The following is a 71,732-nucleotide window of genomic DNA, read 5'->3' as shown; positions in this document are numbered from 1 at the left end:
ATGGCAAGCATACCCACAACATGATGCAGCCACCACTATGCTTGAAAATATAGAGTGGTACTTGGTAATGTGTTGTACAGGATTTGCCCCAAACATAACACTTTGTATTCAGGACAAAAAGCTAATTGCTTTGACACATTTTTTGCAGTATTACTTTACTGCCTTGTTGCAAACAGCATGCATGTTTTGGAAAAAAAAAATTCTTTGCAGACTTCCTTTTCACTCTGTCAATTAGGTTAGTACTGTGGAGTAACTACAATGTTGTTCATCCATCCTCAGTTCTCCTATCACAGCCATTAAACTCCAACTGTTTTTAAAGGCACCATTGGCCTCATGGTGAAATCCCGAGAGGATTCCTTCCTCCCCGGCAACTGAGTTCGGAAGGACGCCTGTATCTTTGGAGTGACTGGGTCTATTTATACACCATCCAAAGTGTAATTTAATAAATTCACCATGTTTAAAAGGATATTCAATGTCTGCTTTTTTTTATACCTATCTACCAATAGGTGCCCTTCTTTGCGAGTCATTGGAAAACCTGTGGGGTACTGAGAGTTCAAAAATCATGTTTACATACAGAGTCTATGCAAATGTGAACTCATTAACTTATTTAGGCTTGCCATAACAAAGTGGTTAAATATTTATTTACTCAAGACATTTCAGCTTTTCATTCTTTATTAATTTTGTAAGAATTTCTAAAAACATAATTCCACTTTGACATTATGGGGTATTTGTATGTAGGCCAGTGACAAAAAAAATCTACATTTGATACATTTTACATTCAGGCTGTAATACAACAAATTGTGGAAAATGACTACTTTCTGGAGGCTCTGTAGGCCGTGTAAAAGGGTTAATAAACACAAAATGGGACTTTTCATTGAAACTCCCTTTAGTAAACGACTGAACACACCCTATACTGCATACACTAACAGCACTTTATAACCAATAAACACTTAGTAAATATACCTACACATTCCCACACACTAACAAACACCTACTGTACACATAAAATAGTTTTGTAAGGTTTGTCTGATGTCTTTTGACTTAACATAGCTGTCTTATTTTAACTCCCAGCATTATATTTATTTATATTTATCCACCATGATGGGTTTAACAACAATGAAGTAATTCTGTAACTACAGTATAGGACTCAAACGTAGTGGGGATGGGTAAACACTCCATGTTGAAAGTGTGTTTATTATCTGTGTGTACGTACCTGAGGGAGAGTATGTCTGTGTAATCTGTATCACCTGTCTCTTCCAGGAGGCGAAGGGTCCAGAGGTGCTGCTGGTGAAGGAGGAGGAGGGTCTGGGGAACCCTGAGGGGACCATGGTCATGGAGGACAACCAGACTACACCTCCTCCTGAACCCACAGAGGAGCCAGCTGAGCAGTACAGGACCACACACAGTCTCACTGAGGTGAGCCCACTGTAAACAAGTGTCTGAATGGTATTAAGTCAGGGCCTGTATCCAAAGTGTCTCAGAGGAGAGCTGTGGTATCATGCCTTTGAATCATCCAAGTATTAGCGTCAACTAATCAAATAACATGTTTGGATAGTATTTATAGCAATCCTTCATTGTCCAATCAGAAGATGCTCCACAGCAGGATGCTCCAAACAGATTTCTTGATCCAACATCCTCTCACTCTGTATCTCTTACAGTCAGTAGACATGGTGGATGGAAAGCCTGATCTGCTGCTGGTCAAAGAGGAGACCATAGAAGATGGACTAGAGAGCATTGATCTGCTGAGTGGAATAAAGATGGGGGAGCAAGGTAAGAGAGAAATACATGTAGCCTACATACAGTAATAGATATTCAATGGGAATAGTGATGCACCTGGCTATTGTTTTTATTTTATTTTCTTCATTCAAATGTTTTTATCAATACAGCTTATGTATACATACAAAAACACACATTATAATGTGTGTACTTGACCAGGTAATTGACAAAAAAAAAACATATGTAAAGTCTATTTTGCAACCTCTTCCTGCAGGTGGTTGGCTGGAAGCTAAAAGAGGAGACTGGGTGACCATATTGGATTCCCAGACCCAGACTGGTGCAGCCAAGGGCCCGGGGGATGACATCACTGAGCAGGCCAGGACCAGAGGAGACCTAGTGGAGGTCAGTGGGAAGGGACAGCGTCCTCAACTCTAGGCTGGGGAACAACACTGTAATCCAGAAACAGACAGTTGAACATAAAACAACAACCAAACTGACAACAGACTGGGTGAGGTGTCAATTTTAGGTGTGTCTGTATGCAGGGGGAGAGAACAGACACAGACTCTGCTAGCGATGCTCCGTCCTGCTCCTATAGTTGTGATTCAGAGAGACTGATGGTGTCTCAGATTAACCCCTTAACAGGTGCTGCCTTCAGCCTGCCTTCTATAGGATCTATCAACTGGAACATGGACCCTGTGACAACAGACACTTCCTGGCCTTCATCCTCCTCACACTCCCCTAATGTTAAACCAGACCTCAGACAATGCCAGTGCCTCAACACTAAATGGCTTCACAAGACCATTGATAAATGACAGTAGGAAAGGGAACGCCTTTATTTTCTCCTTTTGTTCTGTGGAACCAAAACATTATACTTCATTCTTGAATCAACACACATTATTTATTTATAACAAACTCAAATGGCTCCATATTGTTAGGTACTTGAATCACAGTGTTAGATGACTAGACTGTGCTTAACATTTAATCATTTCATTTCATGTCATGTTTTTCTGTGTACAGCAAAGAGCTTCTGATATAAACCTTTGTTCTTCTGTACAATATGTGTTTACAGTCTGCAGTCCATGATGATCTGCTGATATCCGGTGTTGCTGGCGGGAGAGACTGGACAAATGAAGCGGCTGGTCACAAACCCTGGCCACGGATCAGAACCCTGGATCAGGAGCCGTTTCTTTTCCTTCCCAAGTCAGGACCAGGACCGAACCACAAAGGACCGAGACTCCACCACCACACAGAACACAACCACTGGACAGGTGGACTGAACAACCTCAGTCCTGGTGGTCATCAGAGAGACAGAGGCTCCAGTCAGGGATCCAGTCTGCAGCCCAGACCCTTCTCTTCACAGTCTCAGTGCAAGAATGAAGCAGGGCCTGGGCCTGATAGAGATAGACCCTCCTGTTCCTATGATACAAACACCACAGTATCCATGATGAACAGAGCAGGTCACCCTGGGCTTCAGCCTTCACATAGAGTGGTGGGAGACCCCCCTGATGGTAGTCTATCAGCAAGTGTGTCTTCTCCTTCAGGGTCTTGTCTAATGCCTGGTGACTGGGTTCATAGAAAGCCTGGACCTGGGTCTAGCCTTCCTCAGTTACCTCATGGTTACCCCACCAATACAGACAGGGTCAGAATAGGTGTTCATCACAAGAGGTACCTAGCCTATAACACAACACACAATCCCAACAACACCCAAACAATGGCTAGAGGTCAAGGAGGGAGCTCAAAGACTAACCACCTGGGGGTGGTGGCTCCTGCTTCTACCTCCGCTGGTGTCATTGGGTCACAATGTGGTAGGCCGAGTGTTAGGACAGACGCTGACAAGCCGTATGCCTGTCCCACGTGTGGGAAGCGTTTTGCTAAGGTGAACTATGTGAAGCAGCACCAGACTGTTCACACCAAGGAGAGGCCCTTCATGTGTAAGCTGTGTTACAAGAGGTTTTCCTTCCTTAGTAACCTCATCAGACATAGGAGTGTCCACAATGGGGAGAAATCATAGCAGTGTGGCTTGAGATGTAGGCTATATAGGGGATGTCTGGGCCGTTGTGAAGTCAGATGCACGGATCAACGTGTCCCAGTGTGCGAGCAGAATTGAGGAACGGACAATTTGCCAATGCTCTGAGTTTACGTACGAACACACCCTATATTCACCCTCTGAATTGAGTTTGGCCTAAATTCTATTCATAACAAATATAATGTCCCTCGTTTTTATAACACGCCTAGTCTGTGTACCAGTCTTTTTAGCTAACTTTCCACTCCATGTCATTGCCAAAGAGACTGGCCTTTCTGACGTTTCAACAAATCAGGATCAACTCCTCTGTTATTAACCTCCAGATCATTGTAGAGTTCATATTTGAAAATGGAAGGAGATTGGCCTTTCTGCAATCTCAACGTTCAATAATATGCCGCTGGATTTACAGCGGAGTTGCTCATTGGTTGTTGGAAATAACCTTAATATTTCCCACGACATGTGGAGCCTCAAATAGAAATATAACGTCAAAATCTAAAATGTTGCTGTTCGCTATGCAATAGGCTTTGTGGCTAGAATTACAGTATGTATTTAGTTTGAGAGTTTAGATTTGAGCTAACAATTTAGCAGACTGGTTACTTCTGGACAAACAAAGAACGATTGCTTAGCAACCGGATACCAGCGTGTTCTGTGGGGGTAAAAAGCGACAGTTCCAATATTTAGATACTATTTGTGATTGGAGGAAAGCTGTGAGGGTTATCTAATCAGGATCCACTCATCTGTTAACCTCCAGCTCATGATAGAATGTTCATTTTTGAAAATGGCCGGAGTGGAATGTTAGTTAAAGAGACTGGTACTCAGGCTATAACACCCCCGCCAAAAACATTATTTGATATAGTCAGGTGGTACCTGTTCCTTTATGTGCTATAATTAGGTGATCAAATCTGTTAATACATGAGAATTCATGTTGTCCTTTTGATGTGTTGATTTTGATTTGCTTGTTTATAATGGCTTCCTTCTAACCTCTTGGTTTCTGTCTTTGCCACAGATGGGATCTCGCCAGTCATTCGTTTTTAGGTCAATTACTGATTGCGCTGAGCTTGGAAAGGGTTTCCACTATATTCCACAGCCACAAAGTAAAGATTGCCTATATCGTGGAAATTCATGAAAACAAAAATGTACTTTTTGGTCTTTAAGGTTAGAGTTAGGCATAAGGTTAGTAGTGTGGTTGCCTCTTTTAGAACCCAAGAGTGAAATACTTACGCACTGGTCCCTAACATGTAGGCTCAGCATTCCTGAACAGTCCCATTACAAGGCGGAATGTTGTACAGACTTCATTTCAATTTACTTTACCTGTTGTCCGCTGAGTTTGTCCATATGTCGGAGGTAATCTGATTCAAAATATCCACAGGGAAGTATTAGTATTGGAGCGACCCGCACAGACAGCTGTGTGTTATGTGTTAGGCTAGTAGGTGGTTGTGTTGTACTTACCAGTACCCAGTGTTCGCGGAGTCCGACATGCCAATCAACCTGCTATCTGCCCATCACGGGAATGCCTGGAATGTTCTGATGCCGGGCATCCTGGCGGTTGGCGGAGTGGCGTGGCGTGGAGGCCCATTCTCAGCAAACATCACTCCTGTGTTCCAATGGCATGTTGTGTTAGCTAATCCAAGTTTATCATTTTAAAAGACTAATTGATTATTAGAAAAACCTTTTGCAATTATGTTAGCACAGCTGAAAACTGTTGTCCTGATTAAAGAAGCAATAAAACTGGCCTTCTTTAGACTAGTTGAGTATCTGGAGCATCAGCATTTGTGGGTTTGATTACAGACTCAAATTAGTCAGAAACAAAGAGCTTTCTTCTGAAACGCGTCAGTCTATTCTTGTTCTGAGAAATTCCATGCAAGAAATTGCCAAGAAACTGAAGATCTTGTACAATGCTGTGTACTACTCCCTTCACAGAACAGCACAAACTGGCTCTAAATAGAATAGAAAGAGGAGTGGGAGACCCCGGAGTACAACTGAGCAAGAGGACAAGTACATTAGAGTGTCTAGTTTGAGAAACAGATGCCTCACAAGTCCTCAACTGGCAGAATCATGAAATAGTACCAGCAAAACACCAGCCTCAACGTCAACAGTGAAGAGGCGACTCCGGGATGCTGGCCTTCTAGGCAGAGTTGCAAAGAAAAAGTGATATCTCAGACTGGCCAATAAAAATAAAATATTAAGTTGGGCAAAATAACACAGACACTGGACAGAGGAAGATTGAAAAAAAAGTGTTATGGACAGACTAATCTATGTTTGAGGTGTTCATATCACAAAGACCATTTGTGAGATGCAGAAAAAATGAAAAGATGCTGGAGGAGTTCTTGACACCATCTGTCAAGCATGGTGGAGGCAATGTGATGGTCTGGGGGTGCTTTGGTGGGAGCAGCTTGACTGTATGGTACGTAAGAAGTGCCATCAAGCCAATCCCATTTGTGGGAGGTGCTTCAGGAAGCATGGGATGAAATCTCTTCAGATTACCTTAACAAATTGACAACTGGAATGGCAAAGGTCTGCAGGGCTGTAATTGCCGCAAATGGAGGATTCTTTGACGAAAGCAAAGTTTGAAGGACACAATTATTATTTAAATTAAAAATCATTATTTATAAACTTGTTAACGTCTTGGCTATATTTCCTATTCATTGTGCAACTCATTTCATGTATGTTTTCATGGAAAACAAGGACATTTCTAAGTGACACCAAACTTTTTAACGGTAGTGTATATACTGTATTCTACACTATCTATTGCATCTTAGCCTATGCGCTCTGATATTGCTCATCCATATATTTGTATGTTCTTATTCCATTCCTTTACTTTGTGTGTATTAGGTATTTGTTGTGGAATTGTTAGACATTACTTGTTAGATATTGCTGCAGTCGGAACTAGAAGCACAAGTATTTCACTACACTCGCAATATCATCTGCTTACCATGTGTATGTGACCCATACATTTGATTTGATTTACAAAGGGGATATTTGATATTCTTTAGCTGACATATTATAGTTATCATGTGAAGTGTCTTGGGGTAACAAAAGGGTAATTAACCACATACCCCTCATTAACCCTTTGCTAACATGTCATTTGAAACAGGCTTGAGTAAATGTTTTTAGAGAGACGGTCAACTTCTGCTAGAACAAAGACAGTTGAATACTTACCTTACTGAGGATGATGTAGATGGAACAGTCATTCGTGGGTCGTTCCATCTGATTTCAATCAATAATAATAATAATATATGCCATTTAGCAGATGCTTTTATCCAAAGCGACTTACAGTCATGTGTGCATACATTCTACGTATGGGTGGTCCCGGGGATCGTATGGGTGGTCCCGGGGATCGAACCCACTACCCTGGCGTTACAAGCGCCATGCTCTACCAACTGAGCTACAGAAGACCCCAACCACTTTTTAACTTCACCCCTTTTTGATTTGAATGAAGCTTTCTATACATCTTTACACATGGCAGAAGTGGTCAGAAAGGGACTTTTTGGACCTGATTGCCAAAACATTTGATAGAGGTGATAGAGGTGCTTAAAGTTGATCCATTTTGCATATCCCACCATACCAAAAAAGTCATTGAAATCAAATGGAACGGCCCGCCATTAATTTCTACTCTATTCTTGCTAACACACTGTTCTTTCTAAACAAGTCTGCACTCAACTTGAAAGATACTGATCATAGGAGATGTTATGTGAATGTAATAAGCAGTACCTATTGCATTTACTGATAGCTTCTTTGTTGAGGAAAAATTGACTTACTATGACTGAGATATGTGGTTGTCCTACCTAGCTATCTGAAGATGAATGTACTAACTATAGGTCTCTCTGGATAAGATTATCTGCTAAATGACTCAAATGTACCTTATGATGCCAACCAATAAGATTATTTCTCTTCAGTGTAAAGGGGCGCACCATTTGGTGTGATGCAGACCAGGTGGAGAACGCATGGCTGAAGTGACCCTGTTGGTACTTTAAAGTTCTGATACAGAGTTATTACCTGATAAAGTAATGTTAGGATATGTAAGTTATCCGGTGAGAGCTTTTGTCCTGAACCCCCTACAGTGGGATAAAGGAGTGCGTGTCAATTGTTGGGGTGCCCATGTTGATGGGGATCAGAAATGTCCTGTGCAAGTGAGACAGGTTGAGGTTGCCAGGTATAGAGCAGTGAAGAAAGTGTCATATGCTGAGGCAGTGAGAAAAGTAGAGGATGGAGGGCGAAGGGTGAGGGAGCCTGAGAGGATTCCTGTGAGTAGTAAGCCAGTACAGAGTGACCCCAACAGTTTGTGCTTTAGTAAAGTTGGCTTCTTGGTGTTTATTGCTATGGTCATTAACTGTACAGCAAAGACATAACAGAAATCCCTGAAGATTGATTTTGTAGTAGCAGCTGCAGGGATGTTTTTGGGTGTCAGAGATGTTAGTGCAGAAGAACTAAAGGGAATTTTGAGAGAAAGGGTTCCATCCACCCAGACCCGTGAAAAAAATGTGTATTTAACACTCCGACCTGTGAGGGGCAGCATAAGGCAACAAAGTATCCAGTCAGAAGGTGTTGTTTGCTGAGGCAGTGAAGATGGGTCAAGCGTGAGGGATCCTAAGAGGCTCCCGTTGAATAGTAGACTTTTGCCAGAACAGAGCGATAGGCCTACGAACGAAAGGTACGGTTGGCTTTTCAATGTTCAATTCCATGGTTATCAACTGTACCGCAGGAATGGAATGTAAATTACAGAAAATAGGTGTTGTGGTGGCAGCTGCAGAGAAGTGCTTGGGATTAGGATAATTTACTACAGAAGAGTTACACGGTGTGTTGAATGGTAGTGTTCTGTCCTCTCAGGCTGTCGGCGTGGTGTAAGATCAGATAGGGTCAACATAGTGGAATGGGAGGTGGGTTTTTAATGAATGTTGGGTTAGTTGGCAAGTTTTTTCCTTTGGACTTTTCCCATTTATACTCCAGTCCAGTTGATGGCGGTAATGCAACGCTAATATTGGATGCCAACCGGAATTAAAAAGATGTTGTCTGCCGGAAAACCACACCAAGAAAAAATCGTAAACGGAAGTGAACAATAATTTCCAAGTTAGCGTTTTATTGTTGTATTTAGACGTTTATTAACACCCTAGAACTCAATATATGACTAAATTAACTGCACAGCATCACATCCTTACCCAAGTTAGTGTTTAATCGCGTTGGAAACGACTTAAATTATAGGTTTTATATAAGTAAAGCTAGCTAGCGGTTAACGCTAACAATGGCTAACTGTATGGTTTTTCACACTCAAATAGCCTCCATCATGGAGGTACTAGCGAATGCAGCTGTGGCAGACATCTGTAAACTCGTAGACGACGACTATGCAGTGTTTCGTTTGGAAATAACTCAAAGCCAGAAAGAAAACGGGGCACTGAGGAGGAAACTACAGCTACTGGAAATGAAGGTGGCACGGGAGCGCGCAGAGAGGACAACGAGAGAGCGCATCGTCCCAGGGAGTACTACGAGTAGTGTCAAGATCTTGGACCGATACAGAGGAATGGCAAGAGGTACATTTAGCATAACATGTACAGTTCAGTACCTGTCGCCACGTTCCCCTCTGCACATGTGTTCAGATGCGTTTTGATCAGTTTTTTGGCTTGAATGCAATAATTCCCCTGATTATTTATTTAGCTACCTTACGATAGACACAATTTCAAATTCTAACTATATTTTTGATTAACTTCATTTCCTATTATTTACTCAATGAAAACAGTATGATGCATGTAACATAATACATCAGTCAATAGTATATCATGAAGTTATGAGAAGTGTTACCTTACATCCTTGCCAATTGTAGACCGTGTCAAAACTGTGAATAGCATTGACAGTAGCTCAAATAACCACCTCTTTTCCTCCAATCACTCTCAGGCGAAGGACATCTCACTGGAGGCCACAGGATCTCTGTGAAGCCAGCAGGACACAATACATGGAGAGATGACCAACCAATCACTGTTGATGAGGGGAGTGGAATCTCAACCCAGCATGTTATCATGATAGAGGTCAGTGTAATAGTGTTGCATTACAAATTACAGTTACTTTGTAAATCAAATGTGGCTCATTTATTTCAGAAAGGCTTCCCTCGGGAATTCACTTGCTTACTTGTACATCATCATTTATCTGCCATAGTGGAGCTTGTGAGACTTCCTCACAACATATTTATAAAATTCTACTCATGTACTGGTAATAACCTCCTCGCTTCTTATCAGTCTGCAGATGCAGAAGCTGCTGGTCCTGGGGTCAAGCTGGAGAGGTCTGAAGGAGAGGATGACCCACAACACAGCAGAGACATCCAGACTGGAGCACCCTCTGTAGCCACAGATGATTCCACCATTTCCCCAGCGCAGCACAGAACCCGACGTAGCATCACGGAGGTCAGTGGAACGCCGAACACCGTACTCAAGTCAGAGACCGACACAGAGACTTTAATGGGATTGGGGCAACTGGGCTGTCCTCCTGCTCCCCACTCTGAGAATTTACTTTACGGTAACCCGAGCCCGGTTCTATCCCATCAGGACTCAGGTGATGCATTACAGACTGGCAATGATCCGTCCTGTTCATACACTACAGAGACTGAGATGATACCTGGTGACACATCTGTGGACATAGATACACAGACTAATCCAATGAGAGGTGACTGGAACCGGTACAGTAGTAGTGTATACTCTGAAGGGTGCCTAAATAAGAAACGGGAGGTTATAGTCTTAGATGACATGATTGTGAAAGTGGAGGACGACACTCCTCTGACATGGAATGCAAATGAAACTCACTTAGGAGGACACTCACAGGGCAACACCAGTGACTTCTTAGACTACAGGGAAAGCTTAGAGACAAATTCAAATGTCGCAACCCACTCCCCTTTACATGCATTCAGGGATCACGACACAGTGTCTACGTCAATGGGGCCTTCCGATTCACATGGCCGCGTCCTTTTCGATCAGGTATTGAACTCAAACGACAGGGCTAGAGCCCAAGCTCAGGGAGGGCGAGCCACATCAGGCAATAGTAAAGAGAAGCGGTTCCTCTGCATGTTCTGTCACAAAGGCTTCAGTTGCCTCCAGAAGGTGGAGAGTCACCAGAGGGTCCACACAGGGGAGAAATCCTTCAGCTGTACCCAGTGTGAGAAGAGGTTCTCCCACCAGCACCACCTGAAGAGGCACCAGAGGGTCCACACAGGGGAGAAACCCTACAGCTGCCCCCAGTGTGAGAAGAGGTTCTCCCGCCAGGACCAGCTGAAGATGCACCTGAAGGTCCACACGGGAGAAAGGCCATTTGCCTGTACACACTGCGGGAAAAGGTTCTCAGAGAGGAGCTACCTTAGGACACACCAGCAGAAAAACCATTCCACTCTATAACATAGAAAATAACTATTCCACTCGATAGCTTCTGACATTTAGATTAAACCCTGCATTAAAGACAAAGATTCATTTTCATTGTCGCCATCAGAAAAGATTCACAGATGCATTTGGAATAACAAGAGTAACAGATTTCAGTGTTGAATGTTCCTCGGTAGAATATTGCATCCAGACATTGTGATATATACACTGCTCAAAAAAATAAAGGGAACACTAAAATAACACATCCTAGATCTGAATTAATTAAATATTTTTATTAAATACTTTTTTCTTTACATGGTTGAATGTGCTGACAACATTTACATTACATTTAAGTCATTTAGCAGATGCTCTTATCCAGAGCGACTTACAAATTGGTGCATTCACCTTATGATATCGACAACAAAATCACACAAAAATTATCAATGGAAATCAAATTTATCAACGCATGGAGGTCTGGATTTGGAGTCACACTCAAAATGAAAGTGTAAAACCACACTACAGGCTGATCCAACTTTGATGTAATGTCCTTAAAACAAGTCAAAATTAGGCTCAGTAGTGTGTGGCCTCCACGTGCCTGTATGACCTCCCTACAATGCCTGGGCATGCTCCTGATGAGGAGGCTGATGGTCTCCTGAGGGATCTCCTCCCAGACCTGGACTAAAGCATCCGCCAACTCCTGGACAATCTGTGGTGCAACGTGGCGTTGGTGGATGGAGCGAGACATGATGTCCCAGATGTGTTCAATTGGATTCAGGTCTGGGGAACGGGCGGGCCAGTCCATAGCATCAATGCCTTCCTCTTGCAGGAACTGCTGACACACTCCAGCCACATGATAGCATTGTCTTGCATTAAAACTTAAAGGGGCTTATCCTAGCATTGTCTTGCATTAGGAGGAACCCAGGACCAACCGCACCAGCATATGGTCTCACAAGGGGTCTGAGGATCTCATCTCGGTTCCTAATGGCAGTCAGGCTACCTCTGGCGAGCACATGGAGGGCTGTGCGGCCCCCCAAAGAAATGCCACCCCACACCATGACTGACCCACCGCCAAACCGGTCATGCTGGAGGATGTTGCAGGCAGCAGAATGTTCTCCACAGCGTCTCCAGACTGTCACATGTGCTCAGTGTGAACCTGCTTTCATCTGTGAAGAGCACAGGGCACCAGTGGCGAATTTGCCAATCTTGGTGTTCTCTGGCAAATGCCAAACGTCCTGCACGGTGTTTGGCTATAAGCACAACCCCCACCTGTGGATGTCGGCCCTCATACCACCCTCATGGCGACTGTTTCTGACCGTTTGAGCAGACACATGCACATTTGTGGCCTACTGGAGGTAATTTTGCAGGGCTCTGGCAGTGCTCCTCCTTGCACAAAGGCGGAGGTAGCGGTCCTGCTGCTGGGTTGTTGCCCTCCTACGTCTCCTGATGTACTGGCCTGTCTCCTGGTAGCGCCTCCATGCTCTGGACACTACCCTGACAGACACAGCAAACCTTCTTGCCACATCTCGCATTGATGTGCCATCCTGGATGAGCTGCACTACCTGAGCCACTTGTGTGGGTTGTAGACTCCGTCTCATGCTACCACTAGAGTGAAAGCACCGCCAGCATTCAAAAGTGACCAAAACATCAGCCAGGAAGCATAGGAACTGAGAAGTGGTCTGTGGTCCCCACCTGTAGAACCACTCCTTTATTGGGGGTGTCTTGCTAAATGCCTATAATTTTCACCTGTTGTCTATTCCATTTGCACAACGGCATGTGAAATTTATTGTCCATCAGTGTTGCTTCCTAAGTGGACAGTTTGATTTCACAGAAGTGTGATTGACTTGGAGTTACATTGTGTTGTTTAAGTGTTCCCTTTATTTTTTTGAGAAGTGTATATCACAATGTGACAATGTATATCACAATATATACAAGCCTAAAAAGTCTGTTACATAGTGGGTTTGTACTGTGGAGGATAAATAATGTTCATAAATGCCTATTTCATTATTTCCATTCAACTACTTAATTTTTTTCCAAAAACACTTTGAGAAAATGAATGCAGTATCAAGTTCATGCAGACTTTTAGTTTTAGTAATTTTCATATTCTGTATTTAAATCATGCTTATGTTTAATAAACATAAAATGGGACTTTTCATGAAGACTTTTATTCACCCCTTTGATTTCTTCAAATTTTCTAATAAAGTATGATTAAAATGGATTGAATTGTCTTATTTTTCCCGCCCCTTTTTCGTGGTATCCAATTGGTAGTAGTTAGTCTTGTCTCATCTCTGCAACTCCCGTACGGACTCAGGTGAGACGAAGGTCGAGAGCCATGTGTCCTCCGAAACACAACCCAACCAAGTGGGCATTCTTGACACAATGCCCACTTAACCCGGAAGCCAGCCGCACCAATATGTCGGAGGAAACACCATACACCTGGCAACCGTGTCAGCGTGCACTTGCGCTCAGGCCCACCACAGGAGTCGTTAGTGCGCGATGGGACAAGGATATCCCTGCCGGCCAAACCCTCCCCTAACCCAGACGACGCTGGGCCAATTGTGCGCCGCCCCATGGGTCTCCCGGTTGCGGCCAGCTGCAACAGAGCCTGGACACAAACCCAGAATCTCTAGTTGCACAGCTAGCACTGTGATGCAGTGCCTTAGACCACTGCGCCACTCGGGAGGCTGAATTGTAATTTTTTAGTCAATGATCTACACGACATATGCTGTCAAAGTGGAAGAATAATTCTAACATTTTTGAAAGTTTAGTGAAAAATAAAAAAACAAATATACCTTGATTAGATAAGTATTTACCCCCCCCTCTGATTACAGCTTGGGTAAGCCTGTAAGGGCTTTGCACACCTGGATTATGCAATATTTGCCCATTATTATTTTCTAAGTTCTGCAAGCTCTGTCAAGGAGTAGAGGATCATGGCTAGACTGCCATTTAAGTTTTACTGTACATTTCCAAGCAGATTTAATTCAAAACTGTAACTTGCCACTCAGGAACATTCCCTGTCTTCATGGTAATCAACTCCAATGTAGATTTGGCCTTGTGTTGTAGATTATTGTCCTGCTGAAAGGTACAGTGCCTTGCGAAAGTATTCGGCCCCCTTGAACTTTGTGACCTTTTGCCACATTTCAGGCTTCAAATATAAAGATATAAAACTGTTTTTTTTGTGAAGAATCAACAACAACTGGGACACAATCATGAAGTGGAACGACATTTATTGGATATTTCAAACTTTTTTAACAAATCAAAAACTGAAAAATTGGGCGTGCAAAATTATTCAGCCCCCTTAAGTTAATACTTTGTAGCGCCACCTTTTGCTGCGATTACAGCTGTAAGTCGCTTGGGGTATGTCTCTATCAGTTTTGCACATCGAGAGACTGACATTTTTTCCCATTCCTCCTTGCAAAACAGCTCGAGCTCAGTGAGGTTGGATGGAGAGCATTTGTGAACAGCAGTTTTCAGTTCTTTCCACAGATTCTCGATTGGATTCAGGTCTGGACTTTGACTTGGCCATTCTAACACCTGGATATGTTTATTTTTGAACCATTCCATTGTAGATTTTGCTGTATGTTTTGGATCATTGTCTTGTTGGAAGACAAATCTCCGTCCCAGGCTCAGGTCTTTTGCAGACTCCATCAGGTTTTCTTCCAGAATGGTCCTGTATTTGGCTCCATCCATCTTCCCATCAATTTTAACCATCTTCCCTGTCCCTGCTGAAGAAAAGCAGGCCCAAACCATGATGCTGCCACCACCATGTTTGACAGTGGGGATGGTGTGTTCAGGGTGATGAGCTGTGTTGCTTTTACGCCAAACATAACGTTTTGCATTGTTGCCAAAAAGTTCAATTTTGGTTTAATCTGACCAGAGCACCTTCTTCCACATGTTTGGTGTGTCTCCCAGGTGGCTTGTGGCAAACTTTAAACGACACTTTTTATGGATCTTTAAGAAATGGCTTTCTTCTTGCCACTCTTCCATAAAGGCCAGATTTGTGCAATATACGACTGATTGTTGTCCTATGGACAGAGTCTCCCACCTCAGCTGTAGATCTATGCAGTTCATCCAGAGTGATCATGGGCCTCTTTGCTGCATCTCTGATCAGTCTTCTCCTTGTATGAGCTGAAAGTTTAGAGGGACGGCCAGGTCTTGTTAGATTTGCAGTGGTCTGATACTCCTTCCATTTCAATATTATCGCTTGCACAGTGCTTCTTGGGATGTTTAAAGCTTGGGAAATCTTTTTGTATCCAAATCCGGCTTTAAACTTCTTCACAACAGTATCTCGGACCTGCCTGGTGTGTTCCTTGTTCTTCATGATGCTCTCTGCGCTTTTAACAGACCTCTGAAACTATCACAGTGCAGGTGCATTTATACGGAGACTTGATTACACACAGGTGGATTGTATTTATCATCATTAGTCATTTAGGTCAACATTGGATCATTCAGAGATCCTCACTGAACTTCTGGAGAGAGTTTGCTGCACTGAAAGTAAAGGGGCTGAATAATTTTGCACGCCCAATATTTCCGTTTTTGATTTGTTAAAAAAGTTTGAAATATCCAATAAATGTCGTTCCACTTCATGATTGTGTCCCACTTGTTGTTGATTCTTCAAAAAAATACAGTTTTATATCTTTATGTTTGAAGCCTGAAATGTGGCAAAAGGTCGCAAAGTTCAAGGGGGCCGAATACTTTCACAAGGCACTGTAAATTCCTCTCCCAGTGTCTGGTGACAAGCAGGTCCACCCTCCAAAGTTCCTGTGCCTAGCTCCATCCCGTTCCTTTTCATCCTGAAAAACCCTGTTTTTGCCGATGTCAAGCATACCCATACCATGATGCAGTCCCACAAAGCTTACTCAGTGATGTGTTGGATTTGCCCCAAACATAAGGCTTTGCGTTTAAGCAAAAAGAGTACTACTACTGTTGTGCCTTGTTGCATACAGGATGCATGTTTTGGAGAAAAATATATATATTTGTATTATTTTCACTCTGTCATTTAGGTCATTATTGTGGAGTCACTACAATGTTGTTGATCCATCCTCAGTTTTCTTCTATCACAGCCATTGAACTCCGTAGCTGTTTTAAAATCACCAATGGCCTCATGGTGACATCCCGGAGCAGTTTCCTTCCTTTCCTGCAGCTCAGTGGAGAAGGACAACTGCATCTTTGATATGTTTGAGTGGTTTTATACATCATCCACAGCATAACCCTTACAAAAAAATATTGCAGTCAGAGTGCAGTATAACTGCTGCAAATACTGTGACCAAAATACTTGTTTTTTTACTGCAGTAATTTTGCAATGCAACTGCTGTTAGAGTGCAGTATAACTTAATATAATTAAGTTATTCTTAAATTACTGTGTCCAAAATACCACAGTCAACTGCAGTTATTGCACTTTTACTGTAGTTTCAAAACTGCAAATCTTTTTTTGTACGGAAATTAACTTAAGCATGCTTAATTAAATAGATGTTCAATGTCTGATTTGTTATTGTTACCCATCTACAAACCATGGCCTTTCTTTAAGGCTTTTGAAAAGCTCCCTGGTTTTGTAGTTGAATCTGTGCTTTACTTGACTGAGGGACCTTGCAGATGTTGTATGTATGGGGGACAGCGGAAGGTGTAGTCATTCAAAAATCATGTCAACCCCTGTTATTTAACCAAGTGAGTCTATGTAACTGAGTATGTGATTTGTTAAAAGTCAACTGCCCCTCAGGCCATTTAAAAACAACCATTATTTCTAGTGTCAAAATCTGGGTTTGGCAGCTGCCAGGAGAATGCTACCTGCCCCAATGCATAGTGCTAAATGTCAAATTTGGTGGAGGTGGGAATAATGGTCTGGGGATGATTTTAATGGTTTGGGCTAGGCCCCTTAGTTCCAGTGAAGGGAAATCTTAATGCTACAGCATACTAGACGATTCTGTGCTTCCAACTTTGTGGCAACAGTTTTTGGGAAGGGCTTTTCCTGTTTCGGCATGATAATGCCCCCATGCACAAAGCGAGGTCGATACAGAAATGGTTTGTCGAGATCGGTGTGGAGGAACTTGACTGGCCTGCAGAGCCCTGACCTCAACCCCATCAAACACCTTAGGGATGAATTGGAGGCCTAATTGTCCAACATCAGTGCCTGACTTCACTAATGCACTTGTGGCTGAATGGAAGCAATTCCCTGCAGCAATGTTGCAACATCTAGTGGAAAGCCTTCACAGAAAAGTGGAGGCTGTTATACTGTTATAGATACAACTGGGGACCAACTCCATATTAATGCCCAATGTTTTGGAATGAGATGTTCCACGAGCAGGTGTCCAAATACTTTTGGTCATGTAGTGTATTGAAATGTGTAATTCGCACTCTGACCTGAGAAAGGCAGCAATACAGCATCTAGTCTGCTGGAAACGCAAATGAAGAAGAACGTAAACGGAAGTAAACAATGACCAAGAAGCACTTCCACGTCAGCGTTTTTATTGTTATTTTAGACGTTTATGAACACGAGGGAACTCAAAATATGACTAATTTAAATGCACAGCATCACATGCTTACCCGATGTTGTATTTAATTCGCGTTGGTTACAGGACTTGGTTGACAGACGTTATATAGGTAACGCTAGCCAGCTAACGTTAGCTAAAAATAACAATGGCTAACTGTATGGTTTTTCACTCTCAAATAGCCTCCATCATGGAGGTGCTAGCGAATTCAGCCGTGGCAGATATCTGTAAACTCGTAGACGACGACTATGCAGTGTTTCGTTTGGAAATAACTCAAAGCCAGAAAGAAAACAGGGCATTGCGGAGGAAACTTCAGCTAATGGAACTGAAGGTGGCACGAGAGCGCGCAGAAAGGACAATCCGAGAGCGCGCCCTCGCTAGTCGTCCCAGTAGTGTCAAGATCCTCGATCGATACAGAGGAATGGCAAGAGGTACATTTTGCAGAAGGCCGATGCTTCGGGGCCTGTCGCCCGGTTCTCTGCGCGTGTGTGTTCAGATGTGTTGTCCAGAATTTGGTCTTGGACAGTTTTTGGATAGTATGCAATACTTCCCCTTATTACTTACCTATCATCCACAACTTTTTTATTTGAGCTTTGTTTGTTTTACTAGGCAGGGCAATTATGAACAAATTATTCTTGCACAAAGACAATATCATATTCCAAGTAGATTATTGATTTACTGAATGTCCTATTATCATACTCAAAAAGAATGTGATGCACGGAACATAATCGATCAATAAATAGTATATCAAGAAGTCATAAGAAGTGTTACTTTACATCCTTGCCAATTGTAGACAGTGTCAATAATGTACACCATACAATTGAGCATTGACAGTACATAATTTAACCACCCCTTTTACCCAATCATTTTCTCAGGTGAAGGACATCTCACTGGAGGCCACAGGAGCTTTGCGAAGCCAGCGGGACACAACACATGGAGAGATGACCAACCAATCACTGTTGATGAGGGGAGTGGAACCTCAACCCAGCATGTTATTGTGATAGAGGTTAGTGTAATAGTGTTGCATTAAAAGTTACAGTACATCAAATTTGGCCCGTTTTATTTCAGAAAGGCTCCACATAGCTATTATGGAGCCTTTCTATTATGGAGCCTTTAGTATTTGCATACATGTACATCCTAATGTATCTGCCATAGGGGAGCTTGTTAAACCTCCTCTCGTCTATTAGCGTCTCATCAGGAATACTAAAAAGTACTTCAACATTTTTCTAAATGATGATATGAGAAATAATTGTCTTAACATTAACAATGATTCATATTTGTGCATATTTAAGTGATATTAAATGTGGATTTAAAACAGAATCTATATATGGTGTTATTTCATGGGGGACTGAGGTCTCTATACAGGAACACTTCCTACTCTATTGGCCCCAATGCAATACACTTTAGGCCTATAAATTACATATTGGCTTATAGAGAAATAAACTATTCTATGTGCAGAGGTAAAATTCAGATTGGGAGTACTCAGTATTGTAGTGTCTTAACACTTAGTACTTATTTAGGTAATAAGAAAGACTCTGAATACAAGCAATTGAACTGGAGCTTCACATTTACTCAAACTAGTTAGTACCAGAATAACATAGAACAATACTGCGCATGACCAAGGGTGCTCCATCCTTAAAGGGGACATCAGTAATTAACAGAACATAACATTCCTTCTCTTACACAGAGTTACTGTTACCAAACCAAAACTGAAACATTTCCCAGAACTTGTTGTAGTTATTTTGCATCTTTGAATTTGAACTTGAACAGTTAGTTTTTGTTTGTTTGTTTATAAGTCTAGTCTGTCTGGTGGACGGTGCCTTCGTTCTGGGTAGCGCCTCAGATTGTCTGGAGGCTCCTGAACATCCTCAGTGTGTGCTTGTTCCATTATAGCGTCTGCTATAGCAGCACCTTCATCAACACGTTCCCTTCTTTCAGCCTGGGGTCTCTCTACTGCCCCACCGTCCTCTACAGTTTCCTGTGTGTCACTCTCAGGAGCTCTCTGTGCCTGTTCTCTCTCGATTGTTGTGCTGATTTCCATGGAATGCGTTTGGTTAATGTGACGCCGCCACATTATGTCTGGGCTCACTTGAACCTGGTAAGTTCTGGGTCCCGTTTGTGTGTGTATGGTCCCTCTTGTCCATTTCCCTCCTCTTCTGTAGTCTCGCACCATCACTTCCTGTCCTGTTTGGAGATGGCGCTCCCGGCCACCGGAGAGCATCTTGGATTGTTTGTTCAGCACTTCATTACACCTGTTTGGCTTCATGATGTCCAGTTGTGTGCGGAGAGGCCTCCCGAACATCAGTGCGGCTGGGCTTTCATTTGTTGTGGGGTGTTTCGGTAGGAGGCCAGGAACTTGGCCAGTTTTGTTTGCAAAGTCCCTTCGTCTCGTTTTGCTGCACGGAGTCCTTGCTTTAGGGTTTGCACAAAGCGTTCTGCCAGCCCATTGGTGGCAGGGTGGTACGGAGCTGAGGTTGAGTGTTTGATTCCATTTACTGACATGAATCTTGTAAACTCGTCACTTACAAAAGCTTGCGCGTTGTCACTTACCAGCTGCAGTGGCAAACCGAAGCGTGCAAACGTTGTTCTGAGACACTCTATCGTCTGAGCTGAGGTGGAGGAGTCAGTGCAAAACACCTCTGGCCATTTGGAATAGGCATCAACTATAACCAGAAACATGTGCTTTTCAAAGGGACCAGCGTAGTCCACATGAATTCTCTGCCATGGCTCTGCGGGCCATTCCCATGGGTGGACTGGGACAGGAGCAGGCATGTGAAGGGTTTCCAAACATCCACTACAGTTCTTTGCCGTATTTTCTATCTGTTGGTCCAGACCTGGCCACCAGAAGTGGCTCCTTGCGAGCAGCTTCATTTTGACAATTCCAACTTGACCTTCATGTAGTTGCTGCAAGACTAGATGTTGGCATTTCTGGGGTATCATGACTCTCATTCCCCACATCAAACATCCTTGGTACGTTGTAATTTCATTTCTCCGCTGGAAATACGGAGTCAGCTCCTTTCTGCCAGTAGCTGGCCATCCTGACATGGTGTAGGTGTACACTTTTGTCTCATGTTTGATAACTGTGCTTGTGACCGGTAGTGCCTCAAGCTGAGCGGTATGGAACATGTCCACTGCATCCACCCTCATTTGTCTTTCTCTTGTACACGGCAGTCTGGATAATCCATCTGCATTTGTGTGGAGGGAGGACGGCTTAAACTCAATGTCATACATATGACTGGCAAGGAACAGGGCATATCGCTGTAACCTGGCTGCTGTCATTGCCGGAATGCCTTTCTTTGGACTGAAAATGGAATCAACGGCTGGTGATCTGTAACCAGTGTGAAACGCTTGCCATATAGGTATGCGTGGAATTTCTTGACGCCCCACACTAGTGCCAGTGCTTCTTTGTCGATTTGTGAGTAGTTTTTCTCTGCATCATTCAATGTTCGTGACGCAAATGCAACTGGCCTCTCTGACCCATCTTTCAGTGTGTGTGAAAGGACGGAACCTAAGCCATAAGGGGACGCATCACAAGCCAACTTCACTGGCATTTCAGGGTCGTAATGCATCAGGACCTGTTCAGATGTTATGAGCCGTTTTGCCTCCAGAAATGGATTTTCACACTGCTCTGTCCACCGCCATGTCCTATTCTTTTCCAGGAGCTGATTTAGAGGCTGGAGTACTGCTGAAAGGTTTGGGAGGAATCTTCTGTAGTAATTGATCAGTCCCGTGAAAGATCTCACTTCTGTGATATTTTGTGGTCGTGGTGCCTGTACCACTGCCTCGATTTTGTCCTGTGTCTTGTGCAATCCATTACAGTCAATCTCATGTCCACAGAAGACAATCTTGTCTTTGAAGAACTCACACTTCTTTAAGTTTTCCTGTAGACCATACTCTTTCAGTCTTTTCAGGACCTCTTCCAGGTTAGCCAGGTGCTCTTTGTCGGTGCGTCCTGTTATGATCATGTCATCCAGGATACACTGGGTTCCTGTGATTCCTTGCAAAATCTGGTCAATTAGTTCGTTGCCAAATGGCTGGGGCTGATGCAATGCCAAAAACCAGGCGGTTATACCTGTATAGACCTTTGTGTGTGTTTATTGTCAGGTACTTTTTGGAACTCTCTTCAACCGGTAGCTGCAGGTAAGCCTGTTTCAGATTTTACTGAAGTGTTTCCCACCAGCTAGTGCAGCAAAGATGTCATCCAGGCGTGGTAGGGGGTATTGGTCCACATGCAACATTGAATTCACAGTTACCTTGAAGTCCCCACACATTCTAACAGACCCGTCTTTCTTCACAATAGGATCTATGGGTGTGGCCCATTCGCTTCTGTCCACTTTCGTCAGGATCCCTGTATTTCCGCTTCCACCTTTGGTCTCAGGGAGTATGGAACAGATCTGGCTTTGCAGAATTTTGGGGTTGCGTCATCTCTTAGTACAAGTTTTGCTGTGAAGCCTTTTACTGTTCCCATCTGATCACTGAAAACTGTGTTGTATTTCTGTATTCCCTGCCAAATAATGGGGGGCCATTTCTAGGCACCACATACAGCTGTAACTGCTGTGTTTGCCCCCCATAATGCACTCTGACCTGCAACGCCCCCATTGGGCTCAATCTCTCTCCTGAGTATGTCTTCAGCAACACATTTGTGTTCTTCAGCTTGATAGCCTTAAAGTGCTCTTTGTAGACAGTAGTGGAAATTATAGACACTGCAGATCCTGTGTCCAGCTCCATTTTGAGGGGTTTGCCTTCGATATCTGGTGTCACCCATATTATGCTCCTGCTGGGAGAAGTCACTGTGTTTAACTCCATTGTACCAATTAATCGTTCATCTGAATCACTGCCACTGTTCTCTGCTAGTGCATTCACAGACCCTTTAATTTTCTCAGTTTTCCTGTTGTGACTGAATTTAGCTTTGCATGCTCTTTGAATGTGCCCCCTTCTACTGCATTTGTGACAAATTTAGTCTTTGAAACGGCAGTCCTCTGCTCTGTGACCATCTCTGTCACACCTGTTGCATTTTTCGGCCACACGGGGGCGCTGTCGACTGCGTGAACTTGTGCAGGGAAATTTGTGACAGGTCAGTACTTCTTTTACTTTGCAACTCAAATGTATCTTTAGTCGCGATTTCCATAGCCACAGCAATTTCAACAGCCTTTGCAAACGTGAGCTCTGATTCTGTGAGCAAACGTTTTTGAATGTGTTCATGTTTCAGTCCACAAACAAATCTATCCCTTAATGTGTCATTTAGGTTCTCTCCCAACTGGCAATGTTCAGACAGTTTCTTCAACACTGCTACATATGTACTAACACCCTCCCCCCTCATTCTGATCTCTCTTGTGGAAACGAAAACGTTCCGCAATGAGGAGTGGTTTAGGTGATAGGTGATTTTGCAATATCTCCACAATCTCTGTGAATGTTTTATTTGAGGGCTTCAGAGGGGCAGTCAGATCTCTTAGCAAACTGTATGTTTTTGGGCCAATTAAACTCAACAACGCTGGTACTCTTTTGTTATCAGCAATGTCGTTTGCAATGAAGTACTGTTCCAGTCGTTCACTGTAAGTTGCCCAGTTTTCTTGCGTGTCATCAAACACATCTAATTTCCCGATGCTAGCCATTCTCTTTACCTCTGGCTCCACGGGTCTTTGATCTGCCGCCTTGTTCTCGTCAGCTCTCCCCTCGTCTTCACTGCTTGCTAGCTGTTGTGCTACAGGGGCAAAATCTTCCTCTCTTCCTACGAACTCCATCTGTATTCGTGATGCACACTGCAGGTAATCATCCTCGTCGCCATTGTAGTGTCTTAACACTTAGTACTTATTTAGGTAATAAGAAAGACTCTGAATACAAGCAATTGAACTGGAGCTTCACATTTACTCAAACTAGTTAGTACCAGAATAACATAGAACAATACTGCGCATGACCAAGGGCGCTCCATCCTTAAAGGGGCCATCAGTAATTATACTGCGCATATTGGCTTATAGAGAAATAAACTATTCTATGTGCAGAGGTAAAATTCAGATTGGGAGTACTCAGTATTGTAGTGTCTTAACACTGACCAAGGGCGCTCCATCCTTAAAGGGGCCATCAGTAATTAACAGAACATAACAAGTATGTTCTGTAGAAACCACCTTCCAATGCCCCAAGTCCTTCTGTTCACCCGATCCAGAATTTCGTACAATCAAGTGCCGGCCATTTTACCTACCAAGAGAATTCTCGTCAGTTATAGTCACAGCTGTGTACATTCACCCTCAAGCAGACGCCAAGACGGCCATCAAGGAACTTCACTGGACAAAATGCAAACTGGAAACCATACATCCTAAGGCTGCATTTATTGTAGCTGGGGGTTTTATCAAAGCAAATTTGAGAACAATTCTACCTAAATTCTTCCAGCATATTGACTGTGCTACACGCATGCTCAATACCCTCGACCACTGCTATTCTAGTTTCCGTGATGCATACAAAGCCCTCCCCCGCCGTCCCTTTGGCAAATCTGACCACGGCACCATCTTGCTCCTTCCGTCTTATAGGCAGAAACTCAAACAGGATGTACCAGTGACGAGAACTATTCAACGCTGGTCCGACCAATTGGAAGCAACGCTTCAAGTTTGTTTTGATCACGCAGACTGGAATATGTTCCGGTCAGCCTCCGAGAACAACATCGACCTATACGCTGACTCAGTGAGTGCGTTTGTGGTACCCACTGTGACTATTAAAACCCACAGAAACTGTGGATTGATGGTGGCATTGCACAAAACTGAAAGCGCGATCCACTGCATTTAACCATGGAAAGAGGTCTGAGAACATGTCTGAATATAAACAGTGTAGCTATTCCCCTCCGCAAGGCAATCAAACATGTGAAATGCCAGTAGAAGGACAAGGTGGAGTCGCAATTCTACGGCTCAGACACAAGACGCATGTGGCAGGGTCTACAGGAAATAACGTACTACAAAAAGAGATCCAAACCACGCCACGAACACCGACGTCACACTTCCAGACAAACTGGAAGTTGTGACGTCGGTGTCCGTGACGTGTATTATCCGCTTTGAGGATAATACCGTGTCACCGTCGTGGCCCGCTAAAAAGGACTGCCCCCCCCCCCCCTGACACGAGTAAAACATTTAAATGTGCTAACCCTCGAAAGGCTGCTGGCCCAGATGGCATACCGAGCCGTGTCTTCAAAGCATTCCCAGACCAGCTGGCTGGTGTGTTCAAACTCTCACAATCCCAGTCTATTGTCCTCACATGCTTAAAGATGGCTAATGTTGTTCCAGTACCCAAGAAAGCAAAGATAACTGAACTAAATTACAACCGCCTCGTAGGACTCACTTCTGTCTTCATGAAGTGCTTTGAGAGACTAGTCAAGGATCATATCACCTCCACCTTACCGGCCACCCTAGACCCACTTCAGTTTGCATACCGCCCCAACAGGTCCACAGACGACGCAATCGCCATCACACTGCACACTGCCCTATCCCATCTGGACAAAAGGAATATCAATGTAAGAATGCTGTTCATTGACTACAGCTTAGCATTCAACACCATATTACCCTCCAAGCTCATCATCAAGCTGGAGGCCCTGGGTCTCAATCCGTCCTGTGCAATTGTGTCCTGGACTTTCTGACGGGCCACCCCGAGGTGGTGACGGTAGGAAACAACATCTCCACTTCGCTGACCCTCAACACTGGGGCCCCACAAGTGTGCGTGCTCAGCCCCCTCCTGTACTTCCTGTTCACCCACAACTACATGGCCATGCACGCCTCCAACTTAATCACCAAGTTTGCAGATGACACAATAGTAGTGGTCTTGATTACCAACAAAGAAGAGACAGCCTACAAGGAGGAGGTGAGTGCACTCAGGAGTGTGTGTGGTGTCAGGAAAACGACTCTTACTCAACGTCAACAAAACACAGGAGATGATCGTGGACTTCAGGAAACAGCAGAGGGAGCACCCCCCTATCCACATTGAAGGGACAGCAGTGGAAAGGTGGAATGTTTTAAGTTCCTCAGCGTACACATCACAGAAACTGAAATGGTCCACTCACACAGACAGTGTGGTGAAGAAGGATCAACAGCACCTCTTCAACCTCAGGAGGCTAAAGAAATTTGGCTTGTCACCTAAAACCCTCAACAACTTTTACAGATGCACAATTGAGAGCATCCTGTCGGGCTGTATCACAGCCTGGTACTGAAAACTGCACCGCCCTCAACCGCAAGGCTCTCCAGAGGGTGGTGCGGTCTGCACAACGCATCACCGGGGGCAAACTACCTGCCCTCCATGACACCTACAGCACCCGATGTCACAGGAATGCCAAAAAGGACAACTACTACCCGAGCCACAGCCTGTTCACACACTGACATCCACAATTGACGGTCCATCAGCAGGCAATTAAGTATGCTAGGCAGCCTGTTTCAGTGTTCGTTTTTTTTAAAGTATGCTAAGCAGTGAGAGGGTTTTGTTCATGCAGGAACAGTCATGTGTGCTTTCTTTAGAGAACAGTGTAGGTTCAAAGGAAGAATAAACAAATATCATGATATGCCTCACTCAAATAAATATCAAATGGTATTGATATTATATAAAATTATCGATATTGGTGCCCACCACTACGATTTCCTCATCTGATAAACCTCTACTACAACTTTGTCTCTGGTAGTATTCATTCCCAATATCTTGGGTGTCTTGGGTGGCTGCACCACTGACACTCTTGGAGACCTCTTTATCCTCAAAAGTGTGTACATTTTGCATATTAAGTTGGCAGCCTGAGGGTCTTCTCTGAGCAGTTGACATTCCCTCATTTAAACTCTCTACAGACAGTAGGTTTTGTAGCTGGGCCTCATATACATTCTCTGTTTCTACCATTTTGTGTAATTTCACCTTGTCACTACTAGCAATAGAATGTATAAATATGACCTCTATTCTTGTCCCAAATATGACAAAGATTTGACACTACGTTTAGTGACAAACAGTTTTCCAATCCGCCATTGCAAAGTTTTCGCAACTTCCTCCCAAAATTGGAAATTAAATGTTTCATTATGCTGCATAACAGAATGTATTGCCGTTGAAATAGCATGGTAACCAAAAAATGTATTTAAAAAAAATATTATGATTAACTTTCTGGTCCTCCCCAACATCCCTGCCACCCCCATACAATTAGTTTCAGATTTGGTGGTTCAACAGCATTATTTTCATTTCTCATCTGTTGTGTCAAGTTATTCAGATCTATGCATTTATCAGTACGGTCTAGAGGTCGACCGATTAATCGGAATGGCCGATTAATTAGGGCTGATTTCAAGTTTTCATAACAATCGGAAATCGTTTATTTTTGGACGGCAATTTTTATTTTTTACACCTTTATTTAATCTTTATTTAACTAGGCAAGTCAGTTAAGAACACATTCTTATTTTCAATGACGGCCTAGGAACGGTGGGTTAACTGCCTCGTTCAGGGGCAGAACGACAGATTTTTACCTTGTCAGCTCGGGGGATTCAATCTTGCAACCTTACAGTTAACTAGTCCAACGCTCAAACCACCTGCCTCTCATTGCACTCCACGAGGAGACTGCCTGTTACGCAAATGCAGTAAGCCAAAGTAAGTTGCTAGCTAGCATCAAACTTATCTTATAAAAAAACAATCAATCATAATCACAAGTTAACTACACATGGTTGATGATTTTAGTAGTTTATCTAGCGTGTCCTGCATTGCATATAATCAATGTGGTGCGTATCGTTGCTCCAATGTGTACCTAACCATAAACATCAATGCCTTTCTTCAAATCAATACACAGAAGTATATATTTTTAAACCTGCATATTTTGCTAAAAGAAATTCAGGTTAGCAGGCAATATTAACCAGGTGAAATTGTGTCACTTCTCTTGCGTTCATTGCACGCAGAGTCAGTGTATAAGCAACAGTTTGGGCCGCCTAATTTGCCAGAATTTTACGTAATTATGACATAACATTGAAGGTTGTGCAATGTAACAGGAATATTTAGATTTATGGATGCCACCCGTTAGATAAAATACGGAACGGTTTCGTATTTCACTGAAAGAATAAACGTCTTGTTTTCGAGATGATAGTTTCCGGATTCGACCATATTAATGACCTAAGGCTCGTATTTCTGTGTTTTATCATGTTATAATTTAGTCTATGATTTGATAGAGCAGTCTGACTGAGCTTTGGTAGGCACCAGCAGACTCGTAAGCATTCATTCAAACAGCACTTTTGTGCGTTTGCCAGCAGCTGTTTATGACTTCAAGCCTATCAACTCCCGAGATTAGGCTGGTGTAACCGATGTGAAATGGCTAGCTAGTTAGCGGGGTGCGCTCTAATAGCTTTCAAACGTCACTCGCTCTGAGACTTGGAGTGGTTGTTCCCCTTGCTCTGCAAGAGCCGCGGCTTTTGTGGAGCGATGGGTAACGCTGCTTCGATGGTGGCTGTTGTCGTTGTGTTCCTGGTTTGAGCCCAGGTAGGAGCGAGGAGAGGGACGGAAGCTAAACTGTTACACTGGCAATACTAAAGTGCCTATAAGAACATCCAATAGTCAAAGGTATATGAAATACAAATGGTATAGAGAGAAATAGTCCTATAATTCCTATAATAACTACAACCTAAAACTTCTTACCTGGGAATATTGAAAACTCGTCTTAAAAGGAACCACCAGCTTTCATATGTTCTCATGTTCTGAGCAAGGGACTTAAACGTTAGCTTTCTTACATGGCACATATTGCACTTTTACTTTCTTCTCCAACACTTGGTTTTTGCATTATTTAAACCAAATTGAACACGTTTCATTATTTATTTGAGGCTAAATTGATTTTATTGATGTATTATATTAAGTTAAAATAAGTGTTCATTCAGTATTGTTGTAAATGTCATTATTACAAATACATTTTTTAAATCGGCCGATTAATCGGCATCTGCTGTTTTTTTTTTGGTCCTCCAATAATCGGTATCGGCTTTGAAAAATTATAATCAGTCGACCTCTAGTACGGTCCTCTCCACAGTTAACTATCACCACAGACAACAGTGTTAAAATCAGTACAGTTAAATCCTACTATAGCACAAGGTCCACCCTTTACCAGCCCCTCCACAGATACAGTATATTGCATTTTATGGACAAATCAAAAATGATTTTCTGAAGAAGCCTTTGACTTGCCTCGTGAAGTGCCACCATACACAGCACAGCCATTAGTTAGACAGCACAAAAATGTTTACATCAGCAAGAGCAGGGAAGACCAGGGCTCATGATTGGAATATCACTTGCAGTGTAGCCTAGTTTTTATTTACAACATCCCAGCAGCGCAAAAACTCAGGAACAAAGTTAGACGTATAACTTTTCCCTGTGCTTCTCCGAGCACTTTGTATAGCCTAGGCCTATAGCCTGTTATAAACTGGGTGGTTCGAGCCCTGAAAACTGATTGGCTGAAAGCCATGGTATATCAGATACCACGGGTATGACAAAACATTTATTTTTACTGCTCTAATTACGTTGGTAACCAGTTTATCATAGCAATAAGGCACCTGATATGTGTCCTAGCATTCCGCTTTGCATCGTGCATAAGAACAGCCCTTGGCCGTGGTATATTGGCCATATACCACCCCCTCCATATACCACAGCCCCTACAGTTTATCAAGTTCATGCACATTTTTTGTTGAGACGGGTATGTGTGGTTTTCATATGGTGTCATTTAAAACTTCTTTGTTTAATGAACACAAAATGGGATGTTTTATTCAGACTTTCATTGAGACTCTATTTAGTATGCATCACATCTGATCTCAGTCTGCATAAACATGACAGCGCTATATAACCAATATACACTTAAAAATAAAAATATATATCCACACAGTAACAACATCTTATGTCCACCATGATGGGTTTAACAATGAAGTAATTCTGTAACTACAGTATAGGACTCAAACATAGTGGGGATGGGTAAACACTCCATGTTGAAAGTCTGTTTATTATCTGTGTTTACATACCTGAGTGAGTGTATGTCTGTATCACCTGTCTCTACTAGGAGGAGGAGGGTCCAGAGGTGCTGCTGGTGAAGGAGGAGGGGTGTGAGGAGGGTCTGGGGAACCCTGAGGGGACCATGGTCATGGAGGACAACCAGACGACACCTCCTCCTGAACCCACAGAGGCACCAGCTGAGCAGCACAGGACTACACAGAGTCTCACTGAGGTGAGCCCACTGTAAACTACTGTCTGAATGGTATTAGGTCAGGATCTGTGTCCACAAAGATCAGAGTGCTGATCTAGGATCATTTTTGGCTTTTGCCTTTTAGATCTTAATGAAGAAGACTATATAGACAAGTGGGGATCAGCACTCTGACTCTTAGATGCTTTGTGGTGTTAGGTTCTTATTTTCAGAGTAAATAACTCGACGGACACTAGAGAAGCTTAACCAAACAGCTGGATTCAGACAAAAGACATTTCACACAAGCACTGATATTTAACCCTTTCTCCTAGGCTGAGTCTCCTCCTACCCATCTGTACAAACATTGTTTTTTACTGCTAGGCAGGACACTAGTGATATGGGCCATAAACTTCTATTTCTCCCTTAAGCTGACCTGACCTCAACCCCCCTCCGTCACTAATCCATGGCTCTCTTCCCTTATCAATGCCTGCAACATTACATCGCTTCCCTGCACTCAACACATTCCAAGCTTAATTGCACACACTATATACCTTCCTCCTATAACCCTTAACTTCTGGTGTTGACACTCTAAACCTCAGCACTCCATCAGTGACATGAATAAGTATATTTCACATTCTCAAAACCCAACAGTGGATACGGCCCAGGTCTTGATTCATTTTGTCTTAAGTGTGGGACCATGTCTTTGAATTATCAAACCATTAAAGTGTGTCAAATAATCAAATCAACTAACACGTTTTTCCATAGTACTCATGGCAATCCCTAATTCTTGATCCAACATCCTCTCACTCTGTATCTCTTACAGTCAGTAGACATGGAGGATGGGAAGCCTGATCTGCTGCTGGTCAAAGAGGAGACAGTAGAAGATGGACCAGAGAGCATTGATCTGCTGAGTGGAATAAAGATGGGGGAGCAAGGTAAGGGAGACACACATATACAGAACATAATAGATATACTTCAATGGGATTAGTGGTGCACTTACATAAAGTGAAATCAATACAATTGTATTTTTACATTAAAAAAACACAATGTATGAACTTGACCAGGTAATTAACCAAAAAAAAACACATATGTAAAGTTCTCTCTGTCATGTTTATTTTATAACCTCTTTCTGCAGGTGGTTGGTTGGAGGATGACAGAGGAGACTGGGCGGCCATCTTGGATTCCCAGACCCAGACAGGTGCAGCCAAGGGCCCGCGGGAAAACATAGTGGAGGTCAGTGGATGGGACAGCGTCCTCAACTCTGGGCTGGGGAACAACACTGTTAACCACAACCAGAAACAGATAGTAGAACACAAAACCACGTCTGAACTTAGTCTCCATGAAACAGACTGGCTGAGACCAGGACGAGGTTTAGATTTGGTCTGCAGGGACGGGGAGGTGTCCATATGCGGCAGGAGAGAACAGACACAGACTCTGCTAGCGATGCTCCGTCCTGCTCCTATAGTTGTGATTCAGAGAGACTGATGGTGTCTCAGGTTAACCCTCCAACAGGTGCTTCCTTCAGCCTGCCTTCTATAGGATCTATCAACTGGAACATGGACCCTGTGGCATCACAGACACTCCCTGGCCTTCGTTCTCCTCACACACCTAATGTTAAACCAGACCTCAGACAATGCCAGTGACTCAACACTAAATGGATACACAAGTCCATTGACAAATGACAGTAGTAGTAGTAACACTGTCAATAGATCTGGTGGAAAAGAGAAGCGCTTCCCGTGGGAAAGTCTTCAGTTTCCCTAAACAGGTGGAGCTCCACCAGAGGCTACACATAGGGGGGAAATCATTCGGCTGCTATCGGTGCAATGCCAGTTTCTCCCGCTCGTTCAACCTGAAGAGGCACCAGAGGGTCCACACAGGGGAGAAAACCTACAGCTGCACCCAGTGTGAGAAGAGGTTCTCCCACCTGAAGATCATCTTAAGGTTCATACAGGAGACAGAATGTTTGCCTATACGCACTGCAGGAAGAGGTTGTCAGAGAGGAGCTACCTCAGGATACAGCAGCAGAAAATGCTCATGGCCAATGTATAGTATAGTGTATAGTGACATGTAATGTAGTACTAGTTAGTTTGTAGTTAATTATTTTGGTTTTGGATATATAAGGAACTGGAAGAGCTGAACTGAGTGAAAAAATGAGTATGATGACATAAACCCCACTGATCTCATGAGCCTTATTAATACATACCCCAGTCCTTATTCCCTGTCCCCTCATCACTAACTGCAATGACTGCCTTTCCTTTTTCCTGGATTCCCTCGCTCCCCTCAAAACCTGCTCAGTCTCCTTCACCCACTGCTCCCTGGTACGCCGCCGAGATACGCCAGTTAAAAGCCAGTGGACGGCTGCAAGAGGACTGGTCTGGTACGTCCTTCTCAAGCATACGCAGATCACCTGTTAAAATTTAAAAGAACGCCCTCTCAGCTGCAAGAACATCTTACTACTCCGACCTCATCAACTCTGGTAAAAACAACCAAAAAGTCCCCTTCTCCACAGCGAACCGCCTACTTCAGCCTCCTGACAGCTTCCCTGCAGACTCCTCCCCTGAACAGTGCAACAAGTTCCTGAAAATCCATGACATCCACCACCACCTACTTACACCAGTATAACCTCCGCATCCCCATAGATAGTTTCCCGGTCCCTCTGTCAACACAAGTCAAAAGCCTCGGTGTCACTCTGGACCGAAACCCTCATCCATGCCTTCATCACTTCCCGTTTGCACTATTGCAACACTCTGCCTCCCAAACTCACCAACCGACATCAACTGGTCCAGAACTCTGCTACCAGAATCCTCACCTGCACCAGATCAACCGATCACATCACACCAATCCTCATCAATCCACACTGGCTCCCTGTGCAATCCCGTATTACCTTTAAGACCGACACCTACAAAGCACCCCACAACCTGGCACCCACCTACCTCTCTGACCTTCACCCAGCACGTGCCCCTTCTGCTCCTCCTCTGCTGGTTTCCATGTCACCCCCAATTCACAGGTCAAATAGGGGGTGCTTATATTTGTCCTGTTTCACTGCATGTATTAGTGGTTAACCAGTGTGAGTGTTAGATGTGAAATGGAAATGTTTTTTAAATGTTTATATCTGAGACACCCTGGGAGAGTGAGGTCACAGCCAGGGATCAGCCATTATTGACGGCAATACTGGAGCAACTAGTCTGCTGAAGGATTCGAACCAACGACATTTTTGGTTACTGGCCCAATACTCTTAAACGCTGGGCTACCTGCCGCCTCTCCACCATGGTTGCCTGAACCTTCAACTGCTCTGCCTCAGGCTCTGGAATGCACTCCCCCCCACACATACAATATGCAGACACAGTATTCTCATTCAAAAACCTCCTAAAAACACATCTCTTCAAGGATGCCTATAACCTATTACCTGTGGTCTGTCATTGACTCTGTCCTACTTAACCCCCCGACCCCCGTGTCTTCTCAGTATAGCTACAGTGCCTTGAAAGTATTCAGTTAACACCCCTTGACTTTTTCCACATTTTTGTTGTGTTACACAATTACATTGGCCTACAGACACAATACCCCATAATGTCAAAGTGGAATTAAGTATTCAACCCCTTTGTTATGTCAAGCCTAAATACAGTTGAAGTCGGAAGTGTACATACACTTCGGTTGGAGTCATTATCTCGTTTTTCAACCACTCCACAAATTTCTTGTTAACAAACTATAGTTTTGGCAAGTCAGTTAGGACATCTACTTTGTGCATGACACAAGTCATTTTTCCAACAATTGTTTACAGACAGATTATTTCACTTATAATTCACTGTATCACAATACCAGTGGGTCAGAAGTTTACATACACTAAGTTGACTGCCTTTAAACAGCTTGGAAAATTCCAGAAAAGGATGTCATGGCTTTAGAAGCTTCTGATAGGCTAATTGACATCATTTGTATTTCAAGGCCTACCTTCAAACTCAGTGCCTCTTTGCTCAACATCATGGGAAAATCAAAAGAAATCAGCCAAGACCTCAGAAAAAAATTGTTGACCTCCACAAGTCTGGTTCATCCTTGGGAGCAATTTCTAAATGCCTGAAGGTACCACGTTCATCTGTACAAACAAAAGTACGCAAGTATAAACACCATGGGACCACGCAGCCGTCATACCGCTCAGCAAGGAGACGCGTTCTGTCTCCTAGAGATGAACGTACTTTGGTGCGAAAAGTGCAAATCATTCCCAAAACAACAGCAAAGGACCTTGTGAAGATGCTGGAGGAAACCGGTACAAAGTATCTATATCCACAGTATAACGAGTCATATATCGACATAACCTGAAAGGCCGCTCAGCAAGGAAGAAACCACTGCTCCAAAACCGCCATTAAAAAAAACAGACTAGGTTTGCAACTGCACATGGGGACAAAGATTGTACTTTTTGTCCTCAGGCCTGATGAAACAAAAATATAACTTTTTGGCCATAATGACCATCGTTATGTTTGGAGGAAAAAGGGGGAGGCTTGCAAGCCAAAGAATACCATCCCAACCGTGAAGCACGGTATAAATATGTACAAACAGTGTATTCCTAAAGACTTTAACATAACAAGGATCTACTATTTACAAAAATCACACATGGAAAACATTTAGAAAAAACAGGCACTCGCTCATCATGCTTCTTCCCTCCGCCGCCCTCCTCCTCCTCTCATTCACTCTGGGGCTCTGGTGGCAGCATCATGTTGTGGGGGTGCTTTGCTGCAGGAGGGACTGGTGCACTTCACAAAATAGATGGCATAATGAGGGAGGAAAATGATGTAGATATATTGAAGCAACATCTCAAGACATCAGTCAGGTTGGTCACAAATGGGTCTTCCAAATGGACAATGACCCCAAGCATATTTCAAAGTTGTGGCAAAATGGCTTAAGGACAGCAAAGTCAAGGTATTGGAGTGGCCATCACAAAGCCCTGACCTCCATCCTCTAGAAAATTTGTGGGCAGAACTCAAAAAGTGTGTGCGAGCAAGGAGTCTTACAAACCTGACTCAGTTACACCATCTGTCAGGAGGCATGGGCCAAAATTCACCCAACTTATTGTGGGAAGCTTGTGGAAGGCTTCCTGAAATGTTTGACCCAAGTTAAACAATTTAAAGGCAATGCTCCCAAATACTAATTTGTATGTGTATGTGGGAATGTGATGAAATAAATAAAAGCTCAAATAAATCACTCTCTACTATTATTCTGACATTTCACATTCTTAAAATAGTGGTTACCCTAACTGACCTAAGACCTAAGAATTCCTACTAGGATTAAATGTCAGGAATTGTGACAAACTGAGTTTAAATGTATTTGGCTAAGGTGTATGTAAACCTCCGACTTCAACTGTAAGTTCAAGAGTAAACAGTCGCTTAACAAGTCACATAATACCTTGATTTTTTAATAGCCAGCTCATCTCTGTACTCCACACATACAGAAAATTGTAATGTCCTTCAGCCGTGCAGTGAATTTCAAACACCAGATTCAACCACAAATAGTGGGGAGGTTTTCCAATGCCTCACAAAGAAGGGCAGCTATTGACAGATGGGTAAACAAATTAAAAGCAGACGATGAATATCCCTTTGAGCATGAGGAAGTTATTAATTACACTTTGGGTGGTGTATCAATACACCCAGTCACTACAAAGATACATGCGTCCTTCCTAACTCAGTTGCCGTAGAGGGAGGATACCTCTCGGGAATTTCACCATGAAGCCAATAGTGACTTTATAACAGTTACAGGGTTTAATGGGTGTGATAAGAAAAACCAGAGGATGGATCAACAACATTGTAGTTACTCCACAATACTAACCTAATAGACAGAGTGAGAAGATGGAAGCCTGTACAGAATCTAAATATTCCATAACATGCATCCTGTTTGCAACAAAGCATTAAAGTAACACTACATAATACAAACTGTTGTGTTTGGGGCAAATCCAATACAGTACATTATTGAGTACCACTCTCCATATTTTCAAGCATTGTGGTGGCTGCATCATGTTATGGGTATGCTTGTAATCGTGAAGGACTGGGGAGTTTCAGGATAAAAATTAACGGAATAGAGCTAAGCACAGGCAAAGTCCTAGAGGAAAACGTGGTTCAGGCTGCTTTCCACCAGACAACTTTCTGCAGGACAATGACCTAAAACAAGGCTAAATCTACACTGGCGTTACTTACCAAGAAGACAATGAATGTTCCTGAGTGGAAAATGAATGTTCCTACTTGAAAGTCTATGGCAAGACCTGAAACGGATTGTCTAGCAATGATCAACAACCAATTTGACAGAGTTTGAAGTATTTTGAAAAGAATAATGGGCAAATGTTGCACAGTCCAGGTGTGAAAAGCTCTGAAAGACAGACCCAGAAACACTCACAGCTGTAATCTCTGCCAAAGGTGCTTCTACAAAGCATTGCCTCGGGGGTGTGAATACTTATGTAAATTACATTTCTGTACTTTTTTCTGTACTTTTTAATACATTTTGCAAAAATGTCACTTTTTTGTCACTGTCATTATGGGTTATTGTGTGTAGATGGGTGAGATTTTAATTGATTCCATCCTTTGGATTTTTTTGTGCATTATAATTAAAAATAACACATTTACATAAGTATTCAGACTTGAAATGGTGCTCTGGTGGATCCTGTTTCCATTGATCATCCTTGTCATGTTTCCACAACTTGATTGGAGTCCACCTCGTAAATTAAATTGATTGGACATGATTTGGAAAGGCACACACCTGTGTCTTTCCAAGGTCCCACAGTTGACGGTGCATGTCAGAGCAAAAACCAAGCCATGAGGTCAAAGGAATTGTTGGTAGACAAGATTGCTTCCAGGCACAGATCTGGGGAAGGGTACCAAAACATTTCTGCAGCATTGAAGTTCCCCAAGAACACAGTGGCCTCCATCATTCTTAAATAGAAGATGTTTGGAACCACCAAGACCCTTCCTAGAGCTGGCCGCCAGGGCAAACTGAGCAATCGGGGGAGAAGGGCCTTGGTCAGGGAGGTGACCAAGAACCTGATGGTCACTCTGACAGAGCTCCAGAGTTCCTCTGTGGAGATGGGAGAACCTTAGAGAAGGATACCATCTCTGCAGCACTCCACCAATCAGGCCTTTATGGTAGACTGGCCAGAGCTTCTCTTCACTAAAAAGGCACATGACGGCCTGCTTGGAGTTTGCCAAAAGGCACCGAAAAGGACTCTCAGACCATGAGAAACAAGAGTCTCTGGTCTGATGAAACCAAGAGTAAACTCTTTGGCCTAAATGCCAAGCGTCACATATGGAGGAAACCTGGAACCGTCCCTACGGTGAAGCATGGTGGTGGCAGCATCGTGCTGTGGGGAAATATGAACAGAGCAAAGTACAGAGAGATCCTAGATGAAAACCTGATCGAAAGCACTCAGGACTGAGGCAAAGGTAAACCTTCCAACAGGACAATGACCCTAAGCACACAGCCAAGACAACACAGGAGTGCGTTCGGGACAAGTCTCTGAATGTCCTTGAGGGGCCCAGCCAGAGCCCGGACTTCAACCTGATCGAACATCTTTGAAGAGACCTGAAAGAGACCTGAAAATAGCTTTGCAGTGACGCTCCCCATCCAACCTGACAGAGCTTGAGAAGATCTGCAGAGAAGAATGGGAGAAATTCCCCAAATACAGGTGTGCCAAGCTTGTAGCGTCATACCCAAGACTTGAGGCTGTAATCGCTGCCAAAGGTGCTTCAACCAAGTACTGAGTAAAGGGTCTGAATACTTATGTAAAAGGGAATATTTCTGTTACTTATTTTTTATTTGCAAAAAAATTACAAACCTGTTTTGCCTTTGTCATTATGGGGTATTGTGTGTAGATTGATGAGGGGAAAAACAATTGAATCCATTTTAGAATAATGCTGTAATGTAATGAAATGTAGAAAATGTCAAAAGTTCTGAATACTTTCCTAATGCACTATATGTGTCCCCCTAACCCGCATCCAAAACCGGGTCCGTATCCTATTCCCAATCCTACCCCTTAAACATAAAACCTTACCCTAAACCGTATTCGTATCCTCTACCCAATCCCTCCCTCTTTTTATCTGACCTGTTTCATCTGGTCCTTTATTTAAATATGAATTGGATTGATGCACTTGATTTTATGATCTTTCGTACAGCACTTTATTTAATGTAGGCCTACTCTTAATGTAAGATTTCCCTGAAAGGCATCTGCCAAATATAATGTATTATTATGATGATGAGGCAGAGTAGATTATATGGTGATGGTTGGTGTGATGGTGTCTGTAAAAATACTTCACGGATGAAGAGTGACAACCTTAGTTTGATACTGGTGTTTTATAGTCAGATAATGATCGTGCCTTAATTAATGTTTACTTGACATGGAGTAGTAAAGATGTGTGTACTGTAATGTTGAACCTTTTCCTAAGTATTCTAAAAGTCATTTTATCAAATCGAGGGTACCAGATTTACAGAAAAGGTCAAGTGTTACCATAGTGACAAAAGTTATTCTACTTGTCACATATTATTTGCAATAAAAGTACTATACTTCATGTTACGTGAGTATGTGTGACCATTTTGTTAAATACAACATTAACTAGGCGTCGGCTGCCTTGGCTATTTTTGTATCATTGCAGGGACTGAATTTCCCTTATCTCTCTCTAGTAGTCCGTCGGTTTCGACGATGACGACTCGTGGATGTCATTTCTGTTGTGGGTTCTTGAGTTGCTCGGGAGTCCGTTTTGAAGAGCAGACTGAAGCATGAGGGACAGACGTGCTTCTGGTGGTGTTGCGAGCGTGGTTGTGCCGGTATGCCGCTTTTCTCCGGCTGCAGATAGTTGTTTCTGTCCCGCTCAAAGTTGTCTACTGCGGTGAGCGTTTGAGTGCCAGATGGATCGGGTTGAGGAAATGTCTGTGAGTTGGCTGGGCTGGATATTGCAGAACTTGAGGTTGTGTTTTCGGTAGCCTCAATTCGGGTGCTGTTCAGCTTTCTGCAGTACCTCCAGGTTGGAGACCTTGTTTTGCCACCGGATACTTGATCTCAGAGATTGTGTATGGAATATTTCCAGCTGTTTGAAGTGGCGGCGACTGTACAGGGTTCAAGTTTCACAGCCAAACAACAGAGTTATGATGGCTACCACATTGTAGATTTTCACTTTTGTGGAAAGAGTGATGGTGTTATCCTGTTCCTCAGCCTTCCCAATGACTGGCTAGTTATTTCTTGGTCAAGTGAGCCGTCCTTGGAGATGGTGCTCCCCAGATATGTGAAGTGGGCGACATTCTGGAGCTCGGTTCCACTTAGGTGGATGCTGGAGACCACTGGGTTGGACAGGGGCGATGGTTGATGATTCCAGTTTTTTCCCAAGCTTTATCAAAGTTGTCTGATAAATACTGGAGGTCTGCCTCTGTGTGTGCAAGTAGGGCACAGTCATCAGCATAGAGGGTTCTTGTGGTTTGGTCTTTGCTCTGAGTCAGAACCTTCAATGCTGCAGACATTTTTTGAGCACCCTTGCCCAGATCTGTGCCTCGACACAATCCTGTTTCGGAGCTTTATGGAGAATTTCTTCGACCTCATGGCTTGTTTTTTGTTCTGACATGCCCTGTCAACTGTGGGACCTTATATAGACAGATGTGTGCCTTTCCAAATCATGTCCGAGCAATTGAATTTACCACAGGTGGACTCAAATCAAGTTGTAGAAACATCTCATGGATGATCAATGGAAACAGGATGCCACTGAGCTCAATTTGGAGTGCCATAGCAAATGGTCTGAATACTTATATAAATAAGGTATTTCTGTTTTTGTTTTTTTATAAATGTGCAAACATTTCTAGAAATCTGTTTTGGCTTTGTCATCATGGCGTAGTGTGTATAGACTGATGAGGACTTTTATTTATTTAATCCATTTAAAATGAGGCTGTAAAATAACAAAATGTGGAGAAAGGAAAGGGGTCTGAATACTTTTTGAATGCACTGCACATGGCTCCTCCTTTTGCTACACAGAGTTGCTTGGGGTTAGCCAGCGGTAGTAGCTGAAAGCATAAAGTAGCAAGCAACAAGCAGGCAGGCGGCAATCACTAACTACCACTACTACAATACGGCACTAGACGCATCACACACATGCAAAGTACTTATGTGAGTGTTTGTATTTAATTTCAACAAAATGGTCAAAGTTAACAATGTGTTGACTGACTTGGTTATTTTTGTATCATTGCTGGGACTGAGTTTCCATTATACTTAATATGGCAATTTTTTATAATAAACTCCACTGGCTCCATATTGTTGGGTACTTGAATCACAGTGTTAGAGATGGGCTTGACTGTGGTTAACATTTTGTAATGTCATGTTTCTGTGTCTACAATAAAGAGTTTATTTTATATAACCTTTATTTGCTCTTCTGTACAATTTGTGTTGACAGTCTGCAGTCCATGAGGACCTGCTGATATCTGGTGTTGCTGACGGGAGAGACTGGACCTCTGAAGCGGCGTGTCACAAAACCTGGCCCCAGATCAGGATCCTGGATCAGGAGCCGTCGCTCTTCCTCCCCGAGTCAGAACCGGAACCGAACCGCGAGGGACAGAGACTCCACCACCACACAGAACACAACCAGTGGACAGTTGGACTGAACAACCTCAGTCCTGGTGGTCATCAGAGAGACAAAGGCTCCAGTCAGGGATCCAGTCTGCAGCCCAGACCCTTCTCTTCACAGTCTCAGTGCAGGGATGAAGCAGGGCCTGGGGCTGATAGAGAGAGATCCTCCTTTTCATATGATGCAAACACCATAGTATCCATGATGAACAGAGATGGTCACCCTGGGCTTCAGTCTTCACAGAGAGTGGTGGGAGACCCCCCTGGTGGTAGTCTATCAGCAAGTGTGTCTTCTCCTTCAGGGTCTTGTCTAATGCCTGGTGACTGGGTTCATAGAAATCCTGGATCTGGGTCTAGCCTTCCTCAGTTACCTCATGGTTACTCCACCAATACAGACCGGGTCAGGATGGGCGTTCACCACGAGAAGTATTTAGCCTATAACACAGCACACAATCCCAGCAACACCCAAACAATGGCAAGTGGTCAAGGAGGGAGCTCAAAAACTGCTGCTTCGACCTCCTCTGGTGTCATTGGGTCACAACGTGGGAGGCCGAATATTAGGACTGACTGCGACAAGCCGTACAGCTGCGCCACATGTGGGAAGCACTTTACTAGGGCAAACTATTTGAAGGAGCATCAGACCGTTCACACCAAGGAGAGGCCTTTCAAGTGCAAACTGTGTTACAAGAGCTTCCCCTTCCGGAGTAACCTCATCAGACATAGGAGTGTCCACAATGGGGAGAAATCGTAGCAGTGTGGCTTGAGATGTACACAGGGGATGTCAGGAAACCATTCTTTAGCTGACATGGTTATATTGTGAAGTGTCTTGGGGTAAGAGGGTAATTAACCACATACCCCTTATTAACCCTTTGTTAACTTGTCATTTGAAACAGGCTTGCGTAAATACATGTTTTTAGAGGACCATAAACCTAGGCTAAAACAAGAACAGTTGAAAATGTACCTTGCTGAGGTGATGATGGAATAAAGTTGTTCTGAAACTTTCTACTCTATTCTTGTTAACACACTGTTCTTTCTAAACAAATTGCTCACAGCTTGAAAGATACTGATCATAGCAGATTTTACATGTATTATAAGAAGAACAAAGAACAGCGTACCTTTTTAATTTAGCCACACCCTTTGAGCTTTGACGGCAACCAATGAGATACTTTCTTTTCAGTGTTAAACGGAAGTGGTGTGTCTTGATTTGTCTAGTTCTCTCTGGGCTTTTCTTATTTGGGCAAAAGTCCGTCCTTTGCAGTAGTGTAGGGTATATGCAGTTATACACCTATACCCACTTGTTTTTCAGTGTGCATTGACTCCCTGTTTATATGGTGGGATTTTGGCTGTGTTACTTTAAATCAAGGTAAGACATGCCTCATATGACAAAACGTCCATGTTTCAAACAATTAGGGGATAGGAAAATAGGAACAGTACTGTTCGTAATCAGACACGTCATCAGAGGGCGCAACAGAACATTGTACTGTCTACACTCGGTTCGTTGTTTATGTTAAAACATTTTAATAAAAGAAATTTTAACCAGAACTAAAGTTTTGTTGCTAAGGATTCCACGATGCGGTTAGCCGTTAAGGCTGGGACTGCAAGTTTGTGTTCCTTTGCGTGTGTTCCGCGAGTGCTAGGTGGCTGTACTACAGACACCTGTCGTCGTTGTGGGAAATACTTGTTATCTTTTTGTAAAACAACTGGTTGCAGTAAAGAGCCAACCATGATATTAAGGAGATCCTGAGGGAAATCGACGATTACCAACAGCTTTACGCAATGGAGGAACAACATACTCCATCATGGAAAGATCCGACTACCTCACAAAATAACAACAACAACAAAAAACATTAATCTACAGACACGGACGATTTGCTTACGGTTGAAATAGAGGCTAGTGCTCTGGCTGGAATCCATGCAACCCTGGAAAAGTTGTGTGAGGAGGTAGCAGGGCTGAGGGGGAGTTTGTAGTTTAGCCAGAGTGAAATTATCATGCTCCGAAGAGAAAACAAGACACTCACAGCCAAGGTAAAAATCCACGACTCCAACAAGGATTGTCGATTCAGTGAAAACAGGGTGATGGAGTCGCTACTAGACAAACAAAGTCGTAGCATGTGTGAAAATATTTTTTTTCTAGGATTCCTGAGGACCCATCGAATAATCCAGAGAATGCATGCAATCCGCCTTGAAACTTCCTATAGAGACTGTAAACAAGGTGGCTTTCCACCGAGTACACAGACTTGGAGCTGAGAGCGACAAGACCATGGGTCCCCGACCGATCATCGCATAATTTGAACACTACCAACAAAAGGAGCTGATCAAAAGCAGGGGAAGGGAGCTTAAAGGGACCAAATTCGGTCTCAATGACCAATTTCCAAGGGAGATAGACGAATGTCGTAAGACACTGTATCCAGTACAAAAACAAAGGGAGAAGGGTATGTGTGTCTTTATCATTATGGACAAACTCTTTATAGATGGACAGCTATTCCGAGACTGCTCCATAACACCATGGCTGTACTGAATTCTACAGGGACTTCAGGTTACGAAAGAAAAGAAGGTATGGGAACTGTAAAAATATCTGAACATTATGAAGTGGATATGAACACACACGTACTCAATTACAAGCTTGCTTACACATACTTATACATACATGCATACATACACACACTCACACCAATTCTCGCTCACTTCTCACCCTCTTTTCTCTTCTCCCTCTTGTCAAACTGTTTTATAATTTCATGTGTTTATTGTTTGTATATTTTTTCATGTATTTGTCTACAAGTTTATAGATGTTTACAACATGCAAGGGGAAGATATCAGAATTGGGGCATTGGGGAATGATAACATATTGTACGAAATACATTTGTATTGTAGTGAAGCCGTCTCTAGAGTAATGCAAGGTTTCACATGATCACGAAAGAGATTGCTATGTAAATGCTGGGATGTGTTTTTCAGTTATGTTAAAGGTAATTATGATGCAACTATGATGGTGATATGGATTACAATTATCATCATTAATATTAAGGCTATACACACTACATGTTACACACAGACACACTGTTACACACAGTTATTATTTATTTGGACTTCACACATTATAGTCTTACTCTTATACAGACATTGTACACACATCATAAATTACATCCAATATCATACACATCAACCTACTCAGATTTACTACACACATAATATCTTGTTTCAATTTTCTAACATATGTGGTATTGGCTCACAGGCAAACAGGCAAGGGAATAAAATAAATATTGCTGGAACCTATTTCTTGAATTCTAAATATCAGACATATGAAAGCTCTAGTTTTGACCGTCATAATACCTCTGATGGCAGTAACTTTACAAGCACTAATTATGGTCAATTTAGACTGGAATAGTATCTAGTTATGGTAAGAGGTGAAATAAGTATAGCCAGTTATAATTGTAATAGTTTAGCAGATTATTTAAAAAAAGATCCGTCTTTACATGGCAAAAAGAAAATGAATATAACATATACTGTTTACAGGAAACTCACTCTACATCCTTAGATGAAGTTGTGTGGAAAAAGGAATGGGGTGGTGAAATAATTTTCTGTCATGGACAAAGGAACTTGAAGGGTGTGATGATATTAATTAACAAACATTTCAATCTGAATGTGCAAATAGTCTGGAATCATTCGCAAGGAAGGTGGATCCTTTTGAATATGAAAGTGGACAAAAAAGAGATTTGGCTCATTAATCTATATGGTCCAAATCAGGATGATCCATACTTCTTCGAAAACATTAATATCAATTTATTGAACTTACAGGCAATAAATTATCTAATCATTATGGTAGGAGACTATAACACAGTGTTAAGTACCTCAATGGACCGTAAAGGTAATCACTCTACAAACTACCATCACCGTGCCCTTAAGGAAATCATAAATATTATGGGCACATTAGAAATAGTGGATATTTGGAGACTAAAAAACCCTGACCTAGTGAGATATACATGGAGGAGACTTAATCATGCTCATCATCCTGACTACTTTGTCTCTTTCATCAAAGGTTTAAAAAGTTTTAATAGGAGACAGAATGCGATTGGATCATCTAATTGGCATTCACATAACATTCACATAATTTTCCATGTGGACGGGGATATTGGAAATTTAATCAAAGTTTACTGGAGGACAACTTATTTTTAACGAAGACAAAATCATTTATAACCAATGTTTTTTCTAGTATAATATAGGTTCAGCAACTCCCCTTATTGTTTGGGATACCTTTTAAATGTACATTCAGAGGTCATTCAATTCAATATTCATCAATAAAAATAAGAGGTTTCTGTCTAAAGAAACAAGGCAAGGGAATTCCACGAACTAAAAGTTCAGGTAGATAGCAATAGTACAGAGATATAAAATAAGTTAGGGGAAAAACAAAAAGAACTTGAGAACTTATTCAAGAATGATCTAATGTGATCTATTACAAAAATAAAACAAACTGGATGGAATATGGAGAAAAATGCACACATTTCTTCTTGAATCTCCAATACAGGAATGCTAACAAAAATAATTTTCAGAAACTCGTTACTGAAGACGGAGTCATTATGATTCTTCAAATGATATTTTAAAAGAGGAAGCTAATTATTTTAGGCAGATGTTCTCTTTTCCGTCCCACCCTATCCCACTGAATGAAGATTACGGAAAGGAAATCTTTCCAAATAATATATAAAAAATGGAAAATGAACAAATGTACAGAAAGATCAGTGCGAAGGCCAAATTACAGAGGGAGAACTTTGAGGCTATTAAATCCTTTCAGTCTGGAAAAACCCCATGGCTTGATGGCATACCGGTAGAGGTATATCAAGCCTTTTTTGATATACTAAAAGCTCCATTGTTAGATTGTTTTAACTAATCCTATAGAAATGGTAGTCTGTCAGGTACTCAGCAGGAAGGTCTGATTTCTCTATTACTTAAACAAGACCCAGATGGCAAATATAAAGACCCAGTCTATCTAAAAAACTGGAGGCCCCTTACACTTCAATGTTGTGATGCAAAAATACTAGCGAAATGCATAGCACTCAGAATTAAAATGGTTTTACCAAGTATTGTTCATCCTGATCAGACAGGTTTTCTACATGGACAATACATACAATACGACAACTACTAGAAATAATAGAACATCATGAAACAAAAGCCAGGGATAGTATTTCTAGAGGATTTTGAAAAGTTATTTGATAAAGACTGGATTTATTTATAAATGCCTGGATTTTTTCAATTTTCTTATAAAATGGGTAAAAATAATGTGTAGCAACTGCAGGTGTAAAATAGTAAATAACGGCTACTTCTTAGAGTTTTGAATTGTCAAGAGGAGTTAAACAAGGGTGTCCGCAGTCACCATATCTATTCGTTATGGCCATCGAAATGCTAGCTATTGAAATCAGATACAATAACAACATTAGAGGATTAGAAATCCAAGGCTTAAACACAAAAGGTGTCCATGTATGCCAATGACTCAAGTTTTATATTAAGTCTGCAAGCTAGATCCCTGCAATGTCTCATTGAAGAGCTAGATAACTTTTCTGTACTCTTTTTCTGTACTAAAACCAAATTATGATAAGTGTACAATATTACGTATTGAATCTTTTAAAAAATACAACTTTTACATTCCCCTGCAGTTTACCTATAAAATGGGCTGATAGTGAAGTAGACATACTGGGTATTCATATCAGAAAATATATAAAGAAGCTCTCCACAATGAATTTCAATTGAAAACTTGTAAAAATAGACAAGATCCTGCAACCATGGAGAGGTAAATGGCTACAATGCCATTTTCATCCCCCTGAAAAGATAGAACAAATATTATGGCTGAACTCAAATGTGCTGGTTGGTAAAATACCTCTATTTATGGGAAAGATGATTGAAAAGGGTGTTTTGTTCTTAAATTATATTGTAAATTGGAATGGTAGAGTTATGTCCTTCATGGAGTTATCAGAATTGTACGGGAAGGTCTACTCAATCCAAGAGTACAACCAAATGTTAACTAGCTACAAAGTAGCCTATGCCTACTGTGACGACCCTTCCACTCTGTCTGCCGAATTCTTTCTCTTTGCTCTCGTTTTTCTTAATAGGATGTCGGTGGGCGGAGCCGGGAGAGTTGTCAGCAAAATGGGACACCTGGGCTCGGTTGTGTCCCGGGATAAATACATCTCTTCCACATTCATTGAGGAGACGCTCTCCATGCAGACACACTGTTAGATTTTGGTTGTGGCATTTTGTGGCCGTTTTGTTTGTTCGCTTTGGCACCTTTCAACACCCCTCATTATCACATTAATGCACGCAACCACTCACTTACACTACTGATTACTGACTACACACACCGTTGTTAATTGTATTTACGTTACTTCAGTTAATAAATACATTTTTGTTTTTCCTAATCTCTACCATCTCCCTTTTTGTTATGGACTTCGAGCCAGTTCCTGACACTACCTGGCAGAATGATTATTTGCTTCAATTCAGTGGACATTTGTTTTGCAAACTCCTCTCATGTGCTACAGAAATGCCACTAATCAAACAGTGCTAGGTGCCTGTGCGCTTCAATTAAAGGGTAACTACACTCAAAAACCAACATTTCATAGTTTTTCCCAGACCTCAGAAGTGGTCTCATGTGGTTTAAGCATTGTTATGGACTTAGAACATCCTATGTTGTTTTTCTATTCAAGTGTGATGTCCACTTTCCCTGTCCTCTCCTCACTGCCTCTCCTCGATTACCTTTGACCTTTTTCAAAAGGAGGACTGAGGAGAGAGGATGCAGGAGTTGATCAAATCTAATAGAGAAAAGACAAAGCTCAAGCCTCAGTCTTCTGTGTATATACATAGTAATGGTGAGTGTGAGAGCCCGTCTCCTCTTACAACAAGTAATGGTTAACTAACAATGGTTAACTGTATGGTTTTTCACACTCAAATAGCCTCCATCATGGAATTGCTAGCGAATGCAGCCATGACAGATCTGTAAACTCGTAGACGATGACAATGGAGTGTTTCGTTTGGAAATAATCAATGCCAGAAAGAAAACGGGGCATCGCGGAGGAAACTATAGCTACTAGAACTAAAGGTCGCAAGGGAGCGCGCAGAGAGGACAATTCGAGAGTGTCCTAGCCAGACGTCCCAGGCCCCGATCCTCGACTGATACAGAGGAAGGGCAAGAAGTACATTTTGCAGAAGGCTGAGGCTGTGCGGCCTGAGGCCAATCCCTGTCGCATTCCTCTATTTTAAATGCAGGAAATTCGTAATTGCAAGTACATTCAGAAATATGTCATTTAATTTCTAAAGCTTGTATCATAATGCATGAAATGTCAATGTAACTTGAATACATTCAATAAGATTTGCAAGCATCATTTATTTTCAGAATTATTACAAGTCCATTTACTACGACTATGAATATTCTGTGTGAATCAAAAATACACTTGCAGATTGTTTATCTGCACGCATGCAGAGTTCTGTCACTGTTGTCACATTACCAAGAGAGTCTTGAGCTTGTAGAAAGTTTAGTACATTTGTAGAGAGATTCATAATAAAAAATAAAACTGGTTTGCGCAGCTTTGGTGGCAGGACCTTTTACTCCTGACCAATCAACCAAAACCACAGCCGCCTATTGCTGCAACCATTGGCTGAATTGTTCTATCAATCACATCTCAGGAAGTAGTTAAAAGATAATTCATTTCTGCAAAGTAACTTTACTCTGCCTGAAGTACTACAATAAAACTACTTGAAGGTAGTCATGTATTTTATTCGTGTAGATTTTTTTGTGAAAAGGCATGACCGTTTAACAATGGTACATTTCAGACGAATTTGACAGCAGCAAGCTGGCCTCTGTCATTCATACCAACTTATCAACTGGCTAGCTTCATAAGACAGCTTTAGATGGGGAAAACAAATATATTCGATAGTTAACCATCTGATGAAGTTAATATAAATGCCATTAGCTAGCTGTCAACATGTAGCTAGCTAAAGTTAGCTTAATTGAAACTGCTGGGAGAAAATATCCCACCATCATCACTGTAGCAAGTAATGTTACGATTCTAGAAAATAAAAACGATATACAGTACCAGTCAAAAGTTTGGACACACCTACTCATTCCAGGGTTTTTCTTTATTTGTACTATTTTCTACATTGTAGAATAATAGTTTAGACAAACTATTAAATAACACACATGGAATCATGGAGTAACCAAAAGTGTTAAACAAATCAAAATATATTTAAGATTCTTCAAAGTAGCCACCCTTTGCCTTTGACAGCTTTGCACACTATTGGTATTCGCTCAACCAGCTTCACCTGGAATGCTGTTCCAACAGTCTTGAAGGAGTTCCCACATATACTGAGCACTTGTTGGCTGCTTTTCCTTCACTCTGCGTTCCAACTCATCCCAAACCATCTCAATTGGGTTGAGGTCGGGTGATTGTGGAGGTCAGATTGAGGCGGTGTCCACACTTTTGACTGGTACTGCATTGTTTTCAACCTTTATTTATCCAGGTTATTCTCATTGAGGTAACAATCTATTTTTTAAGAGAGACCTGGTCCAACCAAGACAGCAGCAGGGGGGAACAGTGTTTGAGACAAATATCAGATAAGAACTTAGACATCATTAAAAAAAAAGTTTTTAAATCACAAACATACATTTCAATTTCAGAAACATACAAACGTCATATTTCTTTTTTTAGATCAATCATATGTACCACCGTATCAAGTCCTAATGACAATCGCATTCCTCAGTAACATGTGAGTCAACCAAACGTTTAAACTCCAAGGAAACAAGATTGTGTAGTTTCAAGCTGGTCTGGAGAGAATTCCAAGACCACGGAGTGATCTGTTCTGATTTTAGGAATCATTTAAAGTAAATCGGAGTGAGACCGCAACTGGTATTTATTTTCTGACATCAAAGAAGAACAGAGAAAGGTCGTTTTGAGAAAATATTCAGACCTCTTGACTTGTTCCACATTTTGTTACATTACAGCCTTATCCTAAAATTGATTCAATTGTTTTTTTTCTTCGTCAATCTACACACAATACCTCATAATCACAAAGCAAAACCAGGTTTAGACATTTTTGCTACTTTAAATCAAATAACAAACGGAAATATCACATTTACAAAAGTATTCAGTCCCTTTACTCAGTACTTTGTTGAAGCACCTTTGGCAGCGATTACAGCATCGAGTATGACACTACAAGCTTGGCACACCTGTATTTGGGGAGTTTCTTCTTCTCTGCAGATCCTCTCAAGCTCTGTCAGGTTGGATGGGGCGCGTTGCTCCACAGCTATTTTCAGGTCTCTCCAGAGATGTTCGATTTCATTCAAGTCTGGGCTCTGGCTGTTCCACTCAAGGACATTCAGAGACTTGTCCCGAACCCACTCCTGCATTGTCTTGGCTGTGTGCTTAGGTTCGTTGTCTTGTTGGAAGGTGAACCTACGCCCCAGTCTGAGGTCCTGAGCGCTCTGGCGCAGGTTATCATTAAGCATCTTTCTGTGCTTTGCTCTGTTCATCTTTTCTTCGATCCTGACTAGTCTCCCAGTCCCTGCTGCTAAAAAGCATCCCCACAGCATGATGCTGCCGCAACCATGCTTCACCGTAGGGATGGTGCCAGGTTTCCCCCAGACGTGGCGCTTGGCATTCAGGCCAGAGTTCAATCTTAGTTTCATCAGACCAGGGAATCTTGTTTCTCATCGTCTGAGTCTTTAGGTGCCTTTTGGCAAATTCCAAGCGGAGTGTCATGTGCCTTTTACTGAGGTGTGGCTTCCGTCTGGCCACTCTACCATAAAGGCCTGAGTGGTGGAGTGCTGCAGAGATGGTTGTCCTTCTGGAATGTTTTCCCATCTTCACAGGAGGAACTCTAGAGCTGTCAGAGTGACCATCGGGTTCTTGGTCACCTCCCTGACCAAGGTCCTTCTCCCCCGTTTGCTTAGATTGTCTGTGCAGCCAGCTCTAGTTAGTGTCTTGGTGGTTCCAAACTTTTTTTTGGTACCCTTTCCTAGATGTGTGCTTTGACACAATCCTGACTCAAAGCTTTACAGACAATTCCTATGACCTCATGTCTTGGTTTTTGCTCTGACATGCCCTGTCAACTGTGGGACCTTACATAGACAGGTGTGTGCCTTTCCAAATCATGTCCAATCAGTTGAATTCGCCACAGGTGAACTCCAAGTTGTAGAAACATCTCTAGGATGATCAATGGAAACAAGATGCACCAGAGCTCAATTTCAAGTCTCATAGCAAAGGGTCTGAATACTTATGGAAATAAGGAGTCTGTTTTTTGCTAACATTAATAAAAACCTGTTCTCGCTTTGTCATTATGGGTTATTGTGTGTAGATTGCTGAGGATTTATTTTATTTTATGCATTTTAGAATAAAGCTGTAATGTAACAAAATGTGGAAAAAGTCAAGGGGTCTGAATACTTTCCAAAGGCACTGCATGTAAGTCTTCCCCTGCCAGTATATAGCCTCTCCACCACCAAGACTCCTGTAGTGCCTCCACCGTGGCAATACATGCCAACTGTAAAATGTAAAACCTGTTTCCGCTTTGTCATTGTGGGGTATTGTGTGTCGATTGATGAGGGGAAACAACTATTTAAATCAATTTTAGAAAAAGGCTGTAACGTATCAAAATGTGGAAAAGTCAAGGGGTCTGAATACTTTCCGAATGCACTGTATACAGTGCCTTGCAAATGTATTCAGACCCCTTGGATTTCTTCACATTTTATTGTGTTACAAAGTGGGATTAAAATTGATTCAATTATAATTTGTGTCAACAATCTACTCAAAATGCTCTGTCAAAGACTTTTACAAGATAAAAATATCAAAAATCTAGTCGTTGTATAAGTATTCAGACCCTTTTTTCAGGCAAGCCTGAATTTGGCTTAACAAATCACATAATAAGATGCATTGACTCACTCTGTGTGAAATATTAGGGGTTGACATGATTTATGAATGACAAACCTTTCCTCTGTCTCCCAGGCAAATATTGAATTTCAAGCACAGATTTGACTACAAAGACCACAGAGCTTTTCGAAAGGCTCGTAAGGAAGGGCAGTGATTGGTAGATAATAACAAATCAGACATTTGAATATCATGGTTAAATTAGTCATGATGCTGTGGATTATGTATTAAACCACCCAGACACATTAAAGATACAGCCGTCCTGCTGAACTGAGGACTGGGGGACAGAGGAAACTGCAGGGCATGAAACTGCTCAGGTATTTCACCATTAGGCCATTGGTCATTTTAAAACAGAGTTCAATGAATGTGATGGGAGAAAACTGAGGATGGTTCAACAACATTGTAATGACTCCACAATCAATGAAATGATAGTGTGAAAAGAAGAACACAAATATACCGAATAGGATTATTCCAAAACAATGTATGCAACAAGGCTGCAAAAAAGGAATATACTTTTTGGCATGAATGCAAAGCCTTATGTTTGGGGCAAATCCACACAACCCATCACTGAGTAACTGCCTCCTTATTTTCAAAAAGGTGGTGGCTGCATCATGGTATGGGAATGCTTGACATTGGCAAAAAGTTTTCCAGGATAAAAAGAAACGGATACAGTTAAGCACTGGCAAAATACTGCTGCAGTCTCTACACCAGATACTGGGGTAGGATTTTATTGCTGATTGTTGACAAACAAAATGACAATTAAATCCATTTTAATCACACTTTGTAACACAAAACAATGTGAAGAAATCCTTGTGGTATTAATACTTTTGCAAGGCATTGTATAAGCCTAAAAAAGCCTGTTACATAGTGTTTGTACCGAGTAGGCCACGGGTTTTGCCAAATCCAAATCGAACCAGGTTGTCTCAGTCGTGACCAAATATTCACATTGTGAAAAATAATTGCCAAAATACAATCTGGAAAATGATATTTAATGCTATATTGATAGTAAATGTAGCAATTATATGACAAAGGAACAACATTCTACCTACCTCTTTCATTGTCAATAATTGCAATTTGTCCATAATGTTAATAAGCTGACTGGTTTGAGACCACTAAATCAACCAACATAGAGCTGCTATTAATACATACCCCAGTCCTTATTCCCAGTCCCTTCATCACTAACTGCAATGACTGCCTTTCCTCCTCCCTGGATTCCCTCGCTCCCCTCAAAACCTGCTCAGTCTCCTTCACCCACTGCTCCCTGGTACGCCGCCAAGCTACGCCAGTTAAAAGCCAGTGGACGGCTGCAAGAGGACTGGTCTGGTACGTCCTTCTCAAGCATAAACAGATCACCTGTTAAAATATAAAAGAACGCCCTCTCAGCTGCAAGAACATCTTACTACTCCGACCTCATCAACTCTGGTAAAAACAAAAAATGTATCTTCTCCACAGTGAACCGCCTACTTCAGCCTCCTGAAAACTTCCCTGCAGACCCCTCCCCCGAACAGCGTCACAAGTTCAGTACTTCCCTCCCGTCCTCTCTGGCATAATAAACTCCTCCTTCACCACTGGCATCATACCCTCCATCCTCAAAAAGCTGACCGCTGACCCCGATGTCCTGAACAACTTTGTTCCCATCTCAAACCTTACCTTCCTCTCCAAAATACTGGAGCAGGTTGTGGCCACTCAACTTCAATAACCTTCACAAACCATTCCATTACGGTTTCCGCTCCAAACACAGCACTAAAACAGCCCTGGTCAAAAATCACCAACAACCTCCTTCGTGCAGCTGACTCAGGACTGCTATCCATCCTGATTCTCATCCACCAGTGTACAGCCTTCGATAGCCTCTCCCGTCCACTCCTCATGGAATGTCTGGCTGGTCTTGGTGTCATGGGTGTTGCACTCTCCTGGTTTTTCTCCTACCTCACTGACCGCCAACAGTTTGTGCAACTGAAATATCACAGATCAAGTTCACTTCTGCTATGCTGATGACACCCAACTCTACCTCTCCACCAAACCCCCCCACTCCCCTCCCTCCTACATCAGCTGCCTTCAAGACATTGGGAGCTGGATGATCATGAACCTAAAACTTACCAGTAACAAGACAGAGGTCAAGCTCATCCGCTACAAATCCACTCTCTCCAAAACAGCACAACTTCTGCTATAGATGGTTTCCCGGGGCTCTGCCAAAACAAGTCAAACGCCTCCTGGACAGTTCCCTCTCATTCAACCCCAAATAAAAACCATCGCCAGGACAGCATTCTTTCACCTCCGCAATATCTCCAAATCAAATCAAATCAAATTTATTTATATAGCCCTTCGTACATCAGCTGATATCTCAAAGTGCTGTACAGAAACCCAGCCTAAAACCCCAAACAGCAAACAATGCAGGTGTAAAAGCACGGTGGCTAGGAAAAACTCCCTAGAAAGGAGTCCAGGCTCCTCTCCTCACTGTCACACTCTAGCACCAAAACCCTCATCACTATTGCAACACCCTCCCACCCAAACTCACCAACAGACTTCCACTGGTCCAGAACTCTGCTGCACCAGATCAACAGAACACATCACACCAATTCACACGGACTCCCTGTGTAATTCCATATTTAACTTTAAGACACTCCTCCCCACCCACAACCTGGCACCGACCTACCTCTCTGACCTTCTCCTAGCCTATGCCCCCGCTCGCTCCCCCTCGGCTGGTCTCCTTGTCACCCCCCCCAATTTACCTCTCCACTATGGGTGCCCAGCCTCTAGAATGCACTCCCCCCACATATAGAACATCCAGACATATACAACATTCTCATTCAAAATCCTCTTCAAGGATGCCTATAACCTATAGCCTGTAATTCTATAATTGACTCTGACGCCCCCCAAATACTTGTGAAACGCTAACTTTCACTGTCCACTAGCTCTCGAAAACTCAAGGCCGCATTCAATCTTCTCCCTACAGTTTTCAGCCATGGACTGCCTCATGTGAACTACAATCCTGCTGACGCTGTTTCAACATCATCACTTGTGATATGGCTTTCGAAAAACATGGTCCTTACCTTTCACAAGCAAGAAAGGTTCACTTACTCTAGCACATATCCATGCAGCTATGGGGGCCTCCATCAGACCAAACTACACTTCCCGAGTTAGATTACACACAGGTGTTCAGAGCATGCTAGATAGTTAATTAGCACAGGTGGTCTCCGCTTGTCTTCTGGCTGTTTTCCATAAAACAAGCGCTTTAACATGGGAGATATGGCCGTGTGGGAACATTATCAATGTGTGTATCAATTGAACTTTTAGTTTTAATACAATTATTCTCTCTGATATGAAAGATAAGGAAGGTCCTTATGCTTCCAAAACCAGTGACGCATGTTAATGTTCAAATTGGGCGTCAGGGCTCTTAATTAACAAAACTTCCCCATACAGAAGATGCCTTAGTACAATGACTTGTGTAATGTCATGGAACTGAGAGTTTTGATAAATGGCTAACTGCCTGCCAGACAAGTCAAAACGACTCTGCTGGCTTGCATAGCAATACAACTGATTTTTAAATATATATTTTGCATCCATTTGGGTGCGATACCATTTGGGTCCGATACAGACCAGACCCACTCTGATTCACCCTCATCTCTGACATAGTTTGGGTCGACCCACCTCGGATTCAAATTGGAATTGATTTTCAAAAAATGACTGGGTCCTGTAGGTGTTGGATGGGAATTTCACAGATCCAATTCGGTTCAGATCTCAATTTCGGGATATGAGAAGACCTCTAATGTGTATGGTCAGATGGTGGTGAAATCTATTTTTCCATTTCCCTTTTCCCATTTTTATTTGTTTTTATAACAAAATGTGCAATTCACACTCCGACCTGTGGAATGCAGCAAACCCCAATACAGTGTCTAGTCTGTGGGAAACACACACGAATAAGTTAATGGACACGAACAGTGACCAAGAAAGAATAATTAACACGTTAGCCTTTTTTATTGTTGTTATTTAAACGTTTATTAACACCCTGGAACTCAAAGTCTGACTAATTTAACTGCAAAGTACAAAATATCACATGTTTACCGCGTGTTGTGTTTAATTTGCGTTGGTTACAGGACTTGGTTTGATAGATGTTATCGAGGTAACGCTAGTTAACTGCTAACAATGGCTAACTCTAACTGTATGATTTTTCACACTCAAATAGCCTCCATCATGGAGGTACTAGCGAATTCAGCCGTGGCAGAGATCTGTAAAATCGTAGACGACGACTATGCAGTGTTTCGTTTAGAAATAACTCAAAGCCAGAAAGAAAACAGGGCATTGCGGAGGAAACTACTGGAAGTTAAGGTGGCACGGGAGCGCGCAGAGAAGACATTACGAGAGCGCGTCCTCGCCAGTCGTCCCAGTAGTGTCAAGATCCTCGACCGATACAGAGGAATTTCAAGAGGTACATTTTGCAGAAGGCCGAGGCTGCCCTTCATTTGTAACGCATTGCCTTTCGCCCCGTTCCGCTATGCACCTGTGTAGATGTATTACCCAGAATTGGGTCTTGGTCAGTTTTTAGATAAGAGGAATTGTTGCATACTATCATGTTCTAACAAGATTCTTGATTTACTATTATTTACTCAATGAAAACAATGTGATGCATTGAACATAATACAGCGATCAATAAATAGTATATCAAGAAGTTATGAGTGTTACCTTACATCCTTGCCAATGGTAGACAGTATTAATAGTGTTACAATATAGTGTTGAGCATTGACAGTAGCTAACCTAACCACCTATTTTCCTCCAATCACTCTCTCAGGTGAAGGGCATCTCACTGGAGGCCACAGGAGCTTTGTGAAGCCAGCGGGACACAACACATGGAGAGATGACCAACCAATCACTGTTGATGATGGGAGCGGAACCTCAACCCAGCACGCTATCTTGATAGAGGTTAATGTAATTGTGCTGCATTACAAATAATTACAGTTACTTTGTAAATCAAATGTGGCCAGTTTATTTCAGGAAGGCTCCCCTCAGCTATTCACTGTCTTACATGTACATCCTCATTTATCTGCCATAGGGGAGCTTGTGAGACTTCTCTTCAACATTGTTATCCAATTCAACTCATGTGCCGGTAATAACCTCATCTCTTCGTGTGTCAGTCTGCAGATGTAGAGGCTGCAGCTCCTGGAGGATCATCTCTGGTCAAGCAGGAGAGGATTGAAGGAGAGGAGGACCCACAACACAGCAGAGACATCCAGACTGGCGCAGCGGCTGTACTAGTGCCCCCTGTAGCCACGGATCACTTTTCCACCACCGTGCCCCAGCCCAGGACGCGATGCAGCATCACGGAGGTCAGTGGAACGCCGAACGCCACCCTCAAGTCAGAGACAGACACCAAGACTTTAACTGTAACACAAAGGCTTTTACACACAAGATCTGACCACAGGCTAGACCCAGAGACACAGGAGCTGGGGAGACTGGGCTGTCCACTTGCTCCTGGATCAGAGTATTTACTTTACGGTAACCCGAGACCGAGGACGGTTCATTCCCATCGGGACTCTGGTAACACGTTAGAGACCGGCAATGATCCGTCTTGTTCTTACTCTACAGAGATGGACCCTGGCAACATGACCTTGGGTTTAGAGACACAGACTGATCTGTCTAGAGGAGACTGGAACCAGTACAGTAGTAGTGTATACTCTAAAGGGTGCCAAGATGAGAAAGGGGAGGGTCTGGTTGTAGATGAGGTGACTGTGAAAGTGGAGGGGGATGCTCCTCTGGCATGGAATGTAGACGAGACTCACTTAGGAGAAGGAAACTCACAGGGCAGAGATTTCTTAGATTACAGTGGAAGCTTAAAGACAAATCTAAATGTCGCCACCCACTCCCCTTTACACACGTTCAGGGATCGCGACCCAGTGTCCACTTCGATGGGGCCTTCCGATTCACACGGCCGCGTCTTTTTCGATCAGGTTTTGAACTCAAACGACATGGCTGGAGCCCAGGCTCAGGGAGGGGGAACAACATCAGGCAATAGTAAAGAGAAAAGGTTCCGTTGCATGTTCTGTAACAAAGGCTTCAGCTGCCCTCAGAAGGTGGAAATTCACCAGAGGGTCCACACTGGGGAGAAACCCTTCAGCTGTACCCAGTGTCACATGCGCTTCGCCCTGGCTGGCAACCTGAAGAGACATCAGAGGGTCCACACAGGGGAGAAACCCTTCAGCTGCCCACAGTGTGAGAAGAAGTTCTCCCAGGCTGGTGACCTGAAGAGGCACCAGAGGGTCCACACAGGGGAGAAACCCTTCAGCTGTACCCAGTGTGACATGCGCTTCGCCCTGGCTGGCAACCTGAAGATGCACCTGAAGGTCCACACAGGAGAAAAGCAGTTTGCCTGTACACACTGCGGGAAGAGCTTCTCAGAGAGGAGCTACCTCAGTATACACCAGCAGAAAAACCATTCCACTCTATAACATAGAAAGTAACTATTCCACTCGATATCCTCTGAAGTTTAGATGAAACCCTGCGCAAAGAGAAATTGGTATTGTTGTCAGTGGAAAAGATCCACAGATTATTTTGGAATGACGAGTGTAACAGATTTCAGTGTTGAATATTGCATCCAGGCATTGTGTGATATACACTGAGTGTATGAAACTTTAAGAACACCTTCCTAATAATGAGTTGTACCACCCCCTTTTGCCCTCAGCACAGACGCAATTCGTCGGGACAAGAACTTTTCAAGATGTCGAAAGTATTTCACAGGGACGCTGGCCCACATTTGTGTCAAGTTCCTTTGTAGTGGACCATTTTGATACACATAGACAAACCCATCAGCGTTGCCGTTCTTGACACAAACCAGTGCACCTACATACCCCATTTAAAGGCACTTAAATATTTTGTCTTGCCCATTCACCCTCTGAATGGCACACATACACAATCCCTGTCTCAATTGCCTCAAGGCTTAAAATTCCTTCTTTAACTGTTCTCCTCCCCTTCATCTACACTGGTTGAAGTAGATTTAACAAGTTACATCAATAAGGGATCATAGCTTTCAGCTGGATTCACCTGGTCAGTCTATCAGAGCTTAATGTTCATAATGTTTTTTACACTCAGTGTATAAGCCTAATGAGTTTCTTACATATTGTGTTTGTACTGTGTAGGATATATAATGTTCACAAATGCCTATTTCATTACTTCCATTCAACTACTTTATTTTCCACCCAAAAAACTCCCTAGTCCTTGCCAATGACAAGCATACCCATAACATGATGCAGCCACCACTATGCTTGAATATAGTGGTACTCAGTGATATGTTGTGTTTGATTTGCCCCAAACAAAATGCTTTGTATTCAGGACAAAGTTTATTACTGAAGTGCCATGTTGCAAACAGGGTGCATGTTTTGGAATATATATTTTTTTCTGTACAAGCTTTCTTCTTTTCGCTCTGTCATTTAGGTTAATATTATGGAGTAACTACAATGTTGTTGATCCCATCCTCTGTTTTCTCCTATCACAACCATTAAACTCTTAACTGTTTTAAAATCACCATTGGCCTCATGGTTAAATCCCAGAGCAGTTTCCTTCCTCTCCGGCACCTGAGTTAGGAAGGACGCCTGTTTCTTTGTCGTGACTGGGTGTATTGATGCACCATCCAAAGTGTAGTTAATAACTTCATCATGCTCAAAGAGATATTCAGCGTCTGCTTTTTATTTTACAATTCTACCAATAGGTGCCCTTCTTTGCAAGGCATTGAAAAAACGTCCCTGGTCTTCATGGTTGAATCTGTGCTTGAAATTCACTACTCGATTGAGGGACCTTACAGATCAATCAATCAAATTTATTTATAAAGCCCTTTTAACATCAGCCGATGTCACAAAGTGCTATACAGAAACCCAGCCTAAAACCCCAAACAGCAAGCAATGCAGATGTAGAAGCACGGTGGCTAGGAAAAACTCAAGAAAGGCAGGAACCTAGGAAGAAACCATGCTTTGAGAGGTCCAAGATGTTAAAATATTCATAGATGACCAGCAGGGTCAAATAATAATAATAATCACAGTGGTTGTAGAGGGTGCAACAGGTCAGCACCTCAGGAGTAAATGTTAGTTGGCTTTTCATAGCCGATTAGTCAGCGCTAGAGACCGCAGGTACGGTAGAGAGAGTCGGAAACAGCAGGTGTGGGACAGGTAGCACGTCCAGTGAACGGGTCAAGGTTCCATAGCCGCAGGCAGAACAGTTGAAACTGGAGCAGCAGCACGACCAGGTGGACTGGGGACAGCAAAGAGTCATCGGGCCAGGTAGTCCTAAGGCATGGTACTGGGGCTCAGGTCCTCAGGGAGAAAAGAGAAAGAGAGAGAGAATTAGAATTAGAGGGAGCATATTTAAATTCACACAGGACACCAGATAAGACAGAAATACTCCAGATATAACAGACTGACCCTAGACCCTGGATAGAAGATAAAATTACTACAATGTAAATTCAATAAACAATATTACAATGCAATATGCAGAAATTGCTCTGCCATTTACTGGTTGCTAAAATTCTAATAGTTCTCCTAATTTCAGTTTCGGTGACAAAACAAGCAATGTATAGTGTAGAGAATCATTGTACCATCTAAACCGCTGTGAAATACCTTTTCAATAACCAAACATATTGTGTATTCAGTAGTGTCAGCAATCTCTAGACACAATTTACAATAAGAGAAAAATAACACACCATAATCCCTCACAGGAGAATTAACATTAGCTAAACCAACTTGAATAGGCTAGTCACATAATAGTACAAAATGGCAAGAGAACTGGTGAAGAAAGTTCCCCCTCTACACACAAATGACTTGTGTTTACATGTAACAACAGGAATATTATAAAAGTGAAATAAGTATTTGTTCCTTACTTACATTTGGTCAAAAACGTACAAATATCCCTGCAAAGGAAAAACAGTCTGGTCTCCACGAAAGCTGACTGAAAACCGAGAAATAACTGCTAATTCTGTTTTTATACTAACTGGTTACCATGGTGAATAATCTAAGAATAATTGGTAGGAAACAAAGATTTTTACCGGAATCTCTACATTAAAAATACTGTCGGATCAATAAAATGTCCTTGTAGCTCTAGTTAAAAAAAAACACCACATAGGCTAATGTAGGCTATATTGGCTCAGAACAGGGCAGCATGGCGGGCCCTTGCATGTACACAGAGAGCTAACATTAATAATATGCATGTCAATCTCTCCTGGCTCAAAGTGGAGGAGAGATTGACTTCATCACTACTTGTATTTGTGAGAGGTATTGACATGTTGTCACACCCTGACCATAGTTTGTTTTGTATGTTTCTATGTTTTGTTTGGTCAGGGTGTGATCTAAGTGGGCATTCTATGTTACATGTCTAGTTTCTCTATTTCTATGTTTGGCCTGATATGGTTCTCAATCAGAGGCAGGTGTTAGTCATTGTCTCTGATTGGGAACCATATTTAGGTAGCCTGTTTGGTGTTGGGTTTTGGTGGGTGATTGTTCCTGTCTCTGTGTTTGTACCAGATAGGGCTGTTTTGGTTTTTCACATTTATTGGTTTTGTTAGTCTATTCATGTATAGTTTCTTTATTAAAGAACCATGAAAAATAACCACGCTGCGTTTTGGTCCGCCTTTCCTTCGACACAAGAAAACCCGTTACACATGTTGAATGCATCGAGCTGTCTGTTTGAACTACTGGCACACAGCTCGGACACCCATGCCTACCTCACAAGACATGCCACCAGAGATTTCTTCACAATCCCCAAGTCCAGAACAGACTATGGGAGGCACACAGTACTACATAGAGCCATGACTACGTGGAACTCTGTCTACATCAAGGAACTGATGCGAAAAGTCAAATTTGATTTTTAAAAACAGATAGGAATACACCTTATGGGACAGCGAAGAGACATGGGCACACATTTTTTTTTTTGGGGGGGGGGGCTAGGAACAGTGGGTTAATAACTGCCTTGTTCAAAGGCAGAACAGATCCTTGTCAGCTCTGGGACTTGATCTTGCAACCTTTCGGTTACAAGTCCAACGTGCTAACCACTAGGCTACCTGCCGCCAAAAACACATACACACATGATAACATACGCACTACACACACACACGTACACATGGATTTTGTGTTGTAGATCGGTGGTAGTGGAGTAGAGGCCTGAGGGCACAACTTAGTGTGTTGTGAAATCTGTTATGAATGTATTATAATGTTTTTTTCATTGTATAACTGCCTTCATTTTGCTGGACCCCAGGAAGAGGCAGTAGCTAATTGGGATCCATAATAAATTCAAATATCCTAAAAATCAAAAGCTATTTCCATGTGAAAATGTTATTGCAACATTGGTTTTGTTGGAAGGCCACTGATAGGAGCACATTATGTTCAAATAGCCACAACAGCCGATTGAATAGTCTAAAACTGCAACTTAAAGCAGGTACGGCATTGATGTTCACTGTAAATGCACTAAATTCTCACAACATTCAAGTTTCCATCCCCACAAACTGAAATTTCTTCAGTGCCCCCCAGAAATTAAGGGAACAGTGGTCCCAGCTCATGTTGGGGTTGGGGGAAATGAGGCAGGAGATAAGGTAGCGAAGGCAGCTCTGAAGAGGGAGGAGGTAGAAGTGGTGGTCCCATTAGGGGGGGGGGGTGTAGGAGCATCACAGCAGAGGGATTGACCCAGGAGTGGCAAGGTGAGTGGGAGAGAGAGGAAGGCAGTTTTTCTCTATCCAGAATTCTGTGAGGAAGGTCAATAGGTATCTGGGGAGTGAAAGGAGGGATGCGGTTTTGTTGACAAGGCTGAGGTTGGGTCATTGTGGATTGGGAAATGGGTTATTGTTAGTGAGGAAACACCCAGATGGGAATGTGGCAAGGTAGAGATTGAAGTATGTCCTGTTATATTATATATTTTCACACTCAAATAGTCTCCATCATGAAGGTGCTAGCAAATGCTGCAGTGGAAGAGATCTGTAAACTCGTAGACGACTATGAAGTGTTTCGTTTCGAAATAACTCAAAGCCAGAAAGAAAACAGGGTATTGCGGAGGAAACACCTGGAACTGAAGGTGGCACGGGAGCGCGTCCTCGCCAGTAGTGTGGCAAGAGGTACATTTAGCAGAAGGCCGAGGCTGCACGGCCTGTCGCCCCGTTCAACTTAGCATGTGATCAGATGTGTTAACCAGAATTGAGTCTTTGTCAGTTTTAGGAATATATGCAATAATTCGCCTGATTAATATCTTGCACAAAGACACTAGAATATTTGAATCAGATTCTTGATTTATGGCATTTCCTATTATTTACTGAATTAAAACAAAGTGATGCAATGGAACATAATACATCAATCAATAAATAGTATATCAATAAGTTATAAGAAGTGTTACCTTACATCCTTGCAATTTCTAGACAGTGTCAAAACTGTAAACAGTGTAAAATGTACCATTGACCATTGACAGTAGCTGACCTAACCACCTCTTTTTCCCCAATAATTTTCTCAGGTGAAAGACATCTCACTGGAGGCCACAGGAGCTTTGTGAAGCCAGTGGAACACAATACATGGAGAGATGACCAACCAATCACTGTTGACGAGGGGAGTGGAACCTCAACCCAGCACATTATCGTGATAGAGGTTAGTGGAATAGTGTTACATTAAAATGTGTTACTTTGTAAATCAAATGTGGCCAGTTTATTTCAGGAAGGCTCCCCTCAGCTATTCACTGTCTTACATGTACATCCTCTTATCTGCCATAGGGGAGCTTGTGAGACTTCCCTACGACATTGTTATCCAATTCAACTCATGTAATAACCTCCTCTCTTCTTATGTCAGTATGCATACGCAGAGGCTGCAGATCCTGAGGTCAAGCAGAAGAGGTCTGAAGGAGAAGAGGACCCACGGCACAGCAGAGACATCCAGACTGGAGAGGATGGACTACCCCTAGAGACAGACACAAAAACTTTAACTGTAACACAAAGGTATTTACTCACCAACTGGGCTGTCCTGCTCCCAGCTCAGAGTATTTACTTTACAATAGCACAAGCCTGAGGAAAGTTAATTCCCATCGAGGTTTCGGTGACGAGACTGGCAATGATCCGTCTTGTTCTTATACCACAGAGATGGACCCTGGCATGCCCTTGGGTTTAAAGACACAAACTGATCCATCTAGAGGTGACTTACATTTACATTACATTTAAGTCATTTAGCAGACGCTCTTATCCAGAGTGACTTGAACCGGTACAGTAGTAGTGTATACTCTGAAGGGTGCCTAGATAAGAAAGGGGAGGGTCTGATCGTAGATGATGTGACTGTGAAAGTGGAGGGTGATGTTCCTTCCACATGGAATGCGCATAGACAAATCTAAATATCTTTTACACACGTCCAGGGATCGCGACCCAGTGTCTACGTCGATGGGGCCTTCTGATTCACATGGCCACGTCCTTTTCGATCAGGTATTGAACTCAAATTACAGGGCTAGAGAGCAGGCTCAGGGAGGGGGAGCAACATCAGGCAATATTAAAGAGAAACGGATGCTCTGCATGTTCTGTAACAAAGGCTTCAGTTGCTCGCAGAAGGTGGAGATCCACCAAGGAGTTCACACAGGGGAGAAATCCTTCAGCTGTACCCAGTGTCACATGCACTTTGCCCAGGCTGGCAGCTTGAAAGGCACCAGAGGGTCCACACAGGGGAGAAACCATTTAGCTGTGCGAAGAGGTTCTCACGCCAGCACCAGCTTAAGTTGGACCTGAAGGTCTACACAGGAGAGAGACCCTTTACCTGTACGCACTGCGGGAAGAGGTTCTCAGAGAGGAGCTGCCTCACGATACACCAGCAGAAAAACCATTCCACTGTATAACAAAGAAAGTAACCATTCCACTCGATAATTTAGATCAAACCCTGTTTTAAAGACAAACTTGAATTTTCATTGCTGTCAACAAAAACGACCCACAGATGCATTGAGAATCACGAGAGTAACAGATTTCAGCGTTTAATATTCCTGGGTAGAATTTTGCATCCAGGCATTGTGTAATATACAGTATAAGATATATATATATATATATATATATATAGACAAGCATATATATATATATATATATATATATATATATATATATATATATATATATATATATATATATATATATAGTGCCATAAATACAGTATACACAACCCTTGGCTTTTTACACATTTTGTTGTTACAAAGTGGGATTAAAATTCATTTAATTGTGATTTTGTTTTTGTCAATGATCTACACAAAAAAACATGTTAAAGTGATTTTGGGTAAGTCTCTCAGCGCATGCCACACCTGGATTGTGCAACATTTGCCCATTTATTCTTCTCAAAATTCTTCAACCTCTGTCAAGTTGGTTGTTGATCATAGCTAGACAACATTCTGTTATTTTTTTCTCCTGATAAACTCCCCAGTCCTTGACAATTACAAGCACACCCATAAGCTTAGGAAGAGAGTTCTGTGAATATTGTACATATTTTTTTTTCTTCATTTTTATATTTATTTTTGTTTTGGCTGTTCTAGGGTTTGATCACTATATCATATGGTCTTGACTCTCAGAGTTGCAGGATCGCGATGAAAAGTATTTTGGCTTGATAGCTAGCTAGCTGGCTGTTTGGATTCAAATAATGTGACTTTTTGTTTAATCTGTTTGGAAATATTACAACAAGGACTGCATGCTGTGTCCAGAAGTAACAGAGGAAGTTCAGGGAATGCTCCTAACCACTGCCAAGATGCGGTGGCTTTTTGTGTGCTTTTCAGCAGCCGTGGCATCAACCAGGTGGGTGCTACATTCCTGGCAATGGAGTACCAGAGAAGCCGCTCCAATGGAATGATTGACCAGAGGTGAGGTGAGGTGCGGTGCCGTAGGCTGTTGAAGAGCTCTGGGCCTGTTTCTTCAGACTGTCTTTGTTTCACCGTGTCTGTCCCATCGATGCCCCCTCCACTGCCTTTCCACTGACACTAAAGCCCAAACTGCCTCAACATCATCCCATGCTTCCTGAGGCTTTTAATCTCCATCATTTACATTTTTTGTTTGTTTTACTTTTTATACGCTTTGAGAGTCATTGAAAAGCACTGCAAAAGTTCAAAAAATGTATTCATTATTAAATCTGTAACCCAAGTATTCCTAGTAGGCTAGGTCTACTGTGTAGGCCATGTTATGTTAGTAAAATGGTTTGATACATTTATTTAAGAGGACGACAATGGAAATACGTTTTCAAACTTTTTTGTGTCATCCTCAATTATTTTAAATGCATTATCCACATGTGGTTGTATTGTGTTTTAAATGATCAAATAAATATATCTAGAACATGATGCAGCCTGTACTTAACTCTTAACTTCCGTTTCTCTTTTATCCTGAAAAACTCCACAGTCCTTATCGATTACAAGCATACCCATAACATGATGCAGCCACAACTATGCTTGAAAATATGGACAGTGGTACCCAGTAATGTATTGTATTGTATTTTCCCCAAACATATCTCTGTTTTAAGGAAAAAAGTTAATTGGTTTGCCATATCCTTGCAGTATTACTTTAGTGCCTTGTTGCAAACAGGATGCATGTTTTTTTAATTCTGTACAGGCATCCTTCTTTTCACTGTGCCAATTAGGTTAGTAAAAAATGAATCGAAAATAACATTTGAGCACACTCAATTATCTCAGTTCAGTTCCTACCACGATGTACCAGTCAATTCTCCCTCTATAGAAACGTGGCAACGATGATGATTGTGGAGGCTGTAGATCAGGGGTATCCAACTCTTACCCTACGAGGTCAGGAGTCTGCTGGTTTTGTTCTACCGGATACTTAATTGGACCCACTTGATGTGCTAAATCAGTCTCTGATTAGAGGGGAACAATAAAAACAAGCATATGGTAGGAGACTATAACATAGTGTTAAGTACCTAAATGGACCGTAAAGGTGATCACTCTACAAAACTATCACTGCCATGCCCTTAAGGAAATCCCACATACCATGGACACATTAGAAATAGTGGATATTTGGAGACTAAAAAACCCCGATGGAGGAGACTTAATCAAGCTAGTCATCTTGACTACATTCTTGTATCTTTCTCTCTTGCATCAAAAGTTTTAAAAGTGTTAATAGGAGATAGAATGCGATCGGATCATCATCTAATTGGCATTCACACAACTCTAATATATTTTCCATGTGGACGGGGATATTGGAAATTTAATCAAAGTTTACTGGAGGACAACTTATTTTTTAACTAAGACAAAATCATTTATAACTGAATTTTTCCAGTATAATATAGGTTCAGCAAATCCCCATATTGTTTGGGATTCCTGTAAATGTACCTTCAGGAGTCATTCAATTCAATATTCATCAATAATTAAAAAAAAATAAGTTTCTGGACAAACAAGACAAGACTAACAAGGGAAATCCATGAACTAATAGTACAGGTAGATAGCAATAAAAACAATACTACAGAGATACAAACTAAGTTGGAGGAAAAACAAAAAAGAACTCGAGGAACTTATTCAAGAATGATCTAATGTGATCTATTACAAAAATAAAGCAAACTGGATGGAATATGGAGAAAAATGCACACATTTCTTCTTGAATCTCCAATACAGGAATGCTAACAAAAATAATTTGCAGAAACTCGTTACTGAAGACGGAGTCATTATGATTCTTCAAATGATATTTTAAAAGAGGAAGCTAATTATTTTAGGCAGATGTTCTCTTTTCCGTCCCACCCTATCCCACTGAATGAAGATTACAGAAAGGAAATCTTTCCAAATAATATAAAAAAATGGAAAATGAACAAATGTACAGAAAAATCCCTGCGAAGGCCAAATTACAGAAGAAGAACATTTTGAGGCTATTAAATCCTTTCAGTCTGGAAAAACCCCATGGCTTGATGGCATAGAGGTATATCAAGCCTTTTTTGATATACTAAAAGCTCCATTGTTAGATTGTTTTAACTAATCCTATAGAAATGGTAGTCTGTCAGGTACTCAGCAGGAAGGTCTGATTTCTCTATTACTTAAACAAGACCCAGATGGCAAATATAAAGACCCAGTCTATCTAAAAAACTGGAGGCCCCTTACACTTCAATGTTGTGATGCAAAAATACTAGCGAAATGCATAGCACTCAGAATTAAACGTTGTTTTTTTTTTTACCAGGTATTGTTCATCCTGATCAGACAGGTTTTTTACATGGACGATACATTGGAGATAATATACGACAACTACTAGAAATAATAGAGCATCATGAAACATCTAAGAAACCAGGCCTGGTATTTATAGCAGATTTTGAAAAGGCATTTGATAAAGACTGGATTTTATTTATAAATGCCTGGATATTTTTCAATTTGGTGATTCTCTTATAAAATGTGTAAAAATAATGTATAGCACCCCAGGTGTAAAATAGTAAATATCGGCTACTTCTCAGAGTTTTGAATTGTCAAGAGGAGTTAAACAAGAGTGTCTGCTATCACCATATCTACTCGTTATGACCATCGAAATGCTAGCTATTAAAATCAGATCCAATAACAACATTAGAGGATTAGAAATCCAAGGTTTAAAAAAAAAAAGATGACTCAAGTTTTATATTAAGTCCGCAAGCTAGATCCCTGCAATGTCTCGTTGAAGAGCTAGATAACTTTTCTGTACTCTTTTTCTGTACTAAAACCTAATTATGATAAGTGTACAATATTATGTATTGGATCTTTAAAAAAATACAACCGTTACATTACCCTTTACCTATAAAATGGGCTGATGGTGAAGTAGGTGGGTATTCATATCACAAAATATATAAAGAAGCTCTCCACAATGAATTTCAATTGAAAACTTGTAAAAATAGACAAGATCCTGCAACCATGGAGAGGTAAATACCTGTCTATTTATGGAAAAATTGCCCTCCTTAGTCATATCTGTTTACTCACTTACTTATGGCGCTGCCTACTCCTGAGGATTAGTTTTTCAAATCATATGAACAAAATATATTTAGCTTTATCTGGGACGCTAAACTAGACAAAATAAAGCATGCCTGTCTATATAATGAATATGAATTGGGTGGGTTGAGATGATTAAATATAAAAGCACTAAACCTCTCCAAAAGCTTCACTTGTTCAAAAGTTTTACTTGAACCCTAAATGGTTCTCAAGTAGATTACTAAGAAAAGCTCATCCATTGTTTAAAAATGTCCTTTTTGCCTTTGTGCAGATTGCCATGTCTCATTTTCTATTAAATTTTTCAATGTATCTCTCTTATTCAAACAAGCATTGCAGAGCTGGCTACAATGTCATTTTCATCCCCCTGAAAAGATGGAAAAAATATTATGGCTGAACTCAAATGTGCTGGTTGATAAAATACCTGTATTTATGGGAAAGATGTTTGAAAAGGGTATTTTGTTCTTAAGTGACATTGTAAATTGGAATGGTAGAGTTATGTCCTTCATGGAGTTATCAGAATTGTACGGGAAGGTCTGCTCAATCCAGGAGTACTACCAATTGATTACAGCATTATCCCAAAAATGGAGGAGGCGGGTGGCAGCAGGAGGTAGTAGGGAACTGGTCTGTCTGCCCAATATAAAGGATCAAAACTGGCAGAGGAATAAAAATAGCATAAATAGGAAAGTTTACCAGTTTCATTTGAGGACCAGTATGTTGATAATTGTGCCATACAGATTGCAAAATAGTTTGAGATGTTTGATGTACCGATTCCATGGTACAGGGTGTATGAGTTGTTATAGAAAACAGCAGAAGATTCAAGACTTCATGTTTTTCAGGTAAAATGATTATATAGAATTCTTGCCACCAACAAAATGTTTAATATTTAGGGCATAAAATCATCAAAGTTCTGCAGATTTTGTTATGAGGATACAGAATCAATTGACCATTTATTTTGGTATTGCCCTCAGGTAGCCTGTTTCTGGTCTCAGGTTCAGGAATGGCTGAAAATGCATAACATCGATCTAAAATTGACCCTAGAAATAGAACTGTTAGGAGATCTGGAGAGACCGGGTCCGTCAATTACTAATACCGGGTCGGTCAATTGAAGTATTTATCTTCAACTCGCAATCTGTGGATTCTATTCAGTTAGATAGATTGAAATTGTATGTTAAACATTACAGCACAGTTGAAAGATATATGTTGCGTAGAAATCCGAAGAGGTTGGCCATCAGAGATAAGTGGGATGGGCTGAGGGTTGGGATGTGGAATTGGGGACAAGTGGGAGTTTCTGTGCGGGAGATAGAATGATGGTCAAAGATAAAAGTAAAAAATAAAGCCCAAATGAAACATAATAAAAAGTATGTTTGAATGACACTGAGGGGCAGTGTTTTTACAGCTAATGCCGGTTTGCCTGAAAATGATGCCGTGCAGGTGTTTGTACACATGCATATACACTCACAAACATATTCAGTTGGCATTGCTGTTATGAGTATTTCTGTAAATTGACGTGGCTCTCTGCAAATTCGCCGGATGTTTTCGAGGCTCAACATTACTAAACATAACGCGCCAATGTAAACTGAGATTTTTGGAAATAAATATGAACTTTATCGAACAGAACATACATGTATTGTGTAACATGAAGTCCTCATGAAGTCCTAAGAGTATCATCTGATGAAGATCATAAAAGGTTAGTGATTAAGTTTATATATATTTCTGCTTTTTGTGACTCCTCTCTTTGGCTAGAATTTTGCTGTATGTGTTTTTGTGACTAGGCTCTGACCTAACATAATCATATGGTGTGCTTTCGCTGTAAAGCCTTTTTGAAATCGGACACGATGGGTAGATTAACAGGAAGTTAAGCTTTAATTTGGTGTATTGCACTTGTGAATGTATGAAAGTTAAATATTTCTAGAAAATATCTAGCAGAACCCCTAGCCCTAAACAAGTTTTAACAAGAAATTTGTGGTGGTTGAAAAATGAGTTTTAATCACTCCAACCTAAGTGTATGTAAACTTCTAACCTCAACTGTATGTAGATATTCCATTAAAAATCTGCCATTTCCAGCAACAATAGTGATTTACAACATTAGCAATGCCTACACAGTATTTCTGATCAATTTGATGTTCTTTTAAGGGACCAAAAATGTGCTTTTCTTAAAAAACAAGGACATTTTTAAGTGACTCCAAACTTTTGAACGGCAGTGTCAGTCCAGTAAAACATGATGCTGCTAATTGTACATGACTCATCGAGTGGCAGAAAGGTTTGGAAGCCCATCCCCGCCACCCCCAAAAAAATACCAAATGTATACTGTCTCAAAATGTCAAGATATTAACTCTACATCTCGAGATAGTATAGAACATATATATTCATTTGTAGCATCTATCCGTGTTGCAGAAATAGGCATAGTCGGCAAACGTGTGGTGAGCTGGCATATGCCCCAACACTTTTGATTCAGTGTGATAAAAAATAGACAGAAAAGCATTGAAAATAGGGACAAAGTACTGTTGTTTACACTGATTTGCTTCATGATTTGACAACTTGTGCACAATTAATCTGTGTTTCAGTCTGATCAACTGTAGCCTACTGATAACAGCCACAGCTTCAGGTAGCCTAGAGAAGCCTATAGGCTCTGATCCCCTCCTGCCAGGGGAAACGAAGCGATAATGTGTATTTATATCTTAAGCTATATGAATTTCTAGCCTAAAATAGGCCTATTTATTTGTGTTAAGAAAAAATGTGAATGTGATCAAATTTAGTTTATATTCAAACTTTGGGTGAATTGTCTAGACCTTATCAATCCAAAGTTATTGCCTGGAATCAATCAACACAATAGTGATGTCATACTGTGTGAGTAACTTTTTAACTACAGATGCAAATGCCGACACAATGCCACACTGCTTAAAGCAAACTCAGCCCTGTTACTTCTATTGTCCAATCGCAGATGCCTATTTTTTTTTTAAACCATATGACTTGATTAGAAACAATCTGGTCCCATCATAGCTCATATAAAACCGTTTTACAGCTGATTTACAACTACCCTCCAACTAGGGTCTGAAGATTTACCTGGTTAGGTTAGCCCAGTGGTTCTCAAACCTCTCAGGGACCCCCAGATTAGAGGTCGACCGATTATGATTTTTCAACGCCGATACCGATTATTGGAGGACACAAAAAAAAAGCCGCTACCGATTAATCGGCCATTTTTAAAATGCTCTTTATATATATATATATATATATATATATATACATACACACACACACACACACACACACACACACACACACACACACACACACACACACACACACACACACACACACACACACACACACACACACACACACACACACACACACACACACACACACACACACACACACACACACACACACACACACACACACACACACACACATTTTTGTAATAATTACAATTGCAACAATACTGAATGAACACTTTTATTTTAACTTAATATAATACATATTATGGTCTTTTGGATGGGTGTTCTTAAGGTGATTCCACAGGTTGGTGGTATTTTTTGATTAGCCGTTGCTGACCCCATGCATACATCTTTATCACAAATAAGACACCTTGCTTTCCCAGGTGCCAATTCCATGTAATAGTCCCACACTGGTGCTCTGCTTTTCTCTGCCATCTGTAAAACACACACACACACAGCTCTGAAGTGACAATGATACTGAAG

The 71,732-nt window shown here is 41.9% G+C and overlaps 4 protein-coding genes and 1 long non-coding RNA gene across 10 annotated transcripts in view; 4 read left to right on the top strand and 1 right to left on the bottom strand.

Moving 5' to 3' along the window:
- LOC124012431 overlaps nucleotides 1-5,342 on the top strand; it is a 16,201-nt gene extending 10,859 nt beyond the window's left edge. Inside the window, exons 4-7 of the mRNA XM_046326040.1 lie at nucleotides 1,261-1,416; nucleotides 1,659-1,770; nucleotides 1,991-2,118; nucleotides 2,786-5,342. Coding sequence (XP_046181996.1) covers nucleotides 1,261-1,416; nucleotides 1,659-1,770; nucleotides 1,991-2,118; nucleotides 2,786-3,727 — 1,338 coding nt within the window. The 3' untranslated portion in view covers nucleotides 3,728-5,342. The remainder of the gene's footprint in view (nucleotides 1-1,260; nucleotides 1,417-1,658; nucleotides 1,771-1,990; nucleotides 2,119-2,785) is intronic.
- On the bottom strand, nucleotides 1,893-5,338 carry LOC124012503. Its single transcript, XR_006834730.1, has 3 exons — nucleotides 5,189-5,338; nucleotides 5,051-5,088; nucleotides 1,893-2,165 (listed from the first exon to the last, which is right to left on the bottom strand). It is a non-coding gene; the product is annotated as an uncharacterized LOC124012503 (long non-coding RNA).
- Nucleotides 5,343-8,273: 2,931 nt separating the features above from the next.
- LOC124012477 (zinc finger protein 112-like) lies at nucleotides 8,274-11,331 on the top strand. Of its 2 annotated transcripts, XM_046326127.1 has the most exons (4): nucleotides 8,274-8,390; nucleotides 9,013-9,264; nucleotides 9,626-9,756; nucleotides 9,964-11,331. In XM_046326127.1, the coding sequence occupies exons 2-4, from the start codon at nucleotides 9,021-9,023 to the stop codon at nucleotides 11,107-11,109; spliced, it is 1,521 nt and encodes a 506-aa protein (XP_046182083.1). In that variant the 5' UTR covers nucleotides 8,274-8,390; nucleotides 9,013-9,020; the 3' UTR covers nucleotides 11,110-11,331. The 2 variants fall into 2 exon arrangements, with proteins under 2 accessions (XP_046182083.1, XP_046182082.1); XM_046326126.1 differs by lacking the exon at nucleotides 8,274-8,390 and having other exon boundaries at nucleotides 8,777-9,264.
- A 6,153-nt stretch (nucleotides 11,332-17,484) lies between these two features.
- Nucleotides 17,485-41,256, top strand: LOC124012442. Of its 3 annotated transcripts, none has more exons than XM_046326068.1 (6): nucleotides 17,485-17,983; nucleotides 18,428-18,558; nucleotides 29,560-29,724; nucleotides 30,503-30,614; nucleotides 30,815-30,912; nucleotides 40,077-41,256. In XM_046326068.1, the coding sequence occupies exons 1-6, from the start codon at nucleotides 17,701-17,703 to the stop codon at nucleotides 40,995-40,997; spliced, it is 1,710 nt and encodes a 569-aa protein (XP_046182024.1). In that variant the 5' UTR covers nucleotides 17,485-17,700; the 3' UTR covers nucleotides 40,998-41,256. The 3 variants fall into 3 exon arrangements, with proteins under 3 accessions (XP_046182024.1, XP_046182023.1, XP_046182022.1); XM_046326067.1 differs by having other exon boundaries at nucleotides 17,485-18,088; nucleotides 29,563-29,724; XM_046326066.1 differs by having other exon boundaries at nucleotides 17,485-18,088.
- A 118-nt stretch (nucleotides 41,257-41,374) lies between these two features.
- LOC124012450 (zinc finger protein 431-like) lies at nucleotides 41,375-58,076 on the top strand. 3 transcript variants are annotated; one of them, XM_046326082.1, is made up of 4 exons: nucleotides 41,375-41,609; nucleotides 42,718-42,800; nucleotides 55,928-56,064; nucleotides 56,271-58,076. In XM_046326082.1, exons 1-4 carry the CDS (start codon nucleotides 41,575-41,577, stop codon nucleotides 57,579-57,581), a joined length of 1,566 nt encoding a protein of 521 aa, XP_046182038.1. In that variant the 5' UTR covers nucleotides 41,375-41,574; the 3' UTR covers nucleotides 57,582-58,076. The 3 variants fall into 3 exon arrangements, with proteins under 3 accessions (XP_046182038.1, XP_046182037.1, XP_046182036.1); XM_046326081.1 differs by lacking the exons at nucleotides 41,375-41,609; nucleotides 42,718-42,800 and adding an exon at nucleotides 55,037-55,567 and having other exon boundaries at nucleotides 55,928-56,058; XM_046326080.1 differs by lacking the exons at nucleotides 41,375-41,609; nucleotides 42,718-42,800 and adding an exon at nucleotides 55,037-55,567.
- The last annotated feature ends 13,656 nt before the right edge of the window (nucleotides 58,077-71,732 follow it).

This window comes from Oncorhynchus gorbuscha, linkage group LG24, assembly GCF_021184085.1.
Source record: "Oncorhynchus gorbuscha isolate QuinsamMale2020 ecotype Even-year linkage group LG24, OgorEven_v1.0, whole genome shotgun sequence".
NCBI classification, from domain to species: domain Eukaryota; kingdom Metazoa; phylum Chordata; class Actinopteri; order Salmoniformes; family Salmonidae; genus Oncorhynchus; species Oncorhynchus gorbuscha.
The sequence above is the reverse complement of the archived record's forward strand: the minus strand, read 5'-3'. Positions and strand labels throughout refer to the sequence as shown.

Coding starts and splice junctions, on each gene's coding strand:
- LOC124012477 (XM_046326126.1), top strand. CDS start 8,979: ATGGCTAACTGTATGGTTTTTCACACTCAAATAGCCTCCATCATGGAG. Junction 9,265..9,625: donor ATACAGAGGAATGGCAAGAG/GTACATTTAGCA, acceptor AATCACTCTCAG/GCGAAGGACATCTCACTGGA. Junction 9,757..9,963: donor AGCATGTTATCATGATAGAG/GTCAGTGTAATA, acceptor GCTTCTTATCAG/TCTGCAGATGCAGAAGCTGC.
- LOC124012450 (XM_046326080.1), top strand. CDS start 55,285: ATGGCTAACTCTAACTGTATGATTTTTCACACTCAAATAGCCTCCATC. Junction 55,568..55,927: donor ATACAGAGGAATTTCAAGAG/GTACATTTTGCA, acceptor TCACTCTCTCAG/GTGAAGGGCATCTCACTGGA. Junction 56,065..56,270: donor CTATCTTGATAGAGGTTAAT/GTAATTGTGCTG, acceptor TTCGTGTGTCAG/TCTGCAGATGTAGAGGCTGC.
- LOC124012442 (XM_046326066.1), top strand. CDS start 17,701: ATGGCTAACTGTATGGTTTTTCACTCTCAAATAGCCTCCATCATGGAG. Junction 18,089..18,427: donor TCTTGGACAGTTTTTGGATA/GTATGCAATACT, acceptor TCATTTTCTCAG/GTGAAGGACATCTCACTGGA. Junction 30,615..30,814: donor AATAAAGATGGGGGAGCAAG/GTAAGGGAGACA, acceptor CTCTTTCTGCAG/GTGGTTGGTTGGAGGATGAC.